This window comes from Sus scrofa, chromosome 13 (assembly GCF_000003025.6).
Source record: "Sus scrofa isolate TJ Tabasco breed Duroc chromosome 13, Sscrofa11.1, whole genome shotgun sequence".
Taxonomy (NCBI): Eukaryota; Metazoa; Chordata; class Mammalia; order Artiodactyla; family Suidae; genus Sus; species Sus scrofa.
Window position 1 is genome coordinate 14359719 of NC_010455.5, and position 72089 is coordinate 14431807.

Consider the following 72089-nt stretch of genomic DNA (forward strand, 5'->3'; position numbering starts at 1 on the left):
CATGAGGCCCCACTTTTTTCCAGAACCACCCCTCCCACCAACTCTACTCCCCCAGCACAGATGGTTCAGGTGGTCAGGCCCCAGTCTTATTCCAGGGGTGGACTTGGGACCCAAATCTGGCCAGACATCATTTGTGATCCACTAGGATTGACTGGCGGTGGCGGGGGGGGGGGGTGTCAGTCACCCTGAGCAGAAGTAAAATTAAATCATATTCAGGGATTTGTGCTTGGCAGCTCTGGATTTTCAGTCTAGAAAGTTGTCTGTCTGGGATGTTTGAAATGGCGTGTAAAAAGAATATGTCTTTCTTCAGTGGATTTCCCCTAATATAAAGATTTCGTTCCTAGGAAAAGCTGAGGGAGCTTAGGGAAGTCGACCTGGCAAGATAGGAGGCTGAGCAAGGAGGTGATTCAGCAAAGCTCTGTAATTGTAGTTCCGTCTTTCAGGAGGTGGGCTGCTAAGGCCAGAGCTACAGCTGCAGGCCTACACCGCAACCATGGCAACGCAGGATCTGAGTCTCATCTGCGACCTATGCCTCAGCTCATGGCAATACCAGATCCTTAAATCACTGAATGAGGCCAGGGATTGAACCTGCATCCTCAGAGAGAAAACATTGGATCCTTAATCCTCTGAGACATGATGGGAACTCCTATTCTTTTTTTTTTAATTCAGTTTTTTAAAAATTTTATTGGAGTATGTGGTCCCCAAAATTTTTTACTTGGTGACTTACAAAGTTGTGTTCGTTTCAGGTGTACAACAAAGTGATTCAGTTATACATGTACATATATTCATTCTTTGTCAGATTCTTTTCCCAGACAGTTCATTACACAGTATTGAGTAGATTTCCCTGTGCTCTATAATGGGTCCTTGTTACTTATCTTTTTATACATAGCAGTGTATATATACTTTTAATTTAGTTTTTATTTCACACTGGCATGTACTTGATCTATAGTGCTGTGTTAGCTTCAGGTGTACAGCAAAGTGATTCAGTTATACACGTACGGATTCCGTTTCTACTCTTAATAAGAACCTGACTGTAGAATTGCAGGGGCAGGAGTCTTTCACACTCTTCTAAAAATCAACTCCTGAGAACCAGGAGGGCCTGAGAAGTCTGACCCCAGCTGGCAGTGAACCCCAGGTGCACTCAAGACCATAATAAATAATGGAGCACAAGTAGAAGGAATGGCAAGAATGTGGGAAATGTGATATCTCAGTTCTGGGGCCCGGTGGGCCAACTTGGCAGTCGTGGAGAGAAATAGATTAAGTGCGAGAAATCACTCATCCCTAATATACAGTCATTGCCTAGGCTCTGCCATTGAGGGAGGCATTCAGCCTCAGTAAGTCACAGACAACAAAATGTGCATTTTTTCACTTCAGAGGATTTCGCCAGTTGATTAACTACAAAAAGTGGGAGGTTGGTGGGTAAAAGACTAAGCTTTCCCTTCAGGGAATTCGGCTTGAGCCCTCCAAGAAATGGAGTTCGCGTCTCAGCTCTGGGACTCTCACGGATAATAGCTCACATCAGAAAACCAACGTGAAGGATTTGGCAAGAGGGGAGCCCCCTGGGCAGGGGACACAGTGGGCAGAGAAGCACCAGGTCTTTCCCTCCTCCTCATGCTCGGGAAATCCTGAAAGACAGAGTATAATAAGTGGAGAATACTGGAGATCCCAGTATTAGGTCTGGTTTGAAATCACCTCCTATTTTTGGAAAAAGGCAGAATGTGAGCCGCCTGCAAAGAAAGTATTCTTACTGACTCTATATGTTAATTCTTCTTTTCCTTACTGTTAAGGGAATCCACTTGTCACTAGGATAGGAAATCAGGAACACATGCCGAGATTCACAAGTGTCAGTGTATTCAGGGCTGGATTTGCCCATAGGCAGACTGGATAAGGTGTAAGCTGGTGGCACTGCTGCTATGAATCTCCACAGGTTCATTTTATTTTATATTTTGGCCTCACCCACAACCTGCGGAGGTTCCCAGGCCAGGGATCAAATTTGTGCCACAGAAATAACCTGAGGCACAGTAGTGACAACGCCAGATCCTTAACCCTATTTGAGACATCTAGTAAAGGACACTGACTGCACCACTCACAGCTGTGTGACAGTAGGTAATCTTTAGCTCTTTAAACTCCAATAATCCTCTGTTAGAAGATAATAAAAGAAAATGTTTTTAAAGGGGTCACTCTGAGCATTATGAGGTAATTCATATAAGACATCTTCATATACTAAGCATTAAACACATATTAGCTGGGATAAATTATCATTATCATCACCATCATCATCATAATCACTAGGGCAGTTCCTGACAAAAGTGAAAAATGTGCAGCCCGTCTCCACCTTCGGTCTTCCAAGTCCACCTTCCTGCGCCCTCATCTTTTGCACTGGAAACAAGGAAAGAACTAGATCATGGAGTTCAGCCCTGGATCAGATCTCTGCCTTGCTGCTTCCCAAGTGTACAACCTGAGATAAGTTATAGACAGTTTTTCCAGCCTCGATATCCTTATCTTCAGAGGTGAGCAATACCCGTCTGATGGATTTGTGGTAGAGATAAAACAGAAAATCTCTCCCACTGGGCCTCTTTGTCACCACCCAATGACTCCCATCCCAAAGCCCAGCTGCTGTGTCCTGGGCCGCAATGGCTCTGTCTTATTTGTAGGGCCCCAAGCCTCCCCTCTCCACCTACCCCCTGTCAAGACCTCAATTCTCCAGATCCTGTTTCTCTCTCTCAACTTGATAAAAAGAGCATATGATTAAAGGTATTAATAACATTCATTTATTCAAGAAATGTTTTTGATTACTTCTTAGATGCCAGGCACTGCGGTACAACAGTGAATAAAACAGACAAAAATCCTTGCTCTAGGAGAACTTATTGCCACAGGGTTTGTGTTGAGATGTCGGTTGACAAGCAGAAAACAAAGTAAAGAGTGTTTACAGCATGTGAGATGGGGCTCATTTTCCCCCTCGAAGCTTTATTGAGATAGAATTGACATACAGCACTGTATAGGTTTCAGGTGTGCGAATAATGGTGTGACTTACAGGCATGATGGAGTGACTGTCACGGTAAGTTTATGAACCTCCGTCATCTCACATAGAAACAACATGAAAGAAGTACAAAAAATACTTTTCCTTATGATAAGAACTCTTGGGTTTACTCTCTTTCATATATAACATGCAGCAGTGTTAATTACATTTATCATGTTGATATGACAGACCTGGTAATTAATTATCTTATGACTGGGAGTTTTTACTTTTGACTACCTTCATCCAGTTCCTCCTACCCCAGACCTCAGTTCTGGTAGCCACAAGTTTGATCTCTTTTTCTATGAGTTTGTTTCTTTCTTTTTTCTCTGGCTGTGCCTGTGGCTAATGGAAGTTCCAGAGCCAGGGGTTGAACCTGTGTCACAGCAGCTGTCTGAGTCACAGCAGTAACAATGCTGGATCCTTAACCGCTGGACCACCAGGGAACTCCAAGTTTGTTTCCTTTTGAAGTATAATTGACCTACAATACTATGTTAGCTCCTGTTATATAACATACTGACTCTATATTTCTATACATTTCAAAATGGCCACGATATCAAGTCCAGTTACCATGAAATAATTCTAAAGGGTGAAAAAAATAAGGTGGAGAAGATGGAAAGGGATAGGAAGTTTTTATGTGAATGTGTGTATTCATGTGTGTAAGTGTATACATGTGTCTCTGTGTGTACACGTGTATGTGCATAATTGCATATTCATGTGTGTAAGTGTGTATATAAGTGTGTCTTTGTGTATGTGCTTGTCTGTGTGTAAGTACATATGTATGTGTGTATATATGTGTGTATCTAAGTGTGTAAGTTTGTTATCAATAGGTGAAGTGAAAGTGTTTTTAAAGGACAGCACTTTTTTCTCTTGTCACAGCCCCGAGAAGTAAGTCCTCTCCAGCTTGAAGCAGCATAATGTCAGAGTGCTTAGGCTAAATTCAATTAATGGCACTGCGTTCTCTTTTGCAGCTCCCAACCTAGTTTGCTGTGTAGACAATGGCACCAGGAATTTTTAAAGAAGGCAGAGTGTGATTAGAGGGATATGAGAGTTTTGGGGTCCACAGAAGTAGATACACAGGACATGGGTTGTTGAAATAATAGTCCCCAATAAGTCTACACCTCTCTGCCATGTGATGCTGCCCCTGTCAAGAAGTGGAGACTATTTTCTGGCCCAGCTGAATCTGAGTTGACCTGTTGCTGTGACAAGTAGAATGTCATTCAAGCCCTAGTCTTAAGAGCCCTTTTGTCTTTGTCTTTTGCCCTTGCCCTCTTGGACCCTTGAAATCACAAAGCTAGAAGAGGCCCGGTCTAGTTTCATGGAGACTGAGCCGGCAAGAGGGGCCCCAGACAGGTGTTCAGTGGGAGGGACCAGGAAGGCTTGCTCTCTGGACTTTCTGTTCACCATGGCAGACTCTGCTTGCTCCAGCCCCACCAGCAGCAGCTTCTGTGAACCTTCCAGTGAGGGTTCCAAACCCAACAGCTTGCCTGGCATTGTAAAGTTCCGTCTTTCTCTGCAGGCTGTCCTGGTCCCAGGCTACCCTGAAGCTCAGGAGTTGTGTTTCCCTATATGCACTTGGGGCCATGAATCCAGGCCCATAACCTTGCCTACCAGGACCACACAAAGTTATTCCTTGTTTGGTTCTCTTGCAATCTTTCTGGTCAAGAATAATTATACTTGCTAAGCAAGCTTTAGATGAACACAAATAAAACAGGCTTTAGGCAAAGAACCTTGGCAGCCAATGGTGTCTATTTAGGATCTAATAATGTTATTTTGCTTTTAGTGTGTGTGTGTGTGATGTGTAGTGGTCCTGCTTTTTCATTAGTGTTTGTTACATGACATTTTATTTTTACATAAATCAATAATTTCACAACTATATTCACTGATAGAAAAGACTAACAGTAAATGATAGCACAGGAAGTAAACATATGTGGCAAAAGCTGAGAAACCGGTAAGGAAGATGTGGCAAATGGTAGGGGCAATCAGATAAGTGCCTCCTTGAACTTGTGGTCTCACAGACCACCCCCTACCTAGAGCATGTGACTCGAGGCTCCCAGGTTGCTTCTCCTTCCCTCTCTTCCGTCTTTATCCCAGGCTTATTGGAGAGGGGCTCTTCCAGGCTAGGACACATTGGCAGAGAGTGAATGTGGCTCCCTTTTCCTATCTCCTCCCTCCTCCACTGGCATAAGGACCTGCCTGTAGACCAGCATCTTTGTGAAGAGACTCTCCTGGGCCCCTGAAGACCCCTTCTCTTCCATTTCTGAACTGTGAGATGCTGTTTAGGGCCCAGTGTGTATTATACTTGGGGAAGTCCTGGGACCCTGAAGGGCTAAGAAGGCTGGGTGACCTCCAGCTGGTTCTAAGCCTTGGGTTGTATACTTTAGAGCCTAGGTGAGGCTTAGAGTTTTATCTGATTCTTCTCAGACTGATCCTGATCACAGTCTGGGAAGGCACTTAGGGTGAAATCCCAGCTGAAGATTAGAGAGGGGAAATTTGGAAGCATCTCTCATCATATTTTTGGGTGTCCAAAAAGGGCATAAATTCACAGAAAAGCAGGGGACTCTCAACATTTAAGCAGTTTGTATTTAGTCCTTTTACATGTTCCAAGCACTGTTTCATGTACTGGGATACAGAAGTCAACAAAGCAGACAGGCACCTTGCTGTAATGAAGAGGACACACATAATAAACAAATACAGAAAATAATATATAGATAATGATGCCATAGTGATAATAGCTAGGAAAAAAATTAAGCAGATTAAGGGGATCAAAAATAAGTGTGTGTAAAGAGTTCCCTAGTGGTCTAGCAGTTAGGATTTAGTGCTTCACTGCTATGGCCTGGGTTCAATCCCTGGTCTGGGAACTGAGATCTCACATCAAGCCACCATACACCGTGGCCAAAAAAAAAAGGGTGTGTATGAGTGTCTGGGGTGTGTGTGTGTAGGATGTGATGCTGGTTTAGTTAGTAGTCAGGAAAGCCTTGAAGGAGAGAGACTTGAGTGGAGACTAGGATGAAGTCTCTCTTAGTTAGAGGCTGAAAATTGGCAGGATATGGGCCAACTCCAGACAACAGATGTGATTTGCCTTGCTGATATGCTTGACTTGTCCACAATTTCACACAAAATCTGCATTCTTGGCTTCTCTTGAAATAATTTTAGGAGCAACACTCGGCTCATATTGCTCATGACTAACATTTTTCTGGAGTGAGAAATCCACGTGTTCTCTGACTAGCCTCCTTCCCTAATGAATGCGACCAGTCTAGGCTCTGTGGATATTTGAGTTCATTGACTTTTGTTCTGAGATCAAAAACAAAACAAAACCAAAATCAAGGATCATTTCTACCTTCAAATACTATGAGTAAAACAGCCTCTGCTGCATTTAACATATGCATTTGGAAGACTATGCATTTGGAAAAATACATCACTCAGTCAACAAACATTCTGGATGAATAAGCTAGGGGCACTTAGGAAGAAAAAAGCAGAATGAGGAAAGAAATACCCTCTGAGCTTAGGAGGGGAAAGACAGATATTTGAAGACAGAGTCCTAACCCTGTGACGAGGTGCTGAAGGAGCCTAGGAGGACACCTGCCTAGTGGGGGATATCAGAGGATGCCTTGCCTAGATGACAAGAAGCCTGGGTAAGAAGTGAGAGAATTTCACCCTGCTGTGAAGTATGGTGGGGAAGCATTCTAGAAGGAAAAGAATGAATACCCCTTGGGACGGGAATTTCCCCACTACATCTGCCCTCTGCCGGCCTTCAACTTTCTATGGTTTCGAAATTTCTTACATTCTGACCTTTATTGAAGCTAAGCCAAGGAGAAGGCAGCATCTTTGGTAGAAATATTTGTTTCCCTTCTTGGCTCCTATAGAGCTTGGGCGATGTTGTAGAAGAGGATGGGAAACCTCTTTGATTTTCCATTTCTCTGCCTTTAACTTGTGAAATGCCTCTAAAAACCTGTTCATCAGCAGTCCCCAGTTCTCTCCACAAGTCAGTGCAAAGTGGCACCAGCAGGGTTCCTGTTATCTATGGCTGTATAACAAGCCATCACAAAGTGTTTAAAATCTTAAACAATGTAGGATAATCCCTAGGTTCTACATTTTGACTGGACTCACTTGGGTGGTTCTTCTTTGGGTTCTTCACCTAGTTGCAGTCTGGTAGGGCTGGGGCTGGAGTCATCTGAAGACTCAGCTAGGCTGGATGTCCAACATAGCTTCTTACTCATACATGAGATTCTCTACTACCTCTCCTATATCTACTGGTCAAAGCAGTCATGGGATAGTCCAAGATCAAGGGGATGGAAGAACAGACTCTATCTTCAAAGGAGAAATAAGTATCATGCATCTATTAAGAGGGAAGGAGCTGGTGGCATCCATGGAGACATGCTACCCCAGGCAGCATAGGGCAACATATTCCCAATGCTCAGGCAAGTTCTCACAATCTCAGATCACTAAGGGAGCGCCATAGGTGAGCCCTCCAGGGATATTTCTCCTTGAGGATTTTAGAGGTTGTTCCCTGTCAGATATCACTTGAAGGTGTCACTGAAATCAGAAGTCAGCAGCAATGTTTGATAGTCCTCCCACTCATCAATATACTCCAAGCCCTCCAAAAGAATATTAAACTCTACCTACCAACTGGAAGTATTCTAAAAGTTCTCTAGGGGTAGCCATGAGATATGGAGGAGAAAATATGGCCAATGAGACATAAACTTATTATTGGGTTCTGCCACACAAAGTAGCGGGGCAAATTACTACTTTTTCTTTTTCTTTAAATTTTTAAATTATTATTTTATTCTTTTTAGGGCCACACCTGCAGCATATGGAGGTTCCCAGGTTAGGGGTCAAATCAGAGTTACAGCTGCTGGCCTACACCGCAGCCACTGCAACATCAGATCTGAGCCACCTGCCACCTACACCACAGCTCACGGCAACACCTTAATCCACTGAGTGAGGGCAGGGATCAAACCCGCAACCTCATGGTTCCTAGTCAGATTTGTTTCTGCTGTGCCACAACGGGAATTCCTAAATTCTTACTTTTTCTGAGAAGCATTTTCTTCATCTGCAAAAAATGAAATGGAACCTAATCAATTTATAAGCTTTTGCACAACAAAGGAAACCATAAAAAAAAAAAATGGAAAAGACAACCTATTGACTGGGAGAAAATATTTGCAAACAATGAGAAGGGCTTAATCTCCAAAATATACAAATAGCTCATACAACTCAACAACAGCAAAAAAACCAAACAACCCAATAAAAAAAATGGGCAGGAAACCTAAATAGACATTCTACAAGGAAGACATATAGATGGCTAGTGAGCACATGAAAAGATGATCAACATCACTAATTATTAGGGAAATGCAAGTCAAAACAACAATTAGTACTACCTCTCACTGGTCAAATTGGCCATCATTAAAATGTCTACAAATAACAAATGTTGGAGAGGGTGTAGAGAAAAGGGAACCCTTCTACACTGTTGGTAAGAATGTAAGTTAGTGCAACCACTATGAAAAACAGTATGGAGGTTCCTCAGAAAGGTAAATATAGAACTACCATATGATCTACTAATCCCACTCCTGGACATATATCCAGACAAAACAATGATTCAGAGGGATACATGCACCCTTATGTTTACAGCTGCACTGTTTACAAAAGTCAAGAATGGAAACAAGCTAAATGTCCATCAGACAGATGAATGGATTAAAAAGATGTGGTACATATATACAATGGACTACTACTCAGCCATAAAAAAGAATGAAATAATGCCATTTATAACAACTTGGATGTAACTAGAGATTATCATACTAAGAGAAGTAAGTAAGAAAGAGAAAGACAAATGCCATATAATATCACTTACAGGTGAAATCTAAAATATGACACAAATGAACTTATCTACAAAATGTAAACAGACTTTCAGACATAGAGAACAGACTTATGGTTGCCAAGGAGGAGGAGGGAGGGAAAAGGATGGACTGGAGTTTAGAGTTAAGTAGATGCAATCTATTACATTTAGAATGGCTAGACAATGAAGTTCCACTGTATGGCAAAGGGCACAATATCCAATCTCCTGGGATAAACCATAGTGGAAAGGAATAGCTAAAAAAAAAAAAAAAAAAAAAAGAGTAAGTCACAGCTGTACAAGAGAAATTAGCATAACATTATAAATCAACTATATTTTAATAAAATTTTAAAAATGGGGGTAATTATACATATAGTGTTGAAGAAAGTGTAAAATAATGTATGTCAAATGCTCATCACAGGCATTAAGCAAATGTTTGCTGAAAAACTAGAATCTGAGATTCCTCAAATGAAACTTTTAGAAACAGCCGTGTTTTAATTAGGATGGGATTGAATTTACAGTACAGAAAATTCAAAATAGCTGTGACAAAAACCAGACAGTACCTTACTTCTCTATCACATGAAAGAAATCTGAAGTAGGCAATGCTAACCAATATTGAGTTCTATGATAGTTAGGGAACCGGGGGCTTGTTACTGTGATGTTCTAATGGCTATTTTTTTATTTACCCCATTCCTGGAACACTTATAATTGGAGTTCAATAAGCAAGAGTTGCCTTTTCTTCTCCGATTACATATTTGATCCTTTCTCAGTCTCCATCTTTTTTATTTATTTTATTTTATTTTTAAGAATGGCACTTCCTTCCTGTATGGTGCCATAAAAGACTTCTAGGATCATCTTGTATTTTCCTTGCTTGGATTGGAATCAACCTCTTTTCCAAGAAGCCCTGGTTTCCTTTCTTGCAGAATGGTATTTTAAAATCAAGTTTTAGGTGCTAGGTTGTTACTGGGATTTCACTGCTTCTGGAACTTATAAGGGGAGGTGGCTAGATCGACAGCTAGGCATAGCTACCTATTTAATTGTCTATTTTTTTTCATCTGTCTGTATACATAGTTACAAAATCATAGGTTCATCCTGAGATCTCCCACTGAAACACAGTACAATTGGGTTCTTCTTAGCCTTCTCTTTTGCTTATTTGTAACTTCTCTTTTCTCTGACAATGAGAAATCTGTCCCTCATTATCACGTGTTATAAGATACTTCTGAACTTTTTCTCAAAATGGCTGTGATATTTTTGCAACATACAAGAGTTTTAGTTGCTCTGCCTGCACGTCAGCACTTTGTATTGCAGATTTAAAACTTTTAGCCATTTTAATAGATGTGCACTGTGTCTCATTGGGATTTTAATTTGCATTCCTTTTATGACTAATGATATTGAACATCTTTTCTTATTCCTCTTTTTTTTTTTGCCCAAGCTCATGGCATGTGGAAGTTCCTGGGCTAGGGACTGAACCCATGCCACAGCAGTGACCCAAGCCATTGCAGTGACAATCCTGGATCCTTAACCTGCTGTGTCATAAGTGAACTCCCATCTTTTCTTATTTGTTATTCATATCTCTTTGATAGTGAAGTGTCCATTTAGAGAATTTTCTCACTTTTTAAAACTTGATTTTTCATTTTTTTGTTTTTTGTTGTTCAGTTGGAGAGTTATTTATATATTCTGGGCACAAATGCCTTATTGGGTATGTGCATTGCAAATTTTCTTCTTTTCATTTCATTACAGTGACTTTCATAAAGCAAAATCTTTTAATTTTGATAAATTCTCACTTATCAATTTTTTCTTTTATGTATTATGTTTTTTTATTTCACATTCAAAAACTCTTTAATTCACATTCAAAACCATGCAGATTTTATCCTGCAGTTTTTTTTCCCCAAGAACATTTATAGCTTTATATTTCACAGTCTATTATCAATTTTTAATTTCTTATAAGATCTTAAATTTTTCAATTTAGCAACTGAAAAATGAAAATTTTCATTTATTAAGATGGGAGATTATGTAAGAGGTGAGCAATTTTAGGCACTTAATTTTTATTTTATTATTTTTTATATAAGTATAGTTGATTTACAATGTTGTGTAATTTCTGCTGTATGGCAAAGTGATTCAGTTGTACACATATATACACTAGGCATTTAATTTTGGATGTTCTTTTGACATCCAACTAGACATATTGAGTAGGCAACTGAGTTGGGCATTCAAATCTGAAGTTCAAGTGGGAGAAATAGACTGGAGACACAGGTTTGAGAACACTTGGTACTATTTCTTGGATGGTATTTTTCCAATTTTTTCTTCTATCGCTGAAATTTTATTAATAAATTTTTAGCCTTTGAGACTTGAGCTTCTTAATCTCTATCTTTGCCTTCATATGTTCAATTTCTTATATTTTAGAGAGTTCGATTTTCTGAGAGATTTCCTTGACTGTCTCTTCTCTGCATTATTTGTTTACTTACATTTTGTTATTATAGTTTACTTTTTCAAGTTCTTTGCTTTTTTCTTTTTTCCTTTTTTTTTTTTTTTTTGCCACACCCACAGCATGCAGAAGTTCCCAGGTTCAAGTTCTTTGCTTTTGTTTGCTTCTCTTTTATATTGGTTAGCTCTGGTTTTTCCAATTCAAGATTTTCTAATATTTCTCTGAAGTTTTTAATTGGTATTTTTGACATTTTCCCTTATTACCCAAGTTGTTTTTCTTTGGGATTTCTGTTTTGTAAGTGAGTGAGTCTGTTTAGAGAGCTTTCTTTATATGTCTAGTGAGCTTTCATTATCTTGAGTGTAGGTAAAAATACTTTTTTATTTTTTTATTTCAATGATTTGTATTTTTTTCCATGATATCTGGGTTTTTTGTTTGTTTTTAGTCTTTTTAGGGACATACCCACAGCATGTGGAGTTCCCAGGCCAGGGGTCTAATCAGAGCTGTAGCTGCTGGCCTATGCAACTGAGTGAGGCCAGGGATTGAACCCACAACCTCGTGGTTCCTAAACAGATTAATTTCCACTGCGCCATGACAGAAACACTCTAAGTAAAATATTAATCTTTTAGAAGCTCTTATAGACTTAATTGTGTTCCCATTAAATCTGTATGCAGAAGTCCTGATTCGCAGTATCTCGGAATGTAACAACATTTGGAGGTAGAGTCTTCAAAGAGGTAATAAGGTAAAATGAGGTCATAGGGGTAGGCCTCAATCCTATATGGCTGGTATCTCTAAGAGGAGATTAGGACACCCAGACAGAGGGAAGACAGTGTGAACACAGAAGACAATGATCTAGAAGGCAAGGAGAGATCTCAGAAGCCAAGCTGCTGACACCTTGATCTCAGACATCTAGAATTGTAGAAAAATAAATATCTGTTGTTTAAGCTACTTGTTCTGTGGTACATGGTTATGGCAGCCCCAGAAAACTAACACAGAACCCCTCAGATATAAGGTTGTCTTCACTTTGGGGTGATTAGCTAGAGAACTGGCTGTTTCATTGATGTATCTCTCTCCCTCTCTCTCTCTCTCTCTCTCTCTCTCTCTCTTACACACACACACACACACACACACACACACACACACACACACACACACAGACAGTTTCAGTGTGTAGTGGTCATTCAGTATTTCTAGACATGAATCCTCCAGCTTGATGTTCCCTACTATTCAGAATGTAAAGTTTTTGATTAGCTCTTCCCCCACCCCCTTTGCAATCTTGTATCTCAGTGTCACCTTCAGCTGTGTTTAGTGCTTCTTGAACACAAGACTTGCCCTTTCACTTTCATTGGAGAATAAAATTCTGGCTGCCTGAATCTCTGCAAGGGACTAGGGTAAGGCGGTATATGAATGTTATCTAAAATTTCAAGTCTCTCTCATGCTGTTTTCCTTTAAGCCTCATCCTTTGCCATGTTTCAGAGCTGCTCTGAGTTCTCTAGGACAAACTTCTTAATTTGTACCCTCTTGGGCATATATTTTAGGTTTAAACTCTTCCTTAAATCACAGTTGTCACCACTCCCCTATCTGCTTTACATTTTCCTAAAATGTGAACAAGCCTCTCCATTTCCTTGCTAGATCATACCTTTTCTATGCCTTTCCCTATTCTTTTATCGAAGGAGATGAGAGAATATATTCAATCCATCATTTTAGCTGCTAGGCAACTTTTGGAAAAGAAGAAAGATAAGGAGATTGTAAAAATACTTTTTTTTTCTTACCAGATATTGGAGTTGATAATGAAATCAAAATTCTAAAGACTGCTTTTTTTTCTTAAAGTTGCTTTTATAACCAGTAGAAGGTAAAATTAGGTCTGTGAACTGAGTGAGCTGCATGTCATCTCTTTGCATTTCAGTTTCCCCACCCATCAAATAATTGGATAAGACTGAGTAACATGTTCTCCAATCTAAGTGGTTATTAGAATTATCTTGGTTGCTTGTTTATAACCCAGATCCATGTGCCAAAAGGTCAAAGATTTGGATTCCATAGGTCTGATGTAGAAAGTGTGAGGCTAAATAGTTCCTTTGGGCTCCTGACACTTGGATATCTTAGTGAGTCTGTGAATTTCATTTCTATTCTTTGATTTCCTTTTTAACTGGGAACTCTTTTATGAAGGATAAATATGCCAAATATTTCAATAATTGCGCCCCATTTAGAGCTTTAAACTGAGCTTCAATATTGCACAAAATAGGTCATAAATTATTAACAAGTGGAAGCATATAGTTGATATAGTATCTGGGAGGAGCAGGGTGGGGTAAGGGAGAGGATGATAAGTAATTTTTTAAAAATCCATATTTTATATGTGAAAAGTAGAATACTTCTTTTCATATAAGAACCTAAAATTAAATGCTACAACTTTTTTCTTATGTTACATGATATTTAGGAAATAGAATTTATTCTCAGAACACAGAAATCTCACTGGTCAGGGCAGGGAACATGGTGTCATGAGATTTTCAGATTTATCCAAAGGGAACATGGGTTTTAAGAGATTGCAAAGCACTGCAGTGGTGAGATGGATCATTTCTGAAGAAAAGTGAGAAAAGAAAACCATTAAGTTCAACTGTCACTCTTCCAACTGAATACTGAAACCACTTGGGAAAAAGTTTTGAGTGAGGTTTACAGTCAGAAGCAATGCTGGTGTTTTTGAGGTTTGCTTGTGAATTGCCATTTAGCTGTACTACAGACTTCCTAGAGATGTGGTTAATTGCCATAGTTTGAAGCTTTCAAAAGTGTTAATTTGCTGTTACATGGGGCTAACTTATTAAAGGGTTCTGTACATTTGGATTAGTGGATTTATGTGTTGCATTATGGCTTGGTGAACAGAGAACTCAAGAGGCTGGGACTTCCATTCTACTTTCACAATGACGTGGTGTATGAGCTGCAACAGGTCACTGAGTATTTTATCTTTAAGTCTTTGTATATCCTATAGTGCATGTGAGGGTGATTTGGCTCAATTTTGTCACCCCTGGACCACCAAAGTTCGTTTGGCCGATTGACTTACTTGGCCGATAAGGTAAGTGTCTTCCTTCCTTCTTGATTTAGAAGATAAACAGAGGCATGTAATCCATGACTTATTTATTACAGTGATAGAGGTATGGTAGTGATGGTGGTAGTAGTCTTACATTAAGTCACTCCTTCACTCCTTATTGTAAGAGGGAGACTATGGAGACCAGAACATAAAGTCTAATATTAGAAGCAGTGGATCTAGAATCAAGAAAGCCCATTTGGGTCCTGGTTCTCCCAGCTCTGTGAACTTGGTCAGGATGGTTTCAGCTTTTCAAGCTGCAGTTTCCTTGTTTGTAAAGTTGAGATCATAATAGCTAGCTGATAGGGTTGCTTTCAAAACTGAAGGAAATAGAATTAATACTAAGATTGTGTCTAACATGTTGTCCTGAAGATGATGGGACCCTTGGCAAATTTTTAAGTCAAAGAATGATGTGATTGGATTTATGTTTTACTAAATGTGAAGGATGAATAGGAGGTTCATAAAACTAGAAAATAAGATCTTTGAAGTAGGAGGAGTTCCCTGATGGCTCAGCAGTTTAAGGATCTGGCATTGTCACTGATGTGGCAAGGGTTCAGTCCCTAGCCCAGAAACTTCCACATGCCTTGGGCTCAGCCAAAAAAAAAAGAAGCAGGAAGATGGATGAAAAACTTATAATACAGCTGAAAAAATATATGATCTTAAAGCATAAGATGAAATGAAGAGAATGAGACCTTCTTGAGGGATGAGAGAGAAAGTCTCTTGAGAATAAGGACCATGTTTTAATGCATCAATGAGTCTAGCACTAGTACAATATCTGGTGTGTATGGTAGGTGCTGAGAAAATATTTCTAATTCAATCATAGAATTGACTCATTTGATTGAAAGTCATTAAAAAAGGTAATATGGTGAGAATTTTATAATTCTAACTAATGTGGTTTTCTCATATTTCCTGTTCTTAACTCTCTGCCTCTTCTTGTCTACCTCCAACTTAGGGAGCTAGGCATTTGCCTTCTTTTCTTCAGCAAAGGAGTGCCAGGAAGACAGTAGACTTTATTTTTTATTTATTTTTTGGTCTTTTTGCCTTTTCTGGGGCCGCTCCCATGGCATATGGAGGTTCCCAGGCTAGGGGCCTAATCGGAGCTGTAGCCGCTGGCCTACGTCACAGCCACAGCAACACAGGATCCGAGCCATGTCTGTGTATCTACACCACAGCTCACAGCAACACCGGATCCTTAATCCACTGAGCAAGGCTAGGGATCGAACCGGCAACCTCATGGTTCCTAGTTGGATTCATTAACCACTGAGCCACGACGGGAACTCTGACAGTAGACTTTTAAAATATGGTAATGTCCATGAGTTTTGGTTTCTCAAAAGGGCCTCATCCCATGTATGGGAAGGATACATGGGGAATCAGAGTAAGCATCTCCTTCACAGAACAAAATCTCCTTATCCTGAATGTGGAAGAGATTCCGAGGAGACATGATGAGACCTGGTGGCTTTCTGGGGCCATGGAGGTGGGCTGAGGGTGGAGGAATACATTTGGAGGTAGGAGAGCAGAGAAGATTTCAGTGTCTGTCCCTGGGGGGAGCTTCCTGGGGTGGGGTGGGGGAGAGGCAGCTCTAGTACCTGCCCCCAGCTGACGTATAGGCCTGACGGGTGTTATATGGCATGGCCTCAGGAGTTCACAGCAGATGGGTCTGGAACCTGGAAACACAGCAGAATTTTCCAAAGATCAGAGCTCTGCTGTCTCATAGAATTTTTCCCACACATAGTTATTATTCAGAGGGACATCAGGGTCTAAAGAGCCCTTAATGATGGGAACGATAGGGTGGGGTGGGAGGATGAAGTGCTGTGTTGCCAAGGACCAAAAACTGAAGTCTAGAGGGAGCCAGGACATCTGAGAGGATGACAGTGTAGACACCCACTCTCCTCATCCATCCTGATACCTCAACACCATGAGTTCTGTGAGTCCACACCCCCCAGAATTCTGATGCCACCCTGGGGGAGGCTGAGGAAGCTGAATTGAACTAACTCACACTAAGTCTATGCCACCCAGTAACATGGAAACTCACAGTATAAACTGAATTCAGTTCTAGAGAAACAAAGAAAGTTCTCGACCACCTCATTTTGTCAACTGAGATTCAAGCTCCCTACACAAATAATATTTTTGGACATTTTGCTGGAAGTAAAGTAGGCATGAGTTTAAGTTGCTGCATGAATATGTTCTGCGCTGCACAGGCCAAAATACACCCAGGATATTGACTCAATATAGGAACCCAGTTTTCAAAAGTCTTGACAAATGGGAGCCTGCTAAGGATGAAGAGAGAATAATAACCATGCAGTGTGAGAAAGCATCCAATGATCTGGGATCCTTAGCTGAGGTGCCAACAGTTTTCTAGGATTCAAAGAGCAGAATGCAGACCAAGGGTAGAATTTCTGCTAGCCTTGATGTGGCACTTACTATCTTCCAGGCACTGTCCCCAGTGCTTCAGATAGGTTAACTTTTGATTCTTCCAACAAATAAGCAATAGGTACTATTATTAGTAGCTGCATTTGCCAGGTAAAGAAATGGAGATGTGGAGAGATTACATCTTTTGCCCAAGTTCATAGAACCAAGAGTGGCAGAGCCAGGATTCAAATTCAGGTTTGCACCAGGGTTCATGGCCTCTTTTTGCTTCCTGTCATGTTCTGAATTCATATAGTAAAAACTTTTACAGTTAGAATAGAGCACTGGCCTCAGAAGCAGTGATTTCCCAGGGAGTGGGTTGGGCAGGTGTCATGGGTTTCCTGGAGAGAATCTGAGATTCTGGTGGAGTCGGACATTGGATGGAAAGATGCGGTGGCCCCTGATTCTGAACTCCTAGGATGACATTATGGCCATGCGCATGGATGTGGAAGTTCCCTGGCTAGGGACTGAACCCGAGCCACATCAGTGACAATGCTGGATCCTTAACCATTAGGCTACCAGGGAACCCTGTTGGTTAAAATTTTGAAAAGTCTGGCTTGAAATAGGCTTTCTTGGAGTTTCTGCTCTGGCACAGTGGGTTAAGAATCCGACTGCAGCAGCTCTGGTCTCTGTGGAGGCTCAGGTTTTATCCCTGGCCTGGCATGGTGGGTAAAAATGATCTGACGTTGCTGCAGCTGGGTGTAGGTTGCAGCTGTGGCTCCAATTCATTCCCTGGTCTGGGAACTTCCATATGCTACCATAAAATAAAAATTAAAAAAATTAAAGAAAAAAGCTTTTTCCCTTGTGGCATGGAAGACTTGCTCAAGAAAAAACTGCAATAAAAATCAAGCTCAGTCATTCAGCACCCATTTTATGTACATAATCATGAGTATCTGAAACATAGCAGACTTTTAAAAGTGAAAATGTTTTATTTATGGAGCTAACTGAGCTCATTGAGGATGACTGGCAAAATTATTTTCAGATCCTTCTATACTTAAAATAATTTCTAGGGGTGACTCTCTCTCTTGTTTGTTGGTTCTGCTGTCTGAATTTCTGAGGGTTAGTTTCCTGTACATTGTTTGGAATTTTGGCTTGAGAACTCATCTTGGGTGGTCCTCCATCCATCCTCTGCTTCGTCCATCTGTGCTCACTCCTGTGTAACCTGTCTAAGATATGATGGTGGGTCCACTGATAGTGGACTATCTCATTACAGTATTGGCAGTGTCACATTCTGTGGTCCATGAAGGTCTATCCCTTAGGAATGCCATCGGTTTACAAGTACTTGTGAAGTTCACGACATGCATTTAGAAAATGGATGTGTATAATGAACTGAGTCCAGACTTCAACTTGTTATATGCATACACTGACTTTTCCAAGGAGGCGGTCATGTAAAAGTCAAGTGAAAATTGTAAGCTGTTTTAGACTGAATTTTGTCAAAATTTTCTACTTTGGAAAAATGACATTACTGACAGCCTCTCCACTTAGGTTTTTGAGTCACCAATACCTTGGAGCCCTCAGTCTGCTTTTGTAGCTACGGAGAGTGAGAGTGACTGCTACAAAGAGTTGCAAGTATCCAACAACTTCTTTATATCTTTTTTAGTGTGATTGTGATCAAGTACTTACATATTGAAATTATACAATTCTTTCCTTCTAGTGATTCTTTATATTAAAGATAGACATACTAGTTTTTTAAAATCTATGTGTAGGTAGGTTAATTTTTTTTATACATTTCACTTTGGGTAGAACAAAGGGCATTACAAAATATTTATTATAAAATGGAGGGTTGAGGATTTATAGAGACTTCATTTTGCTTTGACTTTCTATAACCTCCAAAACCTCAAAATGAAACCAAGCCAAAACCTCTACATTTTAAAACCAGGGCTTCCTTGAATCTTGACTCAGGTTTACTAAAAGAATATATGACACTTCACAAAAGTTGGTAGGAGGTAAGATTTCCGTGGAGGCCAGTGTGAAACAAATAGCAGGTTTAGGAGAAACCATTATAAAAATAAAATTTTTCTTTCTCAGAATATTTTCAGAAACTTACTATTTATATGACATATTGTAAAGAGCAAGTTAAATAAGCAAAAGTGTTGTGACAAGACCGCTGTATCCATTCTACTAGAATATTTATGTATTTTTCCCTTCTCTAATTCTCTTACCTACGTGATCTGGTATCAGAGGACAAATTTAGATTCATGATAGCTGAGGTGAGAAAAAAAGATGACCTTCCTTTTTTATTTTTTATTTTTTTGTCATATGTAAGCGAGTGTCTATTTTTTTAATTGAGGTATAATTGACTTAACATTAGAATTGTATCAGCTGTGCAACATAGTGATTCAGTGATTGATTGCAAAGCGAGCCCAGTTAACATCAGACACCACACATAGTTATAAGTAATTATGTGCAATAGGGAATTTTAACATCTACTCTCTTAGCAAGTTTCAAACATGACCTTCCTTTTTTAACTCAACATTGCTTTGGGCGTAAGAGGCATCTATTCAGTGGAAGTTCTTTTTGCCTTTTCTGTATTCCCCTCTTTGGAATATCTTTTCTGTCTTTATCTTCACTCTTTCAAGTCCTATGTTCTATATTTGAGAGAATAAATGGACAAAAATATCTTATGAAAAAGGGGAACCAAAGCTTAATGAGCTAAGAGTCATCTTGCCAAATAATAAAATGTATTGTAAACCTATACTGGAGTTCCCGTCGTGGCTCAGTGGTTAACGAATCCGACTAGAAACCATGAGGTTGCAAGTTTGATCCCTGGCCTCACTCAGTGGGTTAGGGATCCAGCGTTGCCATGAGCTGTGGTGGAGATCGCAGACACGGCACGGATCCCACGTTGCTGTGGCTCTGGTGTAGGCCAGTGGCTACAGCTCCGATTAACCCCTAGCCTGGGAACCTCCATATGCCGTGGGAGCGGCCCTAGAAAAGGCAAAAAGACAAACAAACAAACAAACAAACCTATACTGAGTAAAGTAGCATGTTCATGGTACAAGAATAGGTATAAATAAAAGAGATGTTACAGAAGCAGACTCTAGTTTATGAAAAATTGTTATGATAAAAATTACCTCAGAAATGAGTACAGAGATTGTCAAATAAAGGGTGAGTATACAATAGATAAAGCAATGAGAGAAAATTAGCTTATTGCATGTTATGCATTGAAATAAATTTAACAGAATTTATTTTTTACCTTTATTTTTTATTTTTTTATCATTTATTTATATATATATTTTTTCTACTGTACGGCATGGTGACCCAGTTACATATTCATGTGCACATTCTTTTTCTCACATTACGTGTTCCATCATAAATGACTAGACAGAGTTCCCAGTGCTACACAGCAGGATCCCATTGCTAATATATTTCACAGAATTTAAAACTTTTGTTTCAATGCCCGCACCTGCGGCATACGGAAGTTGCTGGGCCAAGGATTGAACCTGCGCCTCCACGGCAACCCGAGCTGCTGCAGTGGGCTTCTTAACTCCCTGTGCCATAGCAGAAATTCCTAAAAGTTTTTAAAATATAAAATAATAGCAGAGTAGTTCCTGTTATGGCTCAGTGGTAAGGAACCCGACTAGGACCCATGAGGATCTGAGTTTAACTCCTGGCCTGGCTCAGTGGGTGGGTGATCCTGTATTGCTGTGAGCTGTGGTGCGGGTCACAGACACATCTCAGATCCCATGTTGCCAGGCTGTGGTGTAGACTGGCAGCTGCAGCTCCTATTTAACCCCTAGCCAGGGAACTTCCATATGCCACAGATGCGGCCATAAAAAAAAATTTTTTTTTTAAATTAAAAATAGCAGAAAATATAGATGGTTAGTGCCATGATCTCAGAGAGGGAAATAACTTCATAAGCAAAGCTAGAAAGCAAAACCAGTGAAGGAAATCACAAAGGAATAGGTTGATTGAATTAACGACTTTAAGTTTTGTTTTGATTGATAGTAACAGTAGTGCCACCTTTGCCAGTGCTCACACCATGCGGATGAAAAGGTCTCCCGACCTTCCCAGGAAGGGGCCCCGCTGATGTTCACAGGTGTGCAGGTTGTGTCCTGTACAAGGGCGTGACAACTAAGAGTGCCACTCACATTGTAGACATCTCTTACTTTGAAATGTTTTAATATTTTTGTTATTTTTTTTTAGGTTTCAAAGATAGACTCTGTGTATATTTATTATGTCAGTTCCCTGACCAATTAACACGTCTTCTCGCAACCATTTGACTTTGACTCATGAAGAAGGCACAAGTTCAACATACCAAAGATTTTGTTGATGTCACAATGAACAATGCTTCCAACACTTGAAGGCACTTTATACTTTCATGTGCATCAGAAAATATCTTAAAATGAAAAAAATTCCCTAGTGGTAAAATTTAGCTAAATTTTGTGTTTCATTTTGCAGTTCACGGTGTTTATTATACTGTGTCTATTTTACCAAAATGATATTGCAGAATTTTCATTTTAAGTCTAATAATACTTTCATTTGACATGAATGACTATATAAGTACATCATACTTATTTACCATTACCACATAATGATCTAATTATATCAGAGCTATTATTTATTGGCTGTTGTGAAAGTTTTATTATACAACTTTGCTCTTAAAGTTTAGTGGCTCAAATAAATAAATATTACACATTTAATAATTTAAAAATATTACACATTCTAGGGCAAATGTGTGAAATGATAACATTATTTCTGCTCAGAATTTGAGAGCTAAGAAAATAATAAATCATGATCAGAAAAAACAGAAAATGAGAATCCACTAAAGAATAAAGTGAAAGAAAATTACTTGGGTCACTGAATACTGTAGGGGAAGGAAAGGAAATGATCAGTCTCGGAAGACTCTAGCGCAGACACTGTACAGAGGGGGCAAGTGGTAAATTCACCCTCTATTTTCATGCCAATAAGAATGGATGAATTCCTTTTAAAAAATGAGGAGTTCCCTTGCGGCAAAGTATTTTAAGGATCTGGTGTGGTCATTGCAGCAGCTCGGGTAGCTGTTGTGGCACAGGTTTGATTCCTGGCCGGAAATTTCCACATGCCATGGATGTGCCCCCCCTACCCCCGGCAAAAAAAAGAGAGAAGGAAAAAAAGTAGATTCTATTAAGTGAAATACACTTTGTGTTGATTCAGCTATACGTCCATATATTTGGATATTAAACAGCAGAACCCTCTTGGTGAAATTATCCATCTCAAAGAAGACAAGTTTATCTTGCAGAAGAAAGCACAGATAAGAGGTTTTTGGAAACTTTTTACATAAGAATTCTGACAAATAGTGAGAAAAAAAAATCTAACTACTGTCATTTTTTTTTTTTTAAAGCTGAAACCATTCTTTCTTTAAAAAAAAGGATTTTGTAAACTCTCCAAGGATGGAGAAACAAACCTGAGTAAAGGAATTGGGGGCACAGATTGGCAGATTTTTATTGCTCAATTGTTGTAGAACAGGAATAGAGTGAAATGCACCACAAACATTTTATTAAATGTTTAAATTGTAAAACTCTTGGAAAAACACAATTATTGATGGGACAGAAAACAAACTACTTGAAGATGAGACAATGTTAACATGCTATTAGTAACTATATATTATAAATAATTATGTGATTAGCCAAACAACTTCACAGCCAGAGAGAAATCTGCAAAACTTAATGCCAATGGGATTGTCTTCATTTGGTAGAAACCATTTCTGAATTTGACAACATTATGACTTGATACTTATGCATAATCCAAAACATCAACAGTAAATAATAATAATGTACATAGGATGAAATACAAAACCAAAATTAAGATTATGAGATGAAATGAATTCATCAAGGTAATGCTAATTGTTATTCAGTTATTTTAGATACAAATAGTGGTGTGCTGATAAACTGACTCTTAAAAAAGAAATAAAAAAGCCCTGATTTGCGGCATTTGACAACTTCAATGGTAACACAGAATGGTAAATTGAACACTCCTAATAAGGCTTATTTCAAGCCCCAAAGGCTTAATAACTGGCTCACAAAATTTCTGCATATTTAACAGTAGGTTTCACCACATGCACATACAGCCCAAGATACATAGAAACGATGATAACAGTTCCTCGATCTGTGAATTTCAAAGTGCAAGTTTCATATTTCTACATGTGACTATTCGGACAATTTTGTCCCATAGGCAATACCAGCTCAAGTATGATAATATACATATATTATATATGACTACTTACAAAGATAAAATCTGAAAATCTAAAATCAGGTGACAGTAAGAGCATGGAGGATCATAGAAAACAGACCAAACTGCAACAAATGATTTTGAAAATGTCAGACTATCCTGTATTCTACTTTCTGTGCATTTTTAAACTGGGAGGAAATGAGACAGCAAAAATCTCTTTAACAACACTGAGCAGCTTTTAATCTTGCACAAACTAACTGTTTTGCAGTCTCGATAAAAGTCGAAGACTATTGAAAACACATTTGCTGAATATAAGTATTTAGCTATCATTGAATCTTTAGAAGAAAATGCAGTTGGTAACATCATGTTAGTGAAAACACAAGTAGAGGCAAGGTAAAAACTCTTTTAGAATTTTTCATGGTATTAATAAAGTTATTAATCTAAAAATTATAAATATAAGTCAAAGTATACTTGAAAAAAATCAACATTTATATGTATTTGGTTAGTACCAATTTATCGCATTTTTAAAATGTGAATGGTATACGCAGAATGATGCAGAAACCTAAAAGACATAATATTCTTGACATTTCAAAGAAAGTAAGAAATTTCTTTAAAAAAGAAATTTTGATTATAAAAAAAATATTATTGTTAAATAGATTGCAACTTGTTGACCTAGATCTGAACCCATCTGTTTTAGACAAAAATTGAAAGTGAAAAGACAAGTTTTGACTGGGAATCATACAATCAAGCCGTTTCTGATCCTAAACTAAAAATTTCCATGTTAAGAATTTTGGTTCTATATTAGATGCAATGTCATCCTGAAGGAAAGTTTCATGAAGCTACGAGATATACTGTGCCTGTTCTGGTGTTCTAAATAACATGACATTTGAAGAAATATGAAGAATATGAAATACTACAACCACATAAAAACTTACAATTGCCATCTACTGCTGACCATAACAGAGAATGTGAATATTTGAGAATCTAAAGTCTTTACACTGTTTTCCAGTTCTAGATGATTTCTCTGAGATATTGCAATTTCATTATTGACCGGTTTGCTGCAATAATTTCTGGACATATTTCTAAATACAGGCACCTTGGAAATACGGTACTGCAGGTTCATTTCCAGGCTACGCCACAAAGCTAATATTGCAGTAAAGTAAGTCACACAATTTTTTTGGTTTCCCAGTGCACATTAAAGCTCTCTTTACATTATTGGGTGCAATGTATAAAAAAAAGGTACACACTGTAATTAAAGAATACTTTGCTAACCATCATCTGAGCCCTCGGTGAGTAATAATCTTTTTGCTGGCAGAGGTTTTGAAATATTGTGAGAATTACCAATACATGACACGGGCACAAGAAGTGAGCAAATACTGTTGGAAAAGTGGTGTCAGTAGACTTGCTATTGAAGAATATAGTTTCGAAAAATTAAATGTTCTTAAAACTACTTAAGTTGATCTGCAATATCTCAAGAAAATCAGCAAGTAAGTCTGAGGTGATTTCTATGAGAAATGACATGCTGGAGCAGCTAAGAGCTGAAATCATCATTAAGATTTTATTCCCATAAAACAACTATTTAAATATATATTGGTGCTGCTTGTAATTATTTCGATTAAAATTTTCATTTTCTATTAGTTTATGCTTGGAAATAATTTTTTTAGTTTATACAGAATATTTTTGTAATTTTGTATGTTGTAGAAATAAAGACTATTCCAATAAAACCTTTTACTTAAAGAATTTTTTTCCTTTTTTTTTGAAAATGCAAGGGAACTTCATTTTATTTTTTAATTGAAGTATAGTTGACATGCAGTATTGTTAGTTTCAGATGTACAACATAGTGTTTCAAATTTTAAATACAATACAAAATGATCATCATGATAAGTCTAGTAACCATCTGCCACCATACGAAATTATTACAGTATTACTAACTATATTCTTTATGCTGTATACTATATCCCATGATTTATTTATTTTATAACTGGAAGTCTTAATCCCTTAATCCTCTCACTTATTTTTCCCAATCCCCATCCCTCTCCCCTCTGGCAACCACCAGTTTGTTCTCTGTATATCTGAGTCTGTTTCTGTTCTGTTTTGTTCTATAGATACCACATAAAAGTGAAAACACATGGTCTTTTCCTGTCTGACTTATTTCCCTAAGCTTAATACCATGTTGTTACAAACACCAAAATTTCATTCTTTTTTATGGTTGAGTATTTAATAATACTACTAAATGATAATACTATTATTATTTATAATGATGGACAATATCACACATCTTCTTTATTCATTCATCTATCAATGGACACTTTGCTTCCATATCATGACTATTGTAAATAACAGCCCAGTAAACATCAATGTGCATAAATCTTTTTGAAATAATGTTTTTCTTTTCCTTGAATAACCAGATGTGGAATTGCTGGATCATATGGTAACTCTATTTTTAATTTTTTGAGGAACCTCCATGCTGTTTCTACAATGGTTGTACCAATTTACATTCCTAGTACACAAGGGTTTCCTTTTCTCTACATCCTCACAACACTTATTTTTCCTTTTTTTTTTTTTTAAATGATGGCCCTTCTGACAGGTGTAAGGTGATACTGTGGTTTTGTTTTGTATTTCCTTGATGATGAGTGATGTTGAGATCTTTTCATGTGTTGGCTGGCCATCTGCATAGCTTGTTTGGAAAAATGTATATTCAGATGCTCTGTCTAATTTTAATTGTTTTTTAAAAGTAACTTGCATGTGTTCTCTATGTATTTTGGATATTAATTGCCTTACAGGACACATCATTTGCAAATATCTCCTTTATTCAGTAGGTTGCCTTTTTCACTTTATTGATGGTTTTATTCACAGTGCACGTTTTTTAGTTTGATGTAGTCTCATTCGCTTATTTTTGCTTTTGTTGCTCTTCCCTGAGGAGACAGATGCAAAAAAAAATATTACTAAGACCCATGTCAAAAAGTTTACTGCCTAAATTTTCTTCCAGGCATTTATGGCTTCACATCTTATGTTTAAGTCTTTAATTCATTTTGCTTTATTTTTTAATATAATGTAAGAAAGTGGTCCAGTTTCATTCTTTGGACTGTAGCTGTCCAGTTTTCCCAGCAGCATTTATTGAAGAGGCTCTTTTCCCTGTTGTATATTCTAAGAGCATTATTTCTAATATGCTCATTGTCTGGGCCATAGTATTTCTGATTTTGCATATTTATTTCTTTATCTGTGATTATGTATAACTATCTATAAAAAAATCATATAGTAGGAGTTCCCACTGCTGCTTAGCAGTAATGAACCCGATGAGTATCCATGAGGATGCAGGTTCATCCCTGGCCCTGTTCAGTGGGTAAGGATCCAACATTGCTGTGAGCTGCAGTGCAGGTTGCAGATGTGGCTGGGATCTGGCATTGCTGTGGCTGTGGTGTAGGCCAGTGGTTGCAGCTCTGATTCAACCCCTAGCCTAAGAACCTCCATATGCTGCAGGTGCGGCCCTAAAAAAAATCTATAATATACATTTTACTGTATTATTTTATATTATTATTAGTGGTAGTATTTTACTTATTCTCTAAAATGGTTATAAATAATATTTTATTGACAGCACCATGATTTAATATGCCTCACTAAAATATCATGTTAGCTATTTTTGAGTGAGTGTTCAAAGGACAGTTTCTTAAGTTTATTTCAACACCAATTTTTAATGCTATTACAGTTGAAAATTTTTCCTCAGGAAAATTTTCAGTAAAAACATTATCATTGATCTTAAGCGAAAAAATTAAGTACTAGAGGAACATCGTGTAAATTTTAATAAGTGAGAAAAATTATAGATGTTTGTTTTTACATATTAGATGGTTATGTAGACCATCTTGCCAATTATCGTGACTTCCTGCTACCATTAGTTATTAAGATAAAATGTGCACATGGGGTGTAAGTCTGTATCCATCTGTCAAATAGTCTTCTCATTCATTTTAATTGCTGCGACAAATATTTTGGTAGATCCAATGAGCTTTGAAGGTAGGTAACAAGAAGTAGAACATTAATTTCTGCTCCTTTCTTGTCGTTCACTTATGTTTGCATTGATAATAGGGTATTCAGTCCATATTTATTTGCAGGAAACGTTCTAGACACTTGTCCATATCTAAGAATAGTTTAAATAAAACTGGGTACTATAATCTATAGATCCATTTTTTAGGCACATGTAAATGGTAACACACTGAAATCCTCTGAAAGGAAGGAGGGTGGAAGGGCAGTAGTACAATCTTCCACATTTCATAATCTCATCTTCTCTCCTATAACTTATATGTGATCCAAGCAAAGGTCCCAGGGCTCATGTCTCTATTAAGTATCAGTAAAGTTTAATTTCTATATTTTCTAGAGAAAAAAATCATACAAAGAGATATTTCAATGTTTTTTCTTTCTGTTCCCCTAGTGAGCCATATTTACATACCCTTTATGCCAAACTCAGGCAATTGGAAATGAGCTTAAATTAGGAAAGGTGTTAGGATGTTGAGCTGCCAATGACGATGAATGTTCACTGTGATTATGTGTTTTGTGTATTATCACTGAATATGTTACCAAAAAACTCAACAGATTTTTGCTACTTGAAAATTAAAAATTTTAAAATGCTTTTTGCATATAAAAATTTAATGCTATTGGAGAAATTGAAAAAGAGTTTTGCAAAAAATGTGGTAGAAAATGAGTTATACTATTTTCTGTTTTCTTTTTTTAGTGGACCCCCAGCATGCGAAAGTTCCCAGGCCAGGGATCAGAGCAGTAACCAGTGTCACAGCAGTAACTAGTGCCACAGCAGTGACAATACCAGAGTCTTAACCTCTGGGGCATCAGGGGACTCCAACATCCTATTTTCTTACAATCAATAAATTTAATAGTTAAAGACTTTTTATAAATACATTTTAAAAACTGTCAAATACATTTTAAAAAGTCACAAGGCAGGAACAAATGATTCATAGAACTACAAGTGACTGGGAAACATGAAAAAAAAAACTCTCAAGTAAAAAATGAAATGCAAAATAAAGCATAAATAAGATTATCATCATCCCTCTATCAAACTACCTGTTGCAAATGGTCTCTAAAGATAGCCACCCATAATTCCTCCATGGCTATACATGCATGTTAATCTCTTATCTAGAGGGGCCATTTATTTCTTCTTTAGAATCAGAGCTGGTCTTGTGACATGATGTGAAAACAGAATGCAGTAGAAGTGAGGCTATGCATCTAACATGTAAACATCTGCATTGCTGGTGTGCGTGTAAATTGATAAAACTTGACCATATGGTAGTTCCATGTTTAATTTTTTGAGGTACCTCCAAACTGTTTTTTATAGTGGTTGTACCACTTGGCAATCCCACCAACAGTATCTAAGATTTCCAATTTCTCTGCATCTCTGTCAACACCTGTTATTTTCAGTATGTTTAAAAAATAGTAGTCACCCTAAGGGCTCAAGGTGGTATCTCATTGTTATAATCTGCATTTCTCTTACGATTAGTGATGTTGAGCAATTTTTTCCTGTGCTTGTTGACCATTTTATGGCAACTTTGGGAAATGTCTATTTGAGTCCTTCATTCAAAAGAATTGAAAAAAAGTCCCAATGAGATATTTATACACTCATATTCATTGCAGCATTATTCACAATAGCCAAGAAGCGGAAGCAACCTAAATGTCAGTTGATGGATGAATGGATAAACAAAATGTAGTATATACATAACAATGGGATATTATTCAGATTAAGAAGGAAATCTTTTCACATGCTACAACACGAATGAAACTTTAGGACATTATGTTGTAAAATATTATGAAAAGACAAATGCTGTTTGATTTCACTAATATGAGCTATCTAAAATAGTCAGATTCACAGAAAGAGTAGAACAGTGGTTACCAGTAGTTGGAGGGAGAAGGAAATGGAGAGTCATATAATGGATATATTTTCAGTTTTCCAAGATGAGAAAGTTCTGGAAATTTGTTGTACAAAATATGAATATACTTAATGCCACTGATGTATGCACTTAAAATTTGTTAAGATGGTAAGTTTTTTTTTTTTTTTTTTTCCTAATGTAGAAATTTCAGGGCCAGGAATTGACCCTGTCCTACAACATGACAATGCTGGATCCTTAACCCATTGCACCACAAGGGAACTCCAAGATGGTAAGTTTTATGTTATGTATTTTACAGTAATTTTTTTTAAATGATAAAGCTTTCTCAAAAGCAGCTGGACAAAAAAAAAAATCAGTAGCACTAAAATAAAATTCATAATCTTTGTCTAGGAAATAATAATATAGGCCGAGATTCATAAGGATGTTCATTACAGTGTTATTTCCAATAGTTAATTAATAATTTATTATTGAAATTTGCAACCACAGAATTAGGGTTGGTCACATGAATTGTTGATATATCTATATGACATTATTTTGATGAAAGGAAAAAATTTCATAGTAAAATGTTAAGTGACTAAATCGTGATACAAAAATGCTTTACACAGTGTGATCTATTTAAATACATATATACATATATGTATGCATAGCTATTTGTTATACATATGATATAATTATACATGGATATATTCTCATATGTATTATATGTACACATGTGACCAGTTTATTATATAAACTGGACTTGGTAGGTTGCAAATTCAAGTAACTTTATTCTTTCACATGACAGCCATTTTCAAGTAAACTCTAGACACTCACTCTTCCTATTGCCAAGATGAACTTATGGGCAGATCCTTTAGCTTTTCTAGCCATTTGAAGGTAAAAAGTCTAGTCTAGACGAACATCAAAGCTTCAGTCTCTTGTTTAATGTTAGCTTCTTTCCTGGCCCAGCTTCAGAATCCTCAAAAGGGAACTGGTTGTTTTGTTTACAATTGTCCCACTTGGTTCTTTCATCTTCCTTTCCACTCACTTGGCTGCCTAGTTACCACCCTGCTGGGTTGAACGACGGTAGAGAGGAAAAGAGAGGTCAGAAGAGATCACTGCCATCAGCCCTTTGGATGTGACAGGTGGTTACATGCACTACATGCATATTCTCAAAGGATGCGTTGGTTCTCCTGAGAGACCATCTCCCTGCTCCATATTCCTCTCCTAAAGATGCCTTCCTGCATCATTTCTTATTACTGTCTCAGCCTTTACTGAGTCCATCTCTATTTTAGATATCTTCTTGGATGTGGTCCCTTTTGAGACGATTACAGTCATCATTCTTATAGTCCAGAAAAAGAGAGAAACAGGGATCTTGATCCCAGTGAAGTTTCAAAGTGCAGGCATTTGTTAACTCAGGCTTTTTTGGGGTTCTTTTTGGCTGCCACGACTGCTTCCTCTGTCCTCCTCTTTCATTTTGTGAGGAGTGAATCAAATACTACATGTGTGCAAACTCCAGAGGGCCCTGGCCAAGCTATCCAAGTATTTTTCTTGATCCCTTACTTGGATCAAGGGAGGGTGAAGCACACATCCCATAGGTGTAGGGTGGACAGTGCATCTGCTCTTGATGCTCTCTCGAAGACATAGTTTCCCGATTTCCCAATTTTAGCTTTACTGACATTTGGGGCTGAATGAGTCTTTGTTGTAGGGCTGTCCTTTATCCTGTGGGATGTTGAGCAGTATCTCCCAGGCCTCCACTCTCCAGATGCTAGCAGCACCACCCTCTGTTGTGGTAACCAGTGTGGTCTCCAGCCATTGCCAAATGTCCTTAGGGGATAAAATTGCTCCAACTGAGAGTCACTGATCTTTCTTTCTTCCTACATTTCTTTCTACAAACTTCCCTACTTCCTAATGACTTCTTCACCTTCCCTTTCTTAGGACGAAGATGAGCGGTGAGCTGTGCTGGCAAAAGAAGACCTCAAATGCAAATCCTGCATAGATGTTCTAGGACCCTGCTTTAGGATGTGGGGATACTGGCAGTATGTAAAACCTTGGCCAAGCCTGAGATAGGAAGAGTCCTATTTAACACCTTGCTGTTTCACATAAAATTGCAAAAAGACCCCAGTGGTGGATGAGATAAGAAAACACACCACATATTAATAGAGACTATCTTTTAATACTTCTTTTATTTTTCCCTTTTTGGCCATCCCTTGGCATATGGAGTTCCCAGGCCAGGGATCAGATCTGAGCCACAGTTGTGACCTATACTGCAGCTATGACCTATGCCACAGCTGCAGCAATGCCAGATCCTTTAACCCTCTGCACTGGGCTGGGGATTAAATCTGTGTCCCAGCGCTCCATAAATACCACCAAACCCACCGTGCCACAGCGGAAACTCTGGGACTATCTTTGAATGATAGAATCATTGGTGATTTTTCTTGCATTATAACTTTAATATTTTATAAAATGGATTCATTCATTCATGTATAAAAATATTTTAAAAAATAAGACCAAAAGAATCCTACCAATTGTCAAGATCTAACTCAAATGCCATCTCTTTCATGATGCCTTTTCAGATTACCCAGCTAGAAATACTTTTTTTTCTTTCTTCTTTAACAATAATTACAGTTATTATAACATTATTTAATCTTTACAGTCACCCCATTAACTAATCTTTTGCTCTTCCTGTTTTACAGATGAGGAAACTAAGCTTAGAAAAGTAAAACGTTGCATAACTCACCTAATACTACAAGCTGGTAAATGACAGAGCTGTCACTCAAACCATCTCTTCAGTTTATTTCTAACCTCCCACTGTGCTGGCCACTGGGCACCTGGAACTTAATCATGTTTTAGGTGAAATTAAACATTAGTAAGACATATTTCCTTCATTTGCATAGTTTTCCCCAACTAAATTATAAACAACTTTTAGAGAATTAGACTATCAAGCTTCCTTTAAATAGCTTTATGAAGGGCCACAAGGTAGGTAGCTTGTTGAAATAGTGCTCAGGTGAAATAAGATGGTAGACACATAAGTTAAATATAAACATTAACTAAATCATAGTTTCTATTATCATAACTACTGAACATTATTTTGTAATACAATATCATAAATCATTAAGATTATCTGGCATGTAAATGCTGACATGAAGATACATACTTAAATAGATGATCTCCTGCCTAAATTTTAGTGTCATCAGTATTCAAGCAAAAGGAGGGGCAATTAATTCATACTACGAAGAAAGATGTTGTTAGATATACTGAACTGATTTTAAGACAAAATTATCATGTGAATTCAGCCAGTCCATTGCGGCAAACTGTCTTAAATGCACACTCAACAGTAATGACAGAGCCCATGATGGTTGAAAAAAGGAAAAGTAATAGCTAGGGAGGCACAGGCCCTGGCAGTGGGGGAGTGGGGGTGGGGTGTCCATGCCAGATCCTTAAGTTTGGGGAAACAAGGGCAAGTGAGTCCTCATTTGGTGAAGGAGATGAGGCTCCCTGGATGTGGCCAGGCTTGGTCATAGTGGCTCAACAACTGGCAGAATAGAGTGAAGAGGCTGGAATTTTTCAATCCTATAAGTATGTGGGGCTGGTATAGACAGCAACTGGTACGTGTGCCATGGAAAAGTCCTTCGTTTCTATTACTGTGGCCAAAATGGTTATCTCGAGTCTTTTGGAATATCAGTAAGAACAGTCAATGGTAAAACTCAAAGAGGGAGATTTTGCACCAATGATGCTCAAAAATGTCATCCATGGACAAACATCAGTATTAGCTGGGAGCTTACTGGAGATGAAAATTCTTGGTCCCTAACCCAGACCTAATGAATCAGAATCTATGGAGTTGGGACCCAAGAATTCACATTTTTAACCTGCTCCCTGGGGGATTCTTTGCATGTTAAAATTTGAGAGGCACTTTACAACAACCCCACCACATTCACCACCCTCACAACAGAAGAAGCCTCTTCAAGAATCCATTTAAGATGAAAGTTCCTAACTTTGTGTTGTCCAAGGCAGTGGACACTTGCTATATGTGGCAAGTGAGCACTTGAAATGTGCTTATTTATCTGAATAAAGATGTATTGTAAGCGTAAACCCTGGATTTCAAAGACTGAAATACATACTATGTATTTCATGTATTAAGTACAAAGAAAGAATGAGAAATACATCATTAATAATTTTTATATTGACCAAATATTGAAATGAAATACTTAGATATATTGAATTAAATAAAATGTATTATTAATTTCACCTGTATCTTTTACTCTATTGGGGTTACTAGGACATTTAAGCTTACAGATGTGGCTTGTATTATATTTCTGTACCCCAACATTGTTCTAACGTATCTCCTCAAAGGATGATTTCTTTCCTAGTCTACATTTTCTAGTTATAAACTAGCCAGGGCTCTTTTGAAACAATAACACAAAACAGCAAAAACAGCAATTGTTTCATGTTTAATGTGTGCCAGACCTTGTACTCAGCATCTTGCACAGATTATTTCATTTAATCCATACCATAACTTATGAAATTATTACCCCCAGTTTAATGAGTAGGAAACAGAAGCTGAGAGAGTTTAAATAACTTGCTCAAGGCTGCCAGGTGATATATGACCAAGCCAGAACTCAGGCTAGATCCATCTGACCCCAAATCACCTATTTTTATAGATTTCCCTGTACTTCCTATTATATAATGTACTGGAAAAAGGGTCATTTATTTTTCAGTGATATTTGTGTACATTAAGATGATGAGTATATTAAGTCTAAATCAAGTAGAAGGAAATCATGAGAAAATATAATGACAGAATCATCTCCATGTGTGATGTGTGAATCCAGAGTTGTTCAAGATTCAGGAAACTGGACATGATCTTCCTCATTTTTGCCTCTGATCAATGGGTGGGCTTTTCAGTCATTCCTAATTAACAACTCATAAACCTGGCCACATGGCTTTAAAAAACCCTCTTAACTTAGTTGGCAGTTTCTAGATCAGAAACAAACCAAGAAAAAGTTGCCACTTCATAACTCCATGAAATCACGCCATGTTATATCCTACCAATTTAAGGCTCTGAACTAGCATGGGTCACAGAGAGGCTATTAAAAGGAGGGTAGATTCTTTCAACTCTATTCCCCAGAATATCTGTGAATCTATGATGAAAATGACATTTAAAAAATGGAAAACAGACATAGCATCAGTCTTTGTTTCAATGCCTGGCCGAGGAGCCAGGAAGCTTGCCACCAATATATCACTCATTCTAACTGTTCTGTCAGTGCGTGTTATTGTTCTTACACCACATTGCCAGTGTGAACCTCAAAAACATAGCCTGTTTAGAAAAATCTTCATAGATGAGTAGAGTTTGCTTACTAACATCTGTGAAATGACCTAACACAAAAAATCAGAATATGGAGCTAGGTACTGAAGGGCAGAAAGGAGAAATTGCAATGGTGTACCTCATGACATTGAAATCTTTAAGCCTCTTCATCAAGTGAGATAGCACAGATTTCTTTTTATCAGTCCCATATTAAATAGTACTGGTTAATTACAAGGTCAACAAAAATTAATGTTCTGAGAGTTTATAACCAATAACCAACTTGAGTTGATCACAGCTAATCAGTCCCAAGCTATTTACAACCTTCATGGTGGTCTGTACAGACACTGGAGAATGTTCCCTGCGGCTTTTATGCCAATTCTTTGTGGGTTTTAGAGCCAACTGGACCCTTTCCACCAATGGCATCATCAAGGATACTTATACTTGGACAACAGAATTTCATCAACTGGAATTTTGAAGATTGTGTTTGTCTTCCTCACAATGTTTATTCTGTCCGACATTACAATCCAAGACTTCTCAGGTTCTGAGTTCATTGACAAAGATATTTTTAAAAATCTCAGCACTTTGCTTACAGATTGCTCAATCCATATACATCTGTAATACCATCACTGTTCAATAAAACAAGCCCAATCTCTCCCAAATCAACAGAGGTCAACTTCAAGAACATAGTCCTCAAAGTTAAGGTTATGAATGTTTCTTCTGCAGTAAAGGCTGACTGATAAGTCATTTTTTGGAGACCCAACCAGCAGTGCTGGAGTTTTGGTGGGAAATTACAGTACAGTTGACTCTTACACACTCTGCAGTGTACGGGCAGGGGGTGGGTAAGGGCACTGGCCCACCATGCAGTTGAAAGTCCGCAGATAACTTAAAGCTGGTTCTCTGTATCTGTGGTTCCTCATCTTTGCAGACAACCAACCCTGGACCGTGTAGTACTATAGCATTTACTGTTGAAAAAACCCCACATTATATGAACCTACACAGTTCAAACCCGTGTTGTTCAAGGGTCAACTGTAGTTGTATGCACATAGATCATTTTTGCAGCTTATGCTCAGGTGACTACTTAGAAGACACTGTCTCTGGACTTGTTTGAGATCTTTTTTTTTTTTTTTAATCAAGTCCTTAGGAAACCCAAATTCTAATTGCCACTTAGAGTTCCCAGAGCTTGAATGTGCCAACTCCTATATTTTCATAACTCACTCAGAATCTTATCTAATATAAAATGCAAGGGAATAATGTCTAATGACAGTTTTTTCCACCTGGTAAATACTAGCTTTCACTTGCTTGAAAATTTCAAGATGAAGAGGGAACAAAGACGACTTCTTGATAGCAGAAACTCATGGAAACGTGACTCCTGCAGTCTAGCCAGTGGTTAAAAAGCATCATCATGGGCTGTAGCCTTAGAACCAAATTAAAACCATCAGCTCAGCCTGACTGTGATGTGGCCATAACATTTCACCACATTAAATGTGTGATAACTGTGCATGGGTAGGTAATGTGATTTGACAGTGTTCATTGTCACCACAGAGCTGTCATGTCTGAATTGTTTTCTCAATCCCAGAGAATCCATGTCCATCATGAGTCTCTATTCTGGCCTAATGTACTGTGGCAGTAATAATATATGTAGGCATGGAAGAGTCCACGTCAGGGGAAGCAAACGAATATTTACTGAGTACTCACTATGCCTCTGTGGCCAAGAGTTCTAAGGTGACCCCCAATGGTCTCACGATTCCTGAGTCCACTCCGTTGTGTCATCTCCTTCCCTTGAGTATGTGAAGGACTCAGGACTTGCTTCCTACCAATGCAGTGTGTTGAAAGTGATGGGATGTCACACCCTTGATTAGGTTACATTACATGACAAAGGTGACAGATTGTCATCCCTGTGATTAGATGATGTTACATAAGATTCTTTCTTAGCAGAGATTCTCCTTGTTGGCTTAATGAAGTAAACTGTCATTTTGAGTAAGCCTACATGGCAGAAAAACAAGCAAACAAACAAACAAACAAAAAAAAAAAACAAGACAAACAATCTATGGGTGGTCTCTAGGACCTGCATATAATCTCTAACAAAGAGCCAGGGCCCCCTCCATCATATAGCCACAAGAAAATGAATTCTGCTGATAACTTAAATAAGCTTGGAAGCAGACCTCTTCCCCAGATAGAAATGTAGCTGGGCTGACATCCTGATCACAGCCATGTGCCATCCTGAGCAGAAGATCATTATAAGATGTCCTTGGACTTCTGACCTGTGGAAACTGTGAGATAGCAAATATATGAGTTGTTTCGGCTGCCCTATTTGTGGTACTTTGTGATGGCAATAGTGGAAAATGAACACATCGCCATCAACCGTGCTTCTGTTTTGCATGCTCCACCTTGTTTCATCACCTCAGAAACCTAGAAACTATGATCACTAGGCAGGACATAAACTTTAACAGGTTTTGCCTTTGTCTTAAGAAAATAGTCACACAGGTTTTCAGGGTTCTTGTCCATGAATTGAGGCGAACCTGCCTTGATATCCTGCATCTAAATTATGAGAGTGAACCATCTTTAAAATGGCTCAATACAAACCCTGCCCAGGGCTTTCACCACATCGCTCCCCACTCACCAAGCCATTCACCTGACAACTTCTGCTGCAAGTACCTGTATGCAAAGTTCTGGGAAATGATGTTTCTGGGAGCATCCCTCAGCCAGTGGTGGATGGAGCTAGAAGAGAAAGCCCTGCTTCCGTGGTCCTCAAGTGAAGCTGTTCCAAAGAGTGCTCTACACCATTTCCCACACATCCTCAGTGGGATTGAGACCCAGTTGCCCACAGTGGTAATTCACCCCTTAACACACCCTTTTAATGACTTCTTCCTGGACTTGATTCCCAACTCTTACCTTGACTCTCCTCTCAAAATAAATGGTTTGAACTACTTCTTTTCTTGTCACTCCTTCTGTGTGAAGTCAACCAAAGAGGTAGGGGCACTTCACAGTGGATGGAAATTTGGTAGAAACCCAATCAAGAAGGACAAAAACAAGTATGTAGATTATCTTAAAGAGTGCCCTTAAGAATGTTCTAGGAAAAGTGCATGTAAAGGAGAAAGAAAGTGCTCAGAAATGACTGCATATATTTGTCAAACTCCATATTGACTAGCCAAGTTTGATGAGTAACTGGAGCCCCAAATTCTTTAACACTGGGAAGGCAGTGTGCTGGATGGTTTGCACTGATGTTCACTGAATACATGTCTCCCCTGTTGCGAAATCACAGGCCAGCATTCTGATTATACATCAATCTCTTGAGTTTGGTTTGTGTAAGTTGGTCTCAAAAGTCCTGTCAGCTCCAACAACAATCAATGATTATTAAATTTATTGTGGTGATCATTTCATAATATATACAAATATAAAATCATTGTATTATACACCTGAAACTAATATAATATTGTACATCAGTTATACTTTAACAAAGTAAAAGAATCAGACTCTGGAACTCCCCAGATGTCTCTCTCTGGGCAAGCAGGCAGATTTCTTTTATTTATTTATCACTTGCCTCAATAATTCTCATTATGCAATCAAAACCACATGAATCCCAGTTATACCTTGAGAAATAGAGCAATTTTGTTTATGTTTCAGCATGAAGGAATACTAGAAAGAATATCACTAAGTGAATAAAATATATGTCCAATATGGACAAATAAGAAGGAGAAAATTCTTGTTTTCATGTTCCCCTTCTGCATGTGCAGCTCAGTATAGGGAATCCTTGTTCACTGCAGCTTTGGGTCCTCACTAATCTCAACAATCAGTCCTATTTCTTTTAATTTTCAAAATAATGTCCTTTAAAAAAGTACAGACTTGTGTGGTTGCCAAGGGGGAAGTTATTAGGAAAGCAATGGAGTGGGAGGTTGGGGTTAGCAGATATAAACTATTATACAGAGAGTGGATAAACAACAAGGTCCTACTGTATAGCATAGAGAACTATATTCAATGTCCTGGATAAACCATAATGGAAAATAATGTAAAAAAGAATGTATATATATGTACAACTGAATCACTTTGCTGTACAGCAGAAATTAACACAACATTGTAAATCAGCTAGACTTGAATTGAAAAAAATTGAAAAATAAAAGTCCCTAAACACACTGACACAACAACGGAAACAACACTGACAAAACAAAACAAAACGAAAAAAGACCCCCTAGTTCTCCAGGAAATATAAGCATTTCCTGGCATTAAATTCTGAAAAGAACTCATGGTCTGGAGTTCCCATTGTCATGCAGCAGAAATGAATCTGACTAGTAACCATGAGGTTGCGGGTTCAATCCCTGGCCATGCTCAGTGGGTTAAGGATCTGGAGATGCTGTGAGCTGTGGTGTAGGTTGCAGATGCGGCTTAGATCTGGTGTTGCTGTGGCTGTGGCACAGGCCAGCAGCTGTAGCACCAATTCAACCTCTAATCTGGGAACCTCCATATCCCATGGGTGCAGCCCTAAAAAGCAAAAAAAAAAAAAAAATTCATGGTCTGCTTATAAGTGGCACAAAGTGGCACTAGATTAACATAACAGTCAATCTTCAAACTTCCATAAAAATCTGAAGACAACACATTCATTGACAGCACAGTGAAATGCTCCTCTTGGGGCAAAGCTAAGGAGGTCTCAGAATCCTGACATTCTTCAACTAGGAGCAGTGGTTCTCAACCAGGGTCCACAGCCACCATGAAAACCTCAGGAGCTTTCCTCAGAATTTTGTAGCACACATTGCTGCAGACCGAATAAATAGATATCATACAAATATGTATGGCTGATTTTTCAAGTATAGGTATGTTTTTGATTACAGTACTTTTGAAATTATGGTAGTGGTTAGTATGTTTGGTGACCATTATATATTTTCTTAATCAATGGTCATGATATAAAACCACCGTGTTCTGTTATTATTAACATTTTTTGGCTAATAAAGAATACTCATGTATTACAATATTAAGAGCTGCGATGTAGAAAGCCAAGCGAGCAGCATGGCCCTTTGAATATCTTTCCTAAGAATCCATTTTCTTCACTGGTGTTTGAAAGTTGAAACGGGGAGCGGTGAGGTCAGTGTTACTTTCTCTGGTGGCTTTTGAACTTAGAGGTTCTGAATTTCTGCCTAAAGTGTCCCTGTGTTGTGGGGCAAAGATGACGTTATGTGGTGAAAATCCATCCACCTGGCTGCTTCCTCTTCTCTGGGTGGGACTTGTTTTATGACCTTGCAAATGGTGTCTGGGAAAGGAGGGGGGACACTGGAAGCTCACCCTAGGTATGAGCTGGACAGAGAGAACAACATCCCTGTATAAGGTCTGGCTCCAGAGGCAGTCTTGGCTCCATCCTGGTGCCTCCAGATTTCTCTGGGGCTCTGGAGCATTTGTATTCAACAGAATCTAGTTCCCTAAGCCTATAGGTGTAAACACATGTCAGGAGTTCACTGGACTCTTCAGGATAATGGTCTTCTCTTTCCTACCGTGCTTCACACCTTTGTAGGTATTTTCTCTTGGTCTTCCTGCAACCCCGAGAGGTGGGAAGGGTCAGTTTAGCCTAATTTACAGATAAATAAGCACCCTCTCCCAGGACCACTTAGCTAACACATGCAGAAGCCTAAGAAAGACCTAGCCCCTCTGAAACCACCTGGAGGACAAATCAAAGATAAAAATGTGGCTGCCTTTTGAGAATCAGAAAATCTTTCTCTAAATCAGAATTTCTGCTCCTTATGTTCTTTAAAGCAGCACACATGCTGCATAAAATGAAATATTCAGCAAAACACGTGTGGAAGTCCAGGAGTTCAAAATGGAAAAATAATTTTTTATTTAAAAAATTTTTATGGCTGTACTTGCAACACATGGAAATTCCCAGGTGAGGGACTGAATCCTAGCCACAGCTGTGGCAATGTGGAATCCTTTAACCCACTGTGCTGGGCTGGGGATCCAACCCAGTTCTCCACATTGACCCAAGCCACTGCAGTCGGATTCTTAACTCATTGCTCCACAGAAGGGAACTCTGAAAACTAATATTTAACACAAATAAAATAATGATTGACTATTAAAATCACACTATTTAGCATTACTTTAGTAAGGTTTTCATGCACAAGATGCTTTATGTGGATTATTCCATTTAATCATCACCACTGTCCTCTGAAGCATTTTATCCCATTTTAAAAATGGGAAAACAACTCAGAGAGTCTAAGTGACTTGTCCAGTGTCACACAGCTAGAACATTAAAGAGGGGGGATTTGAAAATTGTGTGGAAGCCATTCTACTCTTTCTTATTCTACTCTTATTCTATTCTTATTCTACTCTCCCACCCCACCAATGCTTAAATATTTTCCTCGAGAATCTACATTTTTCTTGGGTCATTGTTTATCCTTTGCCCTCTATTATCTAGACCATAAATGTTTAGTATCTTAGACTCTGGCCTTGCAGTTTATTTTACTATGCATCCCTGGAAATGTTAAGTGAATTGTCCCAAAGCTGGACGCACTTATCAGGCCTTCTCTCTCACCCACTACATATCTCATTACCATCGACCAGCCGGATGTCAGCGTGTCACACATTATTCAGAGAGCAGAGCAAGAGCCCCTCAGGTCGGCAGATAATCAAGAACCAGTGTTATGAGAGCTGACATCTTATGAATAATTATTTTAAAAATCTGTTCCTTTCTGTTCCTTCAACTCCAGATGGGTGAGTGGGTTCTGTCAAGTTGCTCCATCAAACTATGATGAGAACATCACTTAAACAAGGTGCTACTTGCCCTTTTTTATTTATTTTTGGAAGTACATCGATTCGAAGGTTATATTGTGAGTGTGTGGTAGAAAGAGGATAAGGCAAATAACTCTGGCTGTAAAACAGGCAGACCTTGGGCTCCTCTGGGAGCTGCTGGGCCCCATATCTCTTCCTGTGTCACAGAAGTGTCTGTTGGTATCAGGTTTCTGTTGCCGGGATGGCCAGTGACAGACAGTTATGCTAGATGTGAACAGAATACAGTTGTACTCTCACCGTAACTTTGCAATGGAAGAATTTGAGAGGAGGGTGAGAAGACAACTTCCACAAACTTTGTCTGAGCTGCAATTCCATGTTTTCTGAGAACCTGGGGTCTGTGCAGGCCAAGTGGTCAGTGGGGGAGGGGTGTGGGCACGTGCCCTGCCCTGCAGGTGCTGTCCCCCAGGATGGCCTCAGGCAGGCCCTCCATCATCCAAAAGCACACGAATGATGCTGGCGTTAAAAGAAAGGTATGCTTTGATTTGCTGGATACTAATAGCTCCATTCAGTGCAGGGGCAGTTTGGGGATAAAATGAAAACAGCGTGACATCAAATGTTCATGTTGGTTGTAATACTCATCTTCATTTCATAATAAAACATTGGGGAAAAAAATCAACTACGAAACTTCTACAGCATTTCTCAATGAGAGGCCATGTATCCTTTTGGGCTAACCTACAGAAGGAGACAGTGGGAGTGAACTAGAAACCTTCCCTCAGGAGCCCCTCTATCACAGTCTAAACCCCCACCCCTCTCTAAGACCTAGCACTTGGGATAAATTAAGTCATCTCTTCCAAACAGATTTATAAAGATGACCTTAGTTCCAAATGAACAGCAAAGAAAACTATCCATTAACTAATGTCTACAGTAAGGGAGTGCGCGGAAGGTGGGCAGCTCCCTCCTCCTTTGCTTTCAGCCTGGGGTGGGGCTTCTTGAGCAGTGGATGGAGCCCCCCTCATGCATCCCCCCAGGACAGCCACGGAGTAAGGGTGCATCTCCTACCAAACCACTCACCCGGCATTCCCCCCCAGCCTCAGTTTCCCCTCCTGTCCTGTGCCAGCTGTTTGATCCCCATGACGTGGAAGTGGGGAAGCAGGAGGCTAAGGAAACTCTCCCTGAGGAGCCCAGTGACTGCCCCCACCATCCCACCCCCGACCCCCGCCTAGGCCGCAGCTGGGTTGGGGCAGAGAGAGGGCTGCAAGATGGGTCTTGGTCTGATGGCCCAGCATATGTCTTCTGCCTAATTACAGAGCCTGTGCCTTTCTGTGACTCAAGCTTTCTTGGAGGGCTGGGAGGAGAGAGTTTCAGGCCTAGGATGACGATTTGTCTTGGTTTACCTGTAACTGAGGGGTTCCTGGGACATAAGACAGTATTCAAACCAGACAAATTTCAGGCAGACAAGGACAAAGTCATTTTTTTTTTTTTTTTGTCTTTTGTCTTTTTGAGGGCCTCACCACGGCACATGGAGGTTCCCAGGCTAGGGGTCTAATCAGAGCTCTACCTGCCAGCCTAGGCCACAGACACAGCAACACCAGCTCTGAGCTGCGTCTGTGACCTATACCACAGCTCACAGCAAAGCCAGATCCTTAACCCACTGAGCGAGGCCAGGGATGGAACCTGCAACCTCATGGATCCTAGTGGGATTCGTTTCCACTGTGCCATGATGGGAACTCCAAGACCATCATTTTTTATAGTGGTTCTCAACCCTGGCTGTAGGAATAGAATGACTGGGAAAGCTTAAAAATGCTGCTGCCTGGGTGTCATCCCAGACCATTAATCTGAAAGTCTAGATGTATGTGTATTATTATTATTTTTAATCTCTGGAGGTTATTTTGATGTTTAGTAAAGATTGGGAAGCATTGATTTAGCTACAGCATCAATGACTTTCTTTCCTCAGCAGACTACACAAAAGGGGTAAGTTTATATGATGGTCCACAATAAAGATGGGGAAGGTGACCCAACAGAGTCTTACTGGGAGGCACATCAGAGAAAGTTGGTTTCCTTAAGTTTGTAACAGCTGGAGCAAGCCCTCGGTTGATAAAACCGACCAACTGTAGTGCTGGGGGTACTCCAAGGACCACAGTGCCAGCTGCAGCCCCAGGACTCGTGTGAGGAGACAGATGCTGCCCTGGAAGTCCTGCCGTGGTTGGCATCCAGCCCCCCAGCTCATCACAAGGAGTAGGCAGAGCAAGGCCAGTAAGCTCTGATGAGAACACATCTCTGTGGCGTGGGGAGTTTCTTGTAGCTACTGAATAAAAGAAGGGCATTCTGAGAGTTTAATAAAGTCTGCTTAAAAAAAAAAAAAGAATTAAAGATTTTGGAAAGCCTTAAGTTAAAAGTCTTATAAGAAGTATCATTTCGGAATTAAGCTTCCCATGAAATGGAGACTATCATTTAATGTCAATCAGATATTGATATTAAGTGATATTGATTGATATTGATTAATATCAATTAGAATGATTCTGATTCTCAACTTGCCTTGTTTTTTTTCTTCTCCTATGGCATTCTGCACTATCAGCAGTCCTTTGGGACTAGACCAATGTTGTGCTTTTGTGAGCAGCACAAAGTTGGGAATACCTTCTCACCTATATATTTATAAACCATGCATTGGAGTTAACTGGTACTTATTCTATGATATGATTTGCCAACTGCCAGTTTTCATGACCTCAAATCCACTCCAAGTAGATTTGAATCTGTCTGTACATTGTTACTTTTTTATCATTGTTTTTTCAATTGTAAAAACAACAGTGTTGAAGACAATTTTGAGCAACAAAAAAATCTACCATTCCCCAACAATTATTTTAATTTCTGTGTTTCAACATCCATCATAATTTCAAATGACAGTATCAATAAGAAGATAAAAAGGAACCAGAATTCAATACCGACTAAGCCTCTTGCCTGGGATGACTTTGTAAGCTTGGAAGCGATAGAACAAATTACAAAGAGAAAGACTGATCAATTTGATTATGTAAAATTTAAATCTCTTTGAATGTTCTCTCTCTGTGTGTTATATGTGGTCAAGTTACACCTAGAATCTTGCTCTACCTCCTTAACACATGCCTTCCTGTCCTTCAGAGGTTGAAAGGTAAAACGACATTTCCCAGGATCCCTTTGCAGCCAAGGTGGTGGATTCAAATTAGATTCACTCATTAATGCATTTCTGTGAGGATCTGGAGGAAGTCATCCTGCATTTGACTACATTTTTTTTTCTTTTTAAGGCTGCATCTGTGGCATATGGAACTTGTCAGCCTAGGGGTCGAATCAGAGCCACAGCTGCTGACCTACACCACAGCCACAGCTATGCCAGATCCGAGCCAGATCTGTAACACTGCGCCACAGCGTGTGGCAATGCCAGATCCTTAACCCACTGAGTGAGGCCAGGGATCAAACTCACATCCTCACAGACTCTATGTTGTGTTCTTAACCCACTGAGGTATGATGGGAACTCAAGACTACTTATTTTTGTTCTTAGGTATGGCTGTGGAGTCTTCTGGAGCAGGCTTTGGGTCTAACCCCCACCTTCGTGGTTGTTAGGAGATGTCTGCATTGCAATGATGGTGGCTTCTTGATTCTTGGATCACAGCTGCAGTGGCCTGGTCTTCCTGGTGGTGGCAGATGTAGAAATCTTGAAGCACCAGTTTTGTGATGTTGCAGGAGTCACTCACCAAGGCTCAGCCTAGAGGCTATCTGTACAGAACTTCCAGGGACTCTATAAGCATTTAATTCTCTGTGCTAAATCCCTTTCTGTTCAAAATATCTACAGTGGTTTCCCTTTTCTGCACTGAATTGTGACTTATACAAACTGGAAAAATGTTTTCAGGAAACGAAATAAAAGGATTAACATGTTTATTATATGAGGAGAAGGAAAAGATGCAAGAATTAAAAAAAAAATGGAAAAAGTAGAAATCACCCTAAGTGGATCTCTTTTTAGGAACTTTCCTGCAGAAGACACATCCAAATGACCTTGGCAAAAGCAGCCACACATGATCCCACTATCTTGGTCACAAATGATCAATGGCCCTATAGTTCCTTTGTTAAGAAATTTGACTTTGGAAATGAATCTCTGATTTTTCCTGGTAGCTGGAATGAAGATATGTAAACATTTTTCTGTGGACTGAGACACAGAGAAAAAGAATATTAGGCAAAGGAACAGACAGGAACTGAAAGACACAGAGGCAAGAAAGAGGTGAACAGGAGTTCTCTTGGTGATGCTTTGCGTTAAGGATATGGCATTGTCACTATTGTGACATGGGTTGCAGCTGTGGCATGGGTTTGATCCCTGGCCTCAGAACTTCTGCATGCCATAGGCGTGTCCTCCCCCCACCCAATAAAAAAAGAAAAAAGAAAAAAAGAAGGCAAAGAGAAATGGGTAAAACATTGAAAGGAAGGAAGGAAGAAAGGAAGAGAGACAGAAAGAAAGGAAGGAAGGAAGAAAAAGAAAGAAAGAAAGAAAGAGAGAAAGAAAAAGAAAGAAAGAGAGAGAGAAAGAAAGAAAAAAAGAGAGAGAGAAAGAAAGAAAAAAAGAGAGAGAGAAAGAAAGAAAGGAATAGAGAGAGACCCCTGGCTTCAGTTTACTTCTGAGTCCCAGGAATAAATTTCCTGTCTTGGCTTCTTGCAAATAACAGTAACAATAATTCTAACCCATATCTTTACAATAACACAAAATAGACTCGAAGATCATTCATTAAACTAATTTTTATTGGGCATCTTGTGCCTAGGAATTGAGGACAAGTGCTTTGAATAAGACCAAGCCTTTGTCTTCATGGAGGTTACATTTGAGTAAGGAAGAGCTACTGGGAATGTGATTATAAGCAAGCAGAGTTTTCCTTAAGTGAGTACATCAGGGTTGAAATAGCCTTGCAACGTTGTTTAAAATAGGAGAAGACTTGCCAAAATAATAATTTATTCATTTATGTTTGGGGAAATCTCCCCCAAGGGTTTGTGATGTTTTTGTACTTTCTTTGGGCAGAGCACCCTTTTACTACTATGATGAAATACCTAAAGCCAAACTTCTGCAATGGAAGGATGAAGAATCTAACAGCAGACACTGAAACTCAAAGTGTGACTTTGGGCATCATAGGTCTCCTATTTATTCCACCAAAAAGAGCTCTTTGTCCCGGGTCATCACAGATGAATGTTCTTCCTCCCAGTGACAAATATTAAGTGACTCAAAAGGCTGACAGCAGAAGCGTGAAAAACTGAAAAACTGTTTTTTCACGCTTCTTATATATACTCCCATTATTCCTCCAGCATGGTCCTGATTTGATTCCTAAACCTAATGTGAAGATACTTTTCATCATTTTCTTCCATAAGACCTCACACTAAGGCATATGGGAAAGGGATAGAAACATGGTTACACGGTTATATATTTTTGGATATTTAAAAAAAATCCATGTTTTGTTTTGTTTGGCCATGCCTGCTGCATGCAGAAGTTCCGAAGCCAGGGATCAAACCTGTACCACAGCAGTGACAACACTAGGTCCTTAACCCACTGAGCCACCAGAGAACTCCCAAAAATTCATGGTTTTTAAAAGGATGCAAGGAGATTTCAAGTAATGCTGCAATAGCACAAGTTATTAAAGACTGTCTTTTCCCCATTGCATATTCTTGCCTGCTTTGTCATGGATTAATTGACCACAAGTGCTTGGGTTTATTTATGGGCTCCCTATTCTGTTGCATTGATCTATGTGTCTGTTTTTGTTCCAATACCTACTATTTTGATTACTGTAGCTTTGTAATATAGTCTGAAGTTAGGAGTTCTGATTTCTCCAGCTTTATTATTTATCAAGATTGTCTTCTCTATTAGGGGTCTTTGTGTTTCGACAAAAGTTTTATAATTATTTGTTCTAATTCTGTGGGGAAAAAAACCTGTTGGCATTTTTATTGATATTACATTGAGTCTGTAGATTGCCTCAGGGAGTACAATCATTTTAACAAGATATGGAAGCAAACTAAGTGCCTATTGATAGATGAATGGATAAAGAAGTGGTGGTATATATACCCAATGGAATATTACTCAGCCATAAAATGAAGATTTGCTTTTGCAACAATATGCATGGATTTATAGGGTATTATGCTGAGTGAAATAAGTCAGAGAAAGAGAAATACTGTATGACTTCACTTGTATGTGGAATCTAACAACCAAAACAAATAAACAAACAACAAAATAGAAACAGAGTTACAGACACAAAGAACAAACAAGTGGTGCCAGAGTTGTGGGATGGGGAGAGAAATAGATGAGGGATATGAAGAAGGACAGGCTTCCAGCTACAAAGTAAATGAGTCACAGATGTGAAATGCACAGAGTGGAGAGTATAGTTAATAATGATGTAACACCTTTGTATGGTGACAGATGGTAACTAGACTTAACATGGTGATCATTTTGAAATGTATAGAAATATTGAATTACTCTGTTGTGAACCAGGAACTAACATAGTGCTGGGGATCAATTATACTTCAAAAACAGACAGACAAACTCATAGAAAAAGAGATCAGATCTGCGGTTACCAGAGGCAGGGGTCAGGGGAGAGGGAATTGGATAAATGTGGTCAAAAAGTATAAGCTGCCAGTCATGAATAAGTACTAGGGATGCCATGCACACATGATAAATAACACAGCTGCATTTATATATGAAAGTTGTTAGGAGAATATTAAGAGTTCTTATCACAAGGAGAAAAATTTTCTTTTTCTTTCATTTTGTCTCTCTGTGAGGTGACAGGTGTTTACTAAACTTATTCTGGTCATTATTTCTTGAGGTATGTAAGTCAAATCATGACTTAAAAGTTTAAGGTGCTGTATGTCAATTACAGCTTAATAAAACTGGAAATAAAAAAAGATGCTAGAGGATCTCCTATGATTTGGGGGTCTTGCTGCCAGTCTTTGACCTGTTATGAGTTAAGACACTAATACTGGACAGTGTTTGTTTGGGACAAAATGCTTCTGGGATCAGAAAGACTGAGTCTGTCTATCTATCTCTCTATCTACCTGTATGTATGTATGTATGTATAACTGAATCCCTGGCTGTACACCTGAAACTAACATGACATTATAAACCAACTATACTTCGACAAAATAAAATAAAAACCATTTAAGAAAAAAAAAAAAATGAAAGACTGAGCCCAGATGGCAACGCCTGACTCTAATATTTCCAAGCTGCATGACCTTCTAGGTCTTATTTTACTGATCTCTAAACTGATATGTCCCAGCTCTATCCTGTGATTCTCTGTTGACAGAGAGTCTCACAAAAGGAGTATAAACTTCCAAGCACAGACAGAAGATGGAAGGAGGGCATTTTGTGCAGTAGCTGCATGGCCCTCAGACTACAAGTTGGTGTGAAACCCTAGACTAGGGGGAGTGGAAGATGAGCCAGGCTCAGCTCACACCAACAAACATGTCATAGCTAGAGGACACGTCACCTTGCTTCAATACCAGAGGAATTCAAGGCCGTGGCCAGCAGCTGTGAAGAATGTCACTGGGATGCCGTCTGATTGCCCAGTGAATGCTATGAGTGAAGGCTGTCAGCTCCTAAGGGAAGGTCACCACATTTCCAATGCTTCAACTGTAGGGCTTGGCTGGAGGCACCCACAGATACACAGGTGCCGGGAAATGTCTGTTTCTAGCACTGTGCACTAAGACAGGCCAGCTCCACACTGTCAGGTGAGGTGTAGCATGGACAGCTGGGTCACGATGGGGAAGCACAGCAAATCCGGGTAAGGCAATGGGCTCTGGGGAGCAGAGGAGTAAGTCTATGTTAAGACTTCTTTTTCTTCTTCTTTCTTCTTTTTTCCAAGAGAGGACTGATTGTCCTGTGACTCTGCCTACTGATATTTATTATAAACTCTCCTTAAAAGAGAGAGAGAGCCAGCAGGCCCATTGGTATTAGATTCCTGTGGGAGGCAGATCTGTGAGTTGGCCTAAGGCCATCAGGTGGGGACAGGCAGGTAGGCAGGCTCAGGAGCCCCTGGCTCTCTTCCACCAAAGATGCTCTGTTTTCACTATTTTTTTTTTTTTTTTTTTTTTTTTTTTTTTTTTTTTTTTTTTTTTTTTTCGCTCCGGCTATGGAGTCCAGACTAGGGTCGAATCGGTGTGCATGCTACGCCAGAGCCAACCGGATCCGACGCGTCTGCAACCCACACTCACGCCGGATCGTTACCACTGGCAGGCAACCGCCCTATGTTCTATCGGATTCGTTACCACTGCCCAGACTCTGTTTTCACTATTTCTTATGTCAAGCTTCAATGTGAAATGTTAAGAAATTATTCCATTGTTCAAAACAAACCAATTAGTAAAATGAAGTCTGCTAAGTCAGAACTTCTCACTTTAATGAGCATATGAATCACCTGAGGAATGGATAAAGATGTGGTATATATATACACTATGGAATACTACTCAGCTATAAAAAAGAATTAAATAATGCCATTTGTAGCAACATGGATGCAACTAGAGATTATCATACTAAGTGAAGTAAGTCAGAAAAGACAAATACTATATGATATCACTTATTTGTGGAATCTAAAATATGACACATTATCATGCTCCAACATAAGTAACTAGACATAGTTCCCAGTGATACACAGCAGGATCCCATTGCTAATCCATTCTAAAGGCAAGAAAATTGACAGAACACTGTAAACCAGCTATAATGGAAAAAAAATCATTATATAAAAAAATTAAGTTTAGATGCAAACTAGTGTAAAAAAATGAAATAAAAAAAAAAAAAAAAAAAAAAAAAAAAAAAAAAAAAAAAAAATAAAATAAAATAAAATAAAATAAAATAAAATATGACACAAACGAACCTAACTATGAAATAAAAACAGACTCATGGACATAGAAAACAGATTTGTAGTTGCCAAAGTGGAGGGAAATAGGAGAGGAATGGAGTAGGAGATTAGTGTTAGCAGGTGTGAGTTATTATACACAGAGGGGTAAACAACAAGATCCTACTGTATAGCATAGAGAATCAATGTCCTATGATAAACATAATGGAAAAGTATATGAAAAAGAATGTAGATGTATGTATAACTGAATCACTTTGATTTACAGCAGAAATTAACACAACATTGTAAATCAACTATACTTCAATAGAAAACAACTGTTTTAAGAAAAAAAATATATATATTATCTCCTAATTGGTTCTGTTTCTCTGGAAAGCTGAGAATAATACAAAACCCTAAAACCATTAGCAGTCATTCCCAGTTAACTAATCCTCCAGCGTCTGGCAAACACTAATCTACTCTCTGCTCCATAAATTGCCTATTCTGGACATTTCATATAAATGGAACTATAGACTATGCACTTTTGTGAATGCCTTCCTTCACTCAGCATGATGTTGTAAAGGTACATCTGTGCTGCAGCATATATTATGCACTGCCCACTCTTGTGGCCCTTTCTAACCCAGCTTCAGACCCAGGCAGAGAAATAGGCATTATTGATTGCTTTGTCTCCAGCACCAAGGATAGGGCCTGGAATTTATTAAGTGTCAAGTGGATAGTTGTTCAATGGATGCAAGAAAAACAGTGGCTGTGGAGCTTAAGGCAATAGAAGCAAGTTCAAGGAGAAAGTGGCCAGGAAGTTTTAGTATGTGTGTAGGGAGCAGTGGGGTGAGGTAGCTGTGGTAGTTCAACCAACCATAGACTTGCTATTAAGTGAGGGTGGGGAGCACAACTAAGTCACTTTCCAGGGGAAACATAAACCCAGTTTTCATTTCACCCTTTCCTGGGCCGGGTTCTCAAAGCAACTGGCTTTATTTCAGAGCTGTTCCAAGAAGGACAAGTTGATTTATGCATCTCACATTTTTAATTAAAAAATTTAAGAAATAGGAAAAAGGAAAAAAAGAATTCCATTTGCTCAATTCCATTCTTTTTTTTTTTTTTAATCTTCCCTCCCTCATTCACCTTCTCCTTGCCCCTCTTTTACAAGTGTGTAAACTTGCATATGTTATTGGTAACAAATTACAGGCAAAGGCGGTCTTAACTTATTTTCTTCCAAGTACTTAAATTCAAATTCCTATATCTAAAGAAACATGGTTGGGTCAATAATAAGGAAAACCTATCTATCTTAAAAAAAATGCATTGGTTATGGGAGTCTATTTTAGCTTTAAGGTCCTGCCATGACAGTCTTAGAAAATGTGGAGTGATTGACATAAAAATATGTCAATCACATATTCTGAAAAACAATATAATTTTCTTCTGAAATCAATACTGCTCTAATAAATAGCACTTGCACATTTTCCATGCATAAAGTACTGTAGATATAAGGATGAACAAGACAGGTCCTTTAAGAAGTCTATAATCTAATCTGTGCCATTACTTCCTGGAAATAATCTTTGAGACATTTAAAACATCTTTGAAAAAGGATCGATCTATTCATACTTGGTAAACAAAAATCTCTCAAACTGTGGTTTAAAACACCACTTGGGAGTACCCGCTGTGGCGCAGTGGAAATGAATCCAACTAGGAACCATGAGGTTGCAGTTTCGATCCCTGGCCTCGCTCGTTAGGTCAAGGATCTGGCATTGCCCTGAGTTGTGGTGTAGGTCGCAGACCAGCTCGGATCTGGCATTACTGTGGCTATGGCATAGGCTGGCCGGTAGAACTCCAATTAGACCCCTAGCCTGAGAACCTCCATATGCGTGGGTGGGGCCCTAAAAAGACAAAAACAAAACAAAACCACTTGGATCATTTCTTCCAAAAGCTTTAGGTACATGTCTAAATTATAGGATTTCACTTTTAGATAAGCACTAAAATATGAGGGATAGAACACCAAAAGACTAAGCAGCAACTCTGAGTCCAAATTCTACCTGCCTTCAATTGCATCCCTTTCCACTTTCTCACCATTTCTAAATGCAAATCCGATCATGCCATTTATCTGCTTAACACTTCTATGACTTCAGTGTAGTCACCTCTTCATTTACAGACTGGTAACAAAGCCAACCAGCTACATGTTACTCACAAGAGAAACCAAAGGTATTTTAAAACTGGGAGAGTAAATGTGCGAGAAGTTTCAAGATAATTTAAGAAAGACACAGAATTTTCCAATAATGACCAGGACATAATAGAAATGTGCAGAAATTAGATAGTGTTATAATGTTAGAAGAATAGACAAAAGAATGAATAGGGAAGAATAGGGAAAACAGACCTGACTCATGTACAATGAGAATTAAATATAAGACTAGTAGTTAAGGATCTGGTGTTGTCATTGCTGTGGCTCAAGTCACTGCTGGGGCTCAGGTTCAATTCCTGATACCAGGAATTTCTGCATTCTGCAGGAGTAGCCATAAAAAATAAAGTGCAAAAAGATGAATAATTTAATAAAAGTTACTTCTGAGATACTTGATTACACACACAAAAAGTTATATCCTTTCTTTCACCACAAACAAAAAATTCAGGTGAATCTGAAAATGAGATATGCTTTTAAAAACTCTTAAGCAGTTCCCACTGTGGTGCAGTGGGTTAAGAATCCGACTGCAGTGGCTGGGTCTCTGCAGACACAGGGTTCAATCCCTGGCTCTGCACATTGTGTTAGAGGATCCAGCACTGCCACAGTTACAGTCGCAGTACAGGTCTCAGCTGCAGTTCAGATTCAATCCCTGGCCTGGGAACTTTCATATGCCATGGGTGCGGCCATAAAATTTAAAAAAATTAATGAAAAAAACTATTAAAGCACTATACCAAAACGTAAATTATTATATAATCTTGGCAAGAAAGTTATGAAATTCAGAAACAATAAAGGTAAAATTGGATAGGTTTTACCATGAAAAATAAAATTTAAAACTTGCTTTCATATGGTAAACATGCTATAAAAATACTTACAATCCATATAAGACAAAGAGTAAGTATCAATACTACACAATGAGCTTAGGAAAATTCACAAATGTAAGTTCAATAACCCAAAAGAAATGAAATTGTCAAAGGATATTATGAGATAAAAGATATGTAAGCATGGTCTCTGGACCAAACTCAGCATGAAAGCAGCCCAGGAAAAAGCCATAAAGATAATCAGCTCATGATTATCAGCTGAGGAAACATATCTAAACCACAGAACATGACTCATTTGTGGGAGGGAGTCGTCATCATTTTATAAACACAGTGCCTGGAAAGGTACTAAAGATACTTAATGCTGACAATGCCAAAATGCTACTCTCACTGAAGTGACTAAAGCTAAGAAGCTCCACTCTAGTTAATCCTTTGGAGATGGAAGCCAGCCCTAGAGAAAAGTAGCATGATTTTTAGTACTTCTGCCTGTCTGCTCTCAGAATAGTGTCCTCTTTTCTGTCTATTTTGCATCAAAAACTGCTGATAATTGTGAAATGTTAAGGGTGCATTTGAAATGCCACTAAAGAATGGGCCAGAAAGAAATTGATTTTATTTAAAAAAAATTTTATTGTAGTTAATTTACAATGTTGTATTAGTGTCAGTGTAACAAGGTTGGTACTTGTATGCAAGTGATTGGTTTTGTTTATGTAATATTTGTAATAACCTATAAGGAAAAGAATAGAAAAAAAAAAAAAAATATATAATACATGTTGTATATATATATGTTGTGTGTTTATATATATATATGTAATAACCTATAATGGAAAAGAATCTGAAAACTATATACATACATGTGTGTATATATATATGTGTGTGTGTGTGTGTATATATATATATATGTAATAACCTATAATGGAAAAGAATCTGAAAACTATATACATACATGTGTGTGTATATATATGTGTGTGTGTGTGTATATATATATACACACACACACACATATATATTCTTTTTCAGATTTTTTCCAGTATAGATTGTTATAAGATATTGATATATATATACATATATATTTTCTTTTTCAGACTCTTTTCCACTATAGGTTATTACAAGACATTGAATATAGTTCCCTGTGCTATATAGTAGGTTCTGGTTCTTTATCTATTTAATTATAGTAGTGAGTATCTGTTACTCCCAAACTCCTAATTCATTCCTCTCCCAACATTTCCCCTTTAGTACCATAAGTTTGTTTTCTATGTCTGTGAGTCTGCTTCTGTTTGTAAATAGGTTCATTTGTATCTTTTTTTAGATTCCACATGTAAGTGATATCACATGATATTTGTTTGTGCCTGACTTACTTCACTTAGTATGATCATCTCTAGGTTAATCCATGTTTCTGTGAATGGTATTATTTCACTTTTATGGCTGAGTAATATTCCATTGTATTTATACGATATTCTATTGCATAATATCCATTTCTTATCTTCTTTATTCATTCTTCAGTTTCCTCCAACAGTGTCTTATAGTTTTTGAAATACACATCTTTTGCCTCCTTAGGTAGAATTATTCCTAGGTATTTCATTCTTTTTGTTACAACGGTAAAATTGATTCCATTTTTAAAGCCATAGTTTATTACACATGACTTTGGAAATGTTAAAATCTTCCTTAACTTCTTGTATACTGATTTCCTCATCAGTAAAATGGTCACAGAGTACTTGCTCTGCCATCTACATACCGGGGCTGCTGTGAATATTGAATAATGACAGCAACTTAGAAATAGTTACACTGCAATGAAGACCACAGAGAAAAGAATAAACATAGGCTTTTGAAGATAACAAAAATCATTTTAAAAGACTGTAATTTTGTGGTCTTTTGGAAAAGTTTGGAGAGACTAGGGAATACATTTTTTTCTTGGTTTATACACAGGAAAAAATAGAACATGGAGAATTGAGGTAACTTATCCAAATTCATACAATGGGTTGTTTTCCATTACACATTTTCTCTAGAATACTTGAATATATTTATATTCATTAAAACCACAAAAGGAAGCCAGTTGTTACACCCTTAGTCTTGAAATCACAACATTTTATTTGGAAGGAGTTATGGACTGAGTTGTGTCTCTTCAAAATTCATGTATTGAAGTCCTAACTTCCCAATACCTCAGACTGTAACTGTCAGGGGAGACAGTGTCTTTAAAGTGGTAATTAAGTTAAAATGAAATTTTTACAGTGGATTCTAAGCTAATATGACTACTGTCTTTATAAGAAGATGATACGGGAGATAGAGATACGTTCAAGGGGGAGACCCATGTGAAAACAGGAAGAATATGGCCATCCAATGCACATGAAACAGAATGAAACTGGACCCTCATATCATTAAAAAGTCAACCCTTTAATTAAAGACTTAGCATAGGACCTGAAACTATAAAACTCCTAGAAGAAAAAAATCTGGAAAAAACTTGATGACATTAGTCTCGGCAATGATTTCTTAACTATGACACCAAAGCATAGCAACAACAGCAAAAATATACAAGATGAACAATCTCAAATTAAAAACCTTAAAGGCATAGCACACCAAGGGAAATAATCAACAGAGTGAAAAGGCAATTTACAGAATGGGAAAAAAATATCTGAAAACAATCTATCTGATAAAGGGTTAATAGTCAAAAAAAATTAAGAAACTCTTACTATTCAATAGCAAAAGAAGCAAATAAACTGATTAAAAAATAGGCAAAAATACTTGAATATACATTTCTCCAAAGAAAATGTAAAATAGTCACCAAATACAAAGAATAGCTTTAAGCATCAAGTACAGTATATAGTACAATGTATAAGAAGATACTCAATGACACTAATCATTAGGGAAATGCAAATCCCATAATGTGGCATTACCTCACACCTGTTAGGATGGCTATTATCAAAAATATCAAAAGAAAACAAATATTGGTGAGGGTGTGGAGAAAATGAAACTCTTCTACACAATTGATGGGAACGTAAAATGATTCAGCACTATTGAAAACAGTAAAGGTGTTCCTCAAAAAACTTAAAAATAGAATTATCATATGATCCAGGAATTCCACTTCTGGATATGTATCCAAAAGAACTGAAATCAATATCTTGAAGAGATTTTTTTTTTCCGCAATCACTGCAGCATTATTCCTAACAGTCAAGAATAGTGGAAAAAACCTAAATGTCCACTGAAGGATGAGTGAACAAAGAATCTGTGGTATATACCTGCAATGGAATATTATGCAGCCTTTAAAAGGGGGAAATCCTGCCATATACAACATGGATGACCTTGGAGGACATTAAACTAAGTGAAATAAGCCAATCACAGGACAAATACTGCATGATTCCACTTACATGAAGTATCTAAAATGGTCAAAATTCATAGCAGCCAAGTAGAATAGTGACACTTGATCTTAGCCAAGACCAATGCAGAAAAGGAATTTGGGAGTTGTGTTCGAGGAGTGTACAGTTTTGGTTATGAAAGATGAAATGATATTGTGTCTGCAGCTAACAATATCATAATTTGCACTTAGAAATTCATCATGTTAAGAGTTCTTACCAACTAAAAAAATCTTTAAGAGAAAAAAGAAGATGGCCATATATATGCTAAGAGAGGCCTCAGAAGAAATCAGTTTTACTGACACCTTGAAAATGTACTTCTTTTCTCCAGAGCTGTGAGAAAATACATATGTATTGTTTAAGCTACCCAGTATTTGTTATAGCAGCCCTAGCAAACTAATACAGAAGGTCCTTCTTCTTCTTGTTAGTCTGTTTTGTTTCGGGGGTTTTTCTTGCATTTTTTTTTCTTTGCTTTTTAGGGCCACACCCATGGCATATGGAGGTTCCCAGGCTAAGGATCAAATTGGTGCTACAGCTGCAGGCCTACACCACAGCTCATGGCAACACCGGATCCTTAACCCACTGAGCAAGGCCAGGGATCGAACCCGCAACCTCATGGTTCCTAGTCAGATTTGTTTTCACCACACCACAATGGGAACTCCTGTTAGTCTGTTTTTTAAGGCAATACTTTACCAAACAGCATGAACAGAGGCAATGATGTTGGTCTGCTTCACAGAATTAGGAAAATTGTTCTTTATTGAGAACTAGATTCTATAAAATTCTGAGACCAAGATGTATAAATTCTAATTCATGGAGGTGAAGAATAGAGAATGCATCACCCAGTTGATGGTAAAATTTCTATACTTACATATCCTGGTTACACACTCTTTCTTAAATCATCAGCTGCATACACCCCATTAATAAATATGTGACATGTAGAGAGGTGACAGTGGTGCAAGTTATAAATAGGCTGTCTAGGCCCTGGGGGCACAAGGCTCTGATAAGCCAAACCAAGGTGGGGACAGTAACCACTTCACAGCCAAGGACCACAGTCTTCTTTTCACACGAGAAACAGGCTGAAGCATGTGCAAGTTTTTATTTATTTACGAATTTATTTTATTTTATTTGCTTTTTAGGGCTGCACTTGCGGCATATGGAGGTTCCCAGGCTCGGGATCGAATTGGAGCTGTAGCCACTGGCCTATGCCAGAGCCACAGCAATGCGTGCATCTGTGACCTACACCACAGCTCACGGCAAGGCCAGAGCCCCAACCCACTGAGTGAGGCCAGGGATCAAACCCACAACCTCATGGCTCCTAGTCAGATTTGTTAACTCCTGCGCCATGACAGGAACTCCCAGCTGGAAATAGTTCTAAATCATGGCCAGGGAGAATATCTGTAATAGTGCTACTCAAATATTATATACTTATGAATTATCTGTGATCTTATAAAATGCAGTTTCTGGTCCAGGCAAGTCTGGGGAGAGCTGAGATTCTGCATTTCTAACAAGCTCCTGGATAATGCCAAAGATACTAGTTTGGGGACAACAAAGAATTTGAACTACTCAAAAAAAAAAAAAAAAAAAAAAAAAAGGAGGAGTTCCCGTTGTGGCGCAGTGGTTAACAAATCTGACTAGGAACCATGAGGTTTGGGTTCAATCACTGGCCTTGCTCAGTAGGTTAAGGATCTGGCGTTGCCGTGAGCTGTGGTGTAGGTTGCAGACGCGGCTCGGATCCCGCGTTGCTGTGGCTCTGGCGTAGGCTGGTGGCTACAGCTCTGATTCGACCCCTAGCCTGGGAAGCTCCATATGCCGCGGGAGTGGCCCAAGAAATGGCAAAAAGACAAAAAAAAAAAAAAAAAAAAAAAAAAAAAGAAAGAAAGTAGACCATAGTGGTATAAAAGGAAATTTGGAGCCACTTGGTCTCATTTTGAAATTAAAGAAATGCAAATTAAAACAACCAGATAGCATGTTCTGCCCATGCATTTTGCAAAGCCCTGAAGATTCTGTGACACATGGTAGGAGACTAGTCTAGGTTCCCCTGTGTGTGGATTGTGGTTGGAATGCTAGTAAACACAACTTTGAAAGTGGGAATCTGGCCCTGATCTATTATAAATTGAAAAGGCACACTTTGGAGTCCGATATTTTCATCTCTGCAAATGTATCCTACAAATTTACTCACATTTGTACACAAACATACTCTACATTTTCTGTAAAAAGGTGTCTGTGTGAGTATATTTACATGCCAGAATATGCATAAAACATCTCTGAAAACCTACAAAAGAAATATCAGTGTAACCTCTTAAAGAGGAGTGTTTGAGGAAGCAGGAATTTGAGTTAGGAGACTTCTCACTTTTATACTTGGTGATTTTTTTCTTTTCTTTCTTTCTTTTCTTTCTTTTTTTAAAAACCATATTCATGGTTTTTTTTTTTTTTTTGCTTTAAAAAAGTGCATGGGGTGGGAGACTGTTTAGAAAGCTCATGAAAGTCAGAGAAAGCCATAAGACCAAAAGGGAGCTGCTGCTCCCTTTTCCCATCAAGGTCACACTAAGGACACTGGAAACTGCCAGCATCATCTGCTCAGGATGACAATGTCTATCAGCTTTGAGGATGCCTCACTGCTCCCTGTACTGGGCTTTTAGCCCCCTGAGTCACCCAGAAGTCACTTGGGGATTCTGGGCTCTTTTGAGGGGAGGAAATGCATGAAGATCAGCTTAAGAAAAGGGAAATTTTATTGTAAACAAGTATGTGGAATGAACTACAGCTGGAACATTTTCAGGTCCCCAAGTTCCCCTAGAAAGTCCGATGTCTCTCTGAACCTGTATCGTATTCTCTCTGTATACATGAGTCAGCCTCACCCCACACAGTGTTTTTTCCTCCAGTTAGTCCTGCCCGGAACTTGGGGCTCCTCAACCCTTCACAACCCTGATGCTGTCTCCTGTAGTCTTTCCCTTTCTGATTCTGAGTTTGGGTTCTTCCAGTGTTGCTTTATTCCGGTTCCCGAGACACAGCCTCGGATTGGGCCAGCCTGACCACCTTCTGTCTTGTGGTGCCACACGGCTGCCCTTGAAGTAGGTGCACCCACCTGGCCCCTGTCTGGGCTGGCAATGCGCCTCCTGCATCTTCTTCCAGGGCTCCCAGTCTGCTGTTGCATACAGAGGGGTTTTAAGTAGAGTAGACACCAGGACAGACATTCCCAGTGGGGATCTTTTCTCCAAACCCACTTTGCTTTTGGAGATCCAGGCTTGAAGCCAAGGCCAGATGAGATCTGCTCACTAGCAAGCCTCCATCTCCTGTGGCATGTAACTTCTTATCGACCTATTCATAAATTGACCATTTCCCCCGAAACTGCCCTGCCCACAGGCCTCCTGGAAGCTACAGGCTGTGTTTACGCCTGGGCATTTACCCAGGGAAAATGGTAATTTGAAAAGATACCTGCAAATGTTCATGGCAGCACTGTTTACAATAGCCAAGAGATGGAAGCAACCTAAATGTCACCAAGAGATGAGTGGATAAAGTAGGTGTGGTACATATATAAAACAGAATGCTCCTCAAATATAAAAAGAATGAAATAATGCCATTCGCAGCAACATGGATGGACCTAGAGATTAGCATTTTAAGTGAAGTAAGTCGGACAGAGAGAGACAAATATCCTATGAGATCACTAATACATGGAATCTAATAAAAATGATACGAAAGAACTTATTCACAAAACAGAAATAGACTCACAGATTTCAAAACCAAACCTATGGTTACCAAAGGGGAAACATGGGGAGGGGTAAATTAAGAGTTTGGAATTAACATATACACACTACTACATATAAAATAGATAACCAACAAGGACCTACTGTAGGGCACAGGGAAAACACTTGACGTTCTATAATAACCTATATGAAAAAAAGAATCTGAAAAGAATGGATATAAGTTTGGATAACTGATTCACTCTGCTGATTCAGTTTGCTGAAACTAACACAACATTGTTAAATCAACTATACTCTAATAAAATTTAATCAAAAAAATAAAATAACCATCCTGAGGCCCGCCTTCAAAAGCCTTGAGTGGGCAGGGGTGGGGGCGGGGGCGGGGGGGAGTCTTTGACTACCTCCAGGGTTTGGTCCAGGATGGTGTCTCTGTCTGACTGCTCTGTGAGCCTTTTCACTCAAGAGACCACGGACAAATGAGAAGGGGATCATTTTTCCATTTACCAAAAGATCTACAAATGCAGATAAGATCACACCCCAGAGGTTGAGAAATAGCACAACTGTGATTCCTGAGAGAAAGACAAATTGCTGTTTGTTTTTTTTTTTTTTTCCTAGCTGTGGCTCTTTATGCCTCACTAGCTTAGCAAAGTACAGAAACTAAGGAAAGAGTTTTACAGCTAGTTGTTTTTCAATACTGCATTTGAACAAAACAGTTTATAGGGTTCCCCCCCACACCTCCTCCAACACTCCATTCAGCATATATTTTCCTCGGTCCAAAATGGCTGTATACCTTGGCACAATTTTTTAGGTTCACAACCTCCGGTTCTCTGCAGGGCAATAGGACACAGCCCAGAATCCTCAGAGTCCAAGCCCAGGAAGGCATGTGCAGCTTAGAAAAAAGTTTGGAGTTAAAGGGATGGCTGGTCTCTCTGTATTAATGGTGTCGGCATCACTGCCATCATGCCCCATAGCACCTGGTCAATGTTCTCAAAATATGAGAGATTCTGAAGGGATGGAGACTGGCTACTTCCCCAACTACCTGGAATGAGTCATCTGTGTTTCCTGTTAATCACATTTCTTCTGGCCCTGATGCTGCCAGATCTTCCATTGCAACCCTTCTTTCCTTCCTTAGTGGTTTTCAAAATTATTTTTTAAGAGATGCAACATAGAATCCAATTATTATTTTTTAAATTATTTTATTTTATTTTGGCCACACCTGCAAAATGTGAAAGTTCTGGGCGAGGGATCAAACTCGTGCCACAGCACTGACCCAAGCCACAGCAGTGATGATGCCAAATCCTTAACCACTAGGCCACCAGGGAATTCCAGGATCCAATTATCTTTTCACAAAAGCTGGGAGAGGGTTTGGCTGAGCTTTGCAATATCAGAAGTTATCAGTTCTATCTCTGTCCTTCTAAGCAGGAATAAAGGGGATTTCAGCTTGGGCTGCTAAGAGATAGCTGGTATGAATGGTAGAAAATGGAAAGACAGAGGAGATGGGCAGCATGCAGTGAAGAGTGGGAAAACCAGTGCTAATCTCAAGGAAAATGGTCAACTACTCTTTTTCCTAACTTTGCCTATCTCTAAGAACACATTGCTGGCTGCAAAAAGAAATCCTATGACTAGAGTATAATCCCCTCTCTTTCTGCTCAGCATTCCAAATATGTCAACATGAGAACATCATAAGGGCAGATCCCACTGTCAAAAATAAAGCATAGCAGTTCTGGAGTTAATACAAATCATATCGTGACCAAAGATTTTCATGAGGTCTGGGTGAGATGGAACTTTATGTCCCCGTAAGTTGATGTGTTGCTAGCTTTCTTCCAAACTTCAAAGAAGGAGCTAGATTTTAAAATAAAAACTATAACATTAAAAAAAAAATCACCAGCGCTTGCCCTTTACCTTGCCTCAGCACTGTTGTTGTCACACTTGTTATATTTTAACTTTTACTTACGTTGGTGATTTTTTTTTCTTTTTCTCTAAATTTTCGTAAAGGGAGATGGATCAATGGAAGAACACAAAGACATAGAAAAGCCAGAAAACCACCTTGGACTTGGAAGGAGAGTATTGACTGAAACCAAAGAGGGTGCAGGAACACAGTGGGCCTTAGAAAGGATAATCACTAACCATGGCAGTGCCTGATCTGACCAGGCTTTCTCTCCACCCTCCAAACTTTGAGAGGAAAGGCTGCTCATTGACTTGGAGGAGACCCTCCGGGGGCCCCATCCCTTGGAGCTTCTGAGTTTTTGGACCTAACAAATCGTTCCAAGGCTCAAGTTTCACTGAATTTGGCTAAATAGTGCTTGTCTGAAAATCTCATTTGTGTTGAAGTTTCAGATTCAGGGGCACACGGAGGAAGAATTCCAAGCTGCCATTTGGGTGGGCGAGATGAATATGTCTCACGTTTGAGATATTAATTAAATCTCCGCAGGTGGGCGGTGGCAGTAGAGAAATAAGCATTAGTGGCTGGAGAGACTTGGTAAATGGAAGGCCCCACCCTTGGTGTCAGGAGGACCGGGTTTGAGAACCAGCTTCTTGTGAACTAAGTGCTTGCATTTAACATAAAATCACCCACCCCAAAATGTCTTTGATTCATTTCTAGCTTTTCGATTCCATGTCATACCAAGTCAGGGACACCCAAAGGATGAAAGTACAGGGGTATTTTCTGAGAAAAAAAATGGCTGGAAAGAGGTACTTATCTCCACCTCACAGCGCTGTCTGCTGGGAGATGGCATTGAGCATTTTGCGTTAGAGTTCATGGTGAGGATGACATTCCTCCTTTCACGTATTTTAGACTGTTTGCTAGTTTGGAGGTGTCTTTTAAAAATCTCCTTTGTCTTCCCTTTTCCATCTCCTACACACGGCTACCACTTCAATTGTTTTTTCTCACCAAATATGCCCTTGTGTAATTCCCACACTAAAGTGTGAAAATGACTTGGTCTGAACAGCTACTAACACAGCAGGTAAATTCCATCATGGTTGGATGGGAGATTTTTGTACCTGGTTTCTTCTTGAGTGTTCTATTAATAATGACACAAACTAATGTCCTTTCAGTATCTTCCCTTCCTTAAGCTTCCAGAAGTGTGGTCACTAACAAGAAGCAAAAGGAAAATACAGTCTCAGTGGGTGCTATAAGGATTTGGGTTTTTCCCTAAATTTGTTTCATCATTAATGGTGGGTGTCTTGTAGAGTGAGAAAAAAAATCTGAAATTAGCCCTCTAAAAAGGGTAAAATATAGTCATTTGGCAAATATTTATTGTATGTTGACTGTGCACATAGCACTATAAAGGCACCATGGAGGCTGGCCGTGCCAGGGCCTTCTGGTTTTCTATCCAATATTCCTTTAGTCATTTTGCCACACCTAACCATCCACACATGATTAACAGCACATTGTGTCAGCCTATATCCTTCAAAACAGATACAGAACCTGATTCCTGAGCCACCATCATCTTTTGCCTAGATCATTGCACAGCTTCCTAACTGGATCTACCTGGGTCTTCCTACAGTGTAGATGCTATGCAGAGTCAGATTGATTCTTTTCAATTAAGCTAGCTCATGACACTATTCTTAAATCTCACCAGTGACGTCTGATCTGACTCAGTGGAAAAGTCACCTCCTGGGGTCCCCATAATCTGGCCTCTCACAGCTACTCTGGCTCCAGATCCTCCTGCCCTTCTTAAGCTTCTGCTCCAGCCACACTGGTCATCCAGCTTGTCAAACACCCTCCTACCTCAGGGCCTTTCCACTACCTGTTCTCTTTGCCCAGAGTACTCATCCCACAGAGCTGAGCCACAGAGAGCTCAACAGCAGCTTGCTCTGACACTTCCTTCAGATCTTCACTGAAATACTACCCTTACAAGTGGCAATTTGCCTGACTCCCAGTTTCCTGGCTTATTTGTCTGTTTATTCTCTCCATCCACTATTAATGTGAGGTCCACAAGGGTAGATTCCATCTCTCTGTTGTTCCTTGTTCTATTCCAGGATCTGGAACAGTGCTTAGCACAGAGAATGTGCTCAATAAATATTTGCAGAACCAGTTTTCTCCTTCTTTCTTACCAGCAGAACACTAAACTGATTCAAAATAGTAATGTACTCATCTAAGAGACTGCATTTTCACAGCTTGTTTTGTGTTTAGGAATGGTTGATTAGACTTAAACCTAGGACACTGGGTGGGTAATGGGCTTTTGGGAGAGCCCTATGAAACAATGATTCACTGGAAAACATACATTATGTCTTTCCTATTTTCTCTTTGTTTCTTCCTAAAATGTGGCTGTGATGGCTGAAACTCCAGCAGCCATATTATATCAATGAGGACAATCTATTGATTATAGCCATAGGCTAAAGAAGGAGAAGCAAAACCATAGAAAGAATCTGAGTCCTTCTAATGGATACCAGTCTCGAACAGCTTATTAAGTTATTTTTTTAATGAAAAAAATAAAATTCATCCTCATTTAAGTCACTGTTATTTCAGGGCTCTTTTACTAGTAAACAAACAGAATTCTTAACTGATGCAATGGCCATTTTCCTTCAGAAGCTTGTATATACACTTAAGAAGAGAAGATATAAATACAAGAAAATGTAAATAAACAGATAATATTACAAGAAATGAAAACAGCTCTATCTCCTTAGTTTCTATACTTCACTAAGCTGGTGAGTTATAAAGAGCCACAGTTGGAAAAAACAAAAAAACAAAAAAGCCCCAAACAATAATTTGTCTTTTTCTCAGAAATTCAGAGGAGTGCTATTTCTCAACTTCTGGGGTGTGATCCTGTCTGCATTTGTAGATCTTCTGGTAAATGCAAAAAATTATCCCCTTCTCACCAAGAGTTTGGCTCTAGAAAATACTTGATATGTTGCAGGAATAGCTTGTCTAGGTTGACTGAACAGAACACTTATATGGAGGGAATGATTAGAAGATTATGATTTGGAAAGAATATTGGCGTAGAGATAGAGTTAAACTATCGACAACGGGAAAAAAACAAACAGTGGAAATGAGAAGAACCACAAAGAATTGGGTCCTGGGAAACGAATAAAGGTGGTCAGACAAGCAGCAACTGTTGAAAAATGATAAAGGCAATCACGAAAATAGGGAGGTCAAACGAGTTTCTAAGGGAAGATGAAGGGCCTGACTTCAGACATATTTAATTCACCATCTCAGGCCGATACCTAAATGGAGCTATGTGGTAAACAATTAGAGATGTAAGGTGGGACTTGAAAAGAAGTTAGGCTTGAGAATTGGATGGAAGAGACACTCATAGAAAAGATACAGGAAGCTACATTAATGATGGGGTAGGCAGCTATAGACAGCTGCCATTAGAGTGGGAAGGTGAAGATTTAGTACAAGCAGTAGGCAGGGGCCAATGACTGAGCTTATAGGGAACCAGAAGGTCAAGGTCGTGAATTAGGGGTAGACAATTATGTTCAAAAAACCAAAGCAACATTAAACATGACAACACAAAAGCCCAAACAAGTGAAACTTAGAAAAAAGAACTGGATTTGCAGTGAGTTCACTAGGGGTTTTGTGACTGATTGCAGCTTTAGTGGTGAGGAGAGACCACTGGGGTTAAAGAAGCCATTGGGCTGTTATGTCCTAACTTTACAGGTTTGGGGATAAGGGAGACCGGTGCAACAGGGTCAAGCTAAATTGTTGTTTTTTTGTTTTGTTTTTGTTTTTTGAAATATAGCTGATTTTCAATATGGTGTAAATTTCTGCTGTACAGTAAAATGATTGTGTTATATATATATATTTTTTTCTTTTTCACATTCTTTTCCATTATGGTTTATCACAGGATATTGAATATAGTAATATAGTTTTCTGTGCTATATAGTAGGACCTTGTTGTTTATCCATTTTATATATAATAGTTTGCATCCGATAATCCCAAACTCCTAATCTATCCCTTCCCCAACCCCTACCCCCTTGACAACCACTAGTAAAAGGTAAAGTTTTGTTTCATTTTTATGTCTTTAAAAGAGAAGAACTTGTTGATGTTTGAAGGCAAAGGTGAAGAAATCAGTGCAGAAGAGATTGATATTGTGGAAAAGGAAAGAGATTAATGCCGAAAGAATTTATAAGGAAGATCTTGTTCTTTGAGACTAGAGAGAAGGCTAAAGGATCAGAAGAGGCTTTTTTCAAGGTAGAAGATGACAAACTTCTTTAGAAGGAGACTGATTTATCCATTAAATATGAGATGGACATCTGCTGAGAACTGAGGGAAAGGAAAATGGTGATGATGATGTATATAGAGAAGCAAGAAAAATTACTTCAAATTGAAACAGGAATTCCAGTTGATGATCAAAGCTAGCATTAAACTTGATCTTGAGTTTTACATTTCATCAATTTAAAATTAGTTTTGGGGAGTCAGGAAAATGTGACCTCAGAGCAAGAACTGAAACAATCCCAGGCTCTGTCTTCACGTCCCCCAAACCTTTTTAGATGTGAAGCAGGTTCCAAATTGAGAGATTCCTTAGTCATGTGAGGCTAAAAGTATCAGGGTCAGTCATGGAGTGAGCTCAGACAGTCTGCATAAAGCACAGACCAGGAGTGACCTCCAGAGGACAGGCATTCATGTCCAGCTGTGAGGAAACTAAGATACACGTTCCATGAAGGTAGGCACGTTGCTTTGCTGTTGGAAAGCATCTAGAATAGTGCAAGACACAAAGTACTCAGGAGTATTTGTTGACTGAACATTGAATGAATACCAGAATGAGCCTGTATCATGTATTCGCTTTGCACCAACAACCAGGTTTAGAATTGGTATTCAACTTAAGAACATTTGTCTTTCTTTAACTGCAATATCCGTTAAAACACACGCACACACAAACCCACACAAAATTTTGCTTATCTTATATATATTTTAAAGTATCTTGGTGTTCCCTTTTTGAAGTGAGCATTCTAGGTGCTCCTTGGTGGTTCTAAGTGGTCCCAGGTAAGAGTGGATTATGTGATTCCTGAATTTCTGCTTTGTGCAGGAGCACAAGAACTTAGAGAAGATTGGAGAAGAAACTGCAGAGTGAAGGAGAAGCCTAGGAAGGAGCTCAATGTCAAAATGAAGACTTAAAGAGAACAAAAGAGGCGTAAAGATCACCTACAACTCTGGCTATTTCAACTTTTACACAACAATGGATTCATACCATACACATTGACCCGCAACCTTTTTTATGGATGACGTCCTGACCATGTTTCCAGATCTGCAAATGTGGACCTACAGCATTATTTTGTATGGGTGGTTTTCTGTCAAATTACTGCACCATAATTTATTTAGATATTGTGTTATTGATGACATTTTAACAGTTTCTGCTACTGATAGATGTTGCGGTGAGCCTGGCTGTACATAAAACTTTATGCACTTGTGATGCTATTACTTTAAATTCCCAAAGTTAGATTTGTTGCAGTCAACCTTTTCTTCAAAATATTACATCTATAAGTCTTTAATACCTGGGAATGCTTCTTTTCCAGAATTTTTGCCAATATTGACTTTTAATCTTTTAAATTTTTGCCACTGATAAGCAAAATATTTTTAAATTTGCATTTCCTTAGTTACTGTGAAGGTTTACCTTCTCTTTCTATGTCTACTGGCCCTCTATTTTTCTGTGACCTGCCTATTGCAGCATGAAATTTTCTATTAGACTGACTTTTTGAAAAATGCGGCTAGCTTATTTTTTAATTTTTATTTTATATTGGAGTATAGTTGATTTGAGACTTCCTTTGTGGCTCACAACATAACTACAATGATGTGTTAGTTTCAGGTGTACAGCAAATTTATACATATATACATATCCATTATTTTTTCAGATTCTTTTCCCATATAAGTTATCACAGAATACCGAGTACAGTTCCCGGGGCTATACAGCAGATGCTTGTTGATAATCTATTTTATACACAGCAGTGTTTGTATGTTAATCCCATAGATGGACTTTTCACATTAATTTATATAAATTCATTATATTTTGATTAACACTTTATCTGTAATGTATTGCAAATATTTTCTCCTAGTCTCCCACTTTTATTTTTATTTACATATATTCTTTGCTTTAATAACATCTTTAATACTTATACATTTCTTATATACTGTATTGGGGTTTTGAATTTTAAAGCTTTCCAAACCCCAAGCTTAGAAAAATATCGCCCATACATTTTCTCCTAATACACTTTAAATATTGTTTTCATACTTATCTCTCTAATCCAGGTGAAATTAATTTTTGTATATAATGTAAGCTAGCACTTGTTTCCTTATATATGGATGTCTGATTGCGGTACCACAATTTACTTCAATCCATTTTCCCCTGGGTTTTAAAAATATCACCTTTAGTTCATATTAAATTTCCATTCATTCTTGAGTTTCTATAGATTTCTGCTCCTGTAACATGTTCATCTGATGGTGCTACTAGTCTTCTCATTATAATTCATTTTCCAAACTACCTTGGCTATTTTTACTCATTTATTCTCTCAGGGGGGCTCTAGAATCAATCTGTCAAAAGTTAAAAATCAAACACATATGAGATGACTGGTATTTGTACTGAATCATCTTAAGTTTATGCATTTAGTTTTTTCATTTAGCAATATGGCCTATCTCTCTATTTATTCAGACATTATTTCATGTCTTTCAGTACACTTTTAAAGTTTTATAGGTATTCTAACATTTTTTTGCCCTTTTGGCCATCATTTTATACAATAACATTTTCTCTAACAATGCATAATAGACTTTTAAAATGTTGATTCATTCTTGAAAATGGTGTTATTCTTTTAATTTTTTCTGATTTGATTTATTGATGTCTCATTTAGAAATTTTATATGTAAATGAGTAAGTAATAATTGACTGGTATTTTTCTTTTAGTGCTATTATTTTTACTTTTGATGTAAGAACAAAGTTGATGTAAGAACGAAGTTGGGCTTGTAGTCTGAATAACAGAAATTGTCTGTTTCTGGAAAGTTAGTATATTGTGAGCCTGGCATGCTTTGAAATGATAGACCTTTGACAAAGTTTTCAATTTCTTCACTGGATTTCAGTCTATTTGGGCTTTCTATCTTTTCTTGAGCATCTTTGACCATTTTATTTTGACTATATAGTGATTCATTCAAATATATATATATATTTTTTGTCTTTTGTCTTTTGTCTTTTTTGTTGTTGTTTTGTTGTTGTTGTTGTTGCTATTTCTTGGGCTGCTCCCGCGGCATATGGAGGTTCCCAGGCTAGGGGTTGAATCGGAGCTGTAGCCACTGGCCTACGCCAGAGCCACAGCAACGCAGGATCCGAGCCGAGTCTTCAACCTACACCACAGCTCACGGCAACGCCAGATCGTTAACCCACTGAGCAAGGGCAGGGACCGAACCCGCAACCTCATGGTTCCTAGTGGGATTCGTTAACCACTGCGCCACGACGGGAACTCCTCATTCAAATATTGATTTTTAAATTTTTGGCAAAAGGGATGTAAAATATTACTTAAAATTATTGGAACTTATTTCATAACTATTGCAATTCTTCCTTATTTCATTATTAATGTAGTAATTTTTGTTTTTTTTCTCATTTATGGTCTTAGTATATATCATATCAATTATATTCAGGTATTTTAAAAAGCTTATTTTAGTTTCACTTATCATTTTTACTTAATTTGTTTTTTTTAAATTAATTTTATCTTTTAGGTTAAGTATTTTCTTCTGTTTTCTTCTGGTTTATTTCTGATTTATTTCATATTCTCTTTCTTCTGTTCTTAGTTTACTGAGAGTTTGTTTTGTTTTTTTACTATGACTGTATGTTTGATGTTATCAAAAGCTTTTTCTCCACCTGTTGAGGTGATCATATGATCCTTTTTTTTCTTTTTTTTCCTTTTTTTGTCTTTTTGCCATTTCTTGGGCCGCTCCCGCGGCATACAGAGGTTGCCAGGCTAGGGGTCTAATCGGAGCTGTAGCTGCCAGCCTACACCACAGCAACGCAGGATCCGAGCCGAGTCTTCAACCTACACCACAGCTCACGGCAACACCGGATCCTTAACCCACTGAGCAAGGCCAGGGATCAAACCCGCAACCTCATGGTTCCTAGTCGGATTCGTTAACCACTGCACCACGACGGGAACTCCCATACGATCCTTTTTTAAGGTTAATATGGTGTCACTGACATTTAGATTTTAAACCAACATGCCCAGGAACAACCATGTTGGATTATCCTGTGTATATAAGGTCAAATTTGCTGACGTTTTTAAAAGACAATTTTCTTCTGCGTTCATGTGAGATACTGGTGTGTAATTTTCTTTTCTTATAACATCTTTGTTTTGGAATCAGAGTAATGCTAGCTTCATAGATTGAATTGGGAAATGTTTTCTCCTCTTGTGATTCCTGGAAGAATTTGTATATAATTGATGTTATTTCATCTTCAAATGTTAGAATTCACTAAGGAAGTCATTTGGCCTCGGTTTTCTTTGTGGGAAATTTGTTAACTACTTTAATTTGTTCCATAAATGATGGTGATGATGATAACAGCTAATCTATTTTGTAGCTTATTATGTGCCAGGCATTATGAAATATATATGAATATGTAAGTCACAACTTAACAAACCATTATCATCTCATTTTTATTTTTATTTATTTTTAATTGAAGTATAGCTGATTTACAATGTTGTGTTATTTTCTGCTATACAGGAAAGTGATTCAGTTATACCTACATATGAACTCTTTTTCAAATATTCTTTTCTATTGTGGTTTATCATAGGACATTATACAGATTTCTGTGCTACACAGTAGGACCTTGTTGTTATCATCTCATTTTTATATAAAGTAAGTATTAGAGAAGTTAAGTAACTTGCAGAAAACACACATCTAGTAAATAATGAAGCAAGGCCTCAGATTAATATCTCTCTTATTCTGGAATCCCCATCCTTCCACCACATTTTGACTGTCAATTTTTCATTCTAGTAACAGGCTCAGGAGTAGGAAGTATAGTCTCTCATTCATTCATTTATTCATTCATCCACTCATTTCTTGCCATCATGCAACAAACATGTTAAATCAGGCCTTACTAGGTGTCAGGCTCTGTGTACTAGGCAACAAGACCCAAGAAATGAGGTGGATACACAGGACATATTATTGAGGATGAGTGCAAATGTTTCCTGCATGTCTTCAGAGAGACATTTTCTGGATAGGCCCTCAAGAATACTTACGTCTGACAGTATTATAGCATTGTTTGCAGCTTCTCCCCCATCTAACTCTCTCCAGAACCACTTTCTAACCCCAAATTATATGACTCAATATCCCCTCTTGCTTAAGAAACTTTACCTGAATGCCAGCTCAGATCAGTACCACAAATAAAATGCCATTCCTTGACAAGTAAGCATGGAAAGGAAACACTCTCAGACCTTACATGCCAGCTGCTGTGCTAGGCAAACCCAAATTTCTGATGTTGAATTTACAAGAAGCAACTGAAACTAAGTCTACATAATTTCTTCAGCAATCAAAAAAGAAAAAAAAAATCTATTTCCCTACCCTCCCAATGCTTTTTCATTTCTCACATCTAAAGTATTAAAGCTTTACAGATATCCCAGTGTTACTTTCTTGCTGTGTAGGGTGGAGAGAAAATGAAATCACTGGTGAATCTGCAAGGAGGTTCTCAATTACATTTTTTCTTTTACTTGAAGCCACATGTTCCTTTTCTTAGAATATTTTTTGGTTGGATTAAAGGGGGCTAGAGCTGAAAATGTTCTTACACTTAAAAAAGTGTTGTTGTTGGGAGGGTTTTCCCCAGTTTCAAAAATAATGCAGTAGGCCTCCAAAGAAACAAATACGTCACAGGAACCATAAGTGAGGAGGCTAAAGACAAACAAAAGGAACCCAAAACTTAACCTTAGCATCTGCTTAGGTACATACCAATGTTTGGCAGGAAAAATGAGCCTACATCTGTTTGGCTGTTTACACCCACCTGAACCACAGTACCCGCCGTGATGGGCCCACCTGGAAAGAGGACCTGGGAAGAGTGAGCAGAAGGCTGGTACCCAGGGACTGAATTGTCAGAAATTTGGCTCTAAATTTCAAAATCTGCCGTCAAATTTCCTGATTAAATTACTGCAGACGATCGGATGGTGATGTAGATAGTTTCAAAATATGAAGAGTCCTTACAACAATGTTTAGCCCGTGACATCATGTTACAAGTGAGGAAACTGAGGGACAAAAAGGCTAATTAAGTTGGCGAATAGCCAGCTCTCTAGGTAGTGGATCATACCCCCCAGGACACTGACATAGTGCAGACAGGCAACAGCCCCCTTACGGCAGCAATACCTCCTGGGGCCCTTCTACAGTCACACCCACCTCTCTCCTGCCTGGTTCATTCTCTTCTCAACCCCAGAAAACATTAATTATCTTTTCTCCATTTCTGTGATTTGGTTATTTCAAAACGTTATCAAATGGAAACACACATATGTAACCTCTTGGGATTGGCTTCTTAGTCACTCAGCACAATCCTCTGGATTTTATCCAGATA

General features: G+C 38.5%; 1 long non-coding RNA gene across 1 annotated transcript; it reads left to right on the plus strand.

Moving 5' to 3' along the window:
* LOC110256546 lies at positions 12493-37971 on the plus strand. The gene is made up of 3 exons (XR_002338175.1): positions 12493-14332; positions 28970-29056; positions 30700-37971. It is a non-coding gene; the product is annotated as an uncharacterized LOC110256546 (long non-coding RNA).